This window comes from Prenolepis imparis, unplaced genomic scaffold, assembly GCF_030444845.1.
Source record: "Prenolepis imparis isolate NDT839.2.m4 unplaced genomic scaffold, iyPreImpa1.0 SCAF_2, whole genome shotgun sequence".
Lineage (NCBI taxonomy): Eukaryota > Metazoa > Arthropoda > Insecta > Hymenoptera > Formicidae > Prenolepis > Prenolepis imparis.
In genome coordinates, this window is record NW_028141160.1 from 7,553,739 (window position 1) to 7,625,827 (window position 72,089).

A 72,089-nucleotide genomic window follows, 5' to 3' on the forward strand; every position below is an offset into this window, starting at 1 on the left:
GAGCACCACACAAATATTTAACTAACAGAGATGGGGAAAGTTCTGCAGCAGAACCAATAATTTTTTTGTCACAACAGAGTTTGCTGCTAAACATAAAGTTTAAATAGATAAAATATTTTTCAGTCGACGAATCGTCTATTGTGACAGCGTGTCATATTAATAAATTTCCATTGACATTTCAAAGACTCTGAGAAAGATATTGTAAAATACTTCACAAGTTATCCGAAGCTATAATATATAAACTATTGTATCTAATATTTATGTCCATTAGCCGTAATACTGAAAAATTATTACGTATTATTACAAATTGAAACTGATTAACTGAAGTTAGATTAAACGATGCGGACGTTTTTCCAAAAGAGAGGAAAAAAATTAAGATATTTTGCGAGAAAATCAAGTGAAGCTATATATTACCGTAAATTCAATAATAACAATTTTCCGTTGTGAAGCACAGAGCGCTGATGTAATACGAGCACGAAAAAAAAATCCGGCAGAATAAAAAGAAAGATGAAAAAAAAAAGACACACGCGAGAAACGAAGGATTTCTGCCATAGAGCTCAAAGTGGCCTCACGTATCGTTAGTTTTCATTTGCGCTCCTTCTCTCTCGTCGATATTAACGACGCCAATAAATTCGAGTTCACAGTGGCAAATCGATTAATATCGATACAACGGTTAGAATCCCGGGTATAGAAAATAAAGAGACAGAGAGAGCCAGAAAAGGGCGAAATGGAGGAAATTGCGGAGGAGAAAAACTCATGTGCGACGACTATGGGGGAAATAAGTTATTTATGAAGTCGAAAAGAGAGGCCTTAAATCCTCGAAGGTCCAGGTGAGGCCACGATACGAGCACCACCTGCCGCCCACGGGGCATCCCGGGATTCGTCCGGGCGATGCCACGTGGGTTCTTTCGCGAGAAGACTCTTGAAAAACTATATCCCGGACCCTCGGACCCGCGTCCGGGTTCGAACACCTGCGCGTGCTAGAAATGACTGGTTAATAATGCCACGTGCAATATCCGAATTATACCGAACGCGGCCTCCCTTTCGGTATACAAGGTGTTTCAAAAGGAATAATCAGTTCTAGGACATTAATAATTAATTTTCGTCATTTCCTATTATATGTAATGGTGGAATGTAAATATTAACGTCATGTTTGATAAATCGTTAGTTTGAAATTTTGAATTTCTGGTGTAATTAAAATGTCTCATATTCTCTCATTCCAAAATTATTAATTAATTAAAATTATTATTTATTATTATTAATTATTCAAATTTATTTCATAGAATTTAGTTCCATTAATTTAATTAATGTATTCGTTTTTACGACTGAACACGCTGTATTTTTATAATCGGCTAGAATACATGTTTATATAAATTTTTTTGTTTAAAATGATGTGTACAATCATGTCCTAGAATACTGACTATATTCCTCCTGAAACATTTTGTATATAATATTAATACGTCGCAATCTCGAAAACCGCGAGATTATTTCGCTTGATTCTATTTTTCATTAATTATGAGCAGCCTCTCTTTTTATATTATAATATTCGTTTGGCCGTACAAAATATTTTCACGCCGAGTTGAAAGTTCTCATCTTCTGTTTTTATGTATGTGTGTGTGAATAACATATATGTAACTTTATTCATAATGAAATGTGTAACATAAAGCGAAACGAGAGAAAAGATGGGCTTCATTATTATTGCAATTTATTGTAGCGTACCTGTTTCGAGAGCGCACTCTGCGTTATAACGCAACACGGCTGGTGTTCATAACTGATAAATTAACTAGTTAACATGGAAAATGGAAAACGACTAATTGGCCCATACAGTTAAGTTAAATAACCAGGCTGATAACCGACTAGGGGTACGTTGATTATATTAACCACGGCTTTTCCGTTAATTTATAACATCGTTCTCGCCGCTCCAACGTCACGTCATAATTTCTGAATAATTAAAACAACTACCCTCGTACGAAATCCGAGGTTTACCTCGGATTAGCATTGTACGCGACGTGTAAGGAAAGAGAGAGAAAAAAAATCCTGCCGTCCTGAAAAAGTACCCTTGTAATCCTCTCTGGGACGCCGCGTTGTCCTGCAGGAAAAAGATACGGCAACGTCTAAAACGTTCGTGTCGCAATCGAGATGAAACGACGCAAGAGAGAACGTTAAAAAGGGAACGGAGAACCGAAACGACGGATACCCCGGATATCGTATTTTCTCGGCGATGCCTCGGTTCTAGGAATAGAAGCCCAGTTCCCCCTGGATCGTCCTGTACCATCAACAGGGGTGGAAAACGAGGTTAAGGGAGGAGGATGACTAAGTGCACGAAGGGTCGGTCGGCCTCCACATTGCGGGAAGAGATGCGATCGCGAAGAGAGGGTAGAAATCGGGGCTTCTTCCCGAAAATTTCCCTAAGACTCATTTAACCTCCTTCCCAAGTCCTCCTTTCCTCCCATACATACACGATGGTCGACGAAACGAGAAGAGAGAGAGAGAGAGAGAGAGAGAGAGAGAGAGAGAGAGAGAGAGAGAGAGAGGATTAAAGATATAGTACCTTCGTACATCGAGCGGGAGGGCTAGTAATGTCCCGAAGGATCTCGAAAACTATAAATTCGCGGTTTCACGGCGCACTACAGCTTGCTGCATCTGCGGAGAAACTCGGCGAGAGTTTCATCCCCGTTGCATTTTGGCCGACGATTAATTTTTCAACAGGATTAGGGAGGAAAAGGAGAGAATGGGAATCTGCCCAAATTCCGCGATTCGATCAACTCGCGGACTTCGAACCCTTCTCTCGAAACGCGTTCTTTTTTTTTTTTTTTTTTTTTAAGGGCATAAAAAACAGGAAGAGGGGAAGAGAAAGGAGATTCGTCGGCTCAATTCGTTTCCAATCACTGTCAAATTTCCGCCGGCTCGACGCGGTTTCGTTGCGCGAAAAAAAGGGCGCGCGCGCGTTTTCGAGCCACCGTGTATTAGACGGCGAGGGTGGAACGGAAAAATCGAGGGTGGAGGACAGAGTGACTAACTGCACGAGCACGAGAAGGGTGGCCGTGAGTACAGGCTGCGAACAACGAGTTCCTGTAATACAGGGTGTCCCTTGCGGAACCTAGCGCTTTCGTCACGCAAGACTCCTTTCGAATATTGGGGCGATAGTGCCCGATTTTATACAGGGTGTCCCAGACTTACCGGGTCACCCGTAGATTAATGGCAGATTTTGGGGATTATTTGGAAACGATTTTTTCTCAGTAAAAATGTCGAGGCACTGATAATTTTTTAATTATAAGCGATTGAAAATAAAAGGTTTTTCGCAAACTAAATTTTGTGGAAATATAATATTAACAAAACTACATTTTTAATTTTAGGCCGAATTTAATTTAATAGAATTTTAAGACTTAGATGCAAAGATATATGATGGCAAAAATTGGGAGTTTGCAAAAAATGATTATTTCCCTCGACATTTTCGCTGAGGAAAAATCGTTTGTATAAGTCAATACATGTCTTTTTTCAAATAAAAAAAATTCCATCCTAATAAAATGCAACTTTTACTTTTCAATATAGATTTTTAAATATATAAGAAGAAATTTGTAAAGAAAAAATAAAATGGCGCATCACAGCCATTAAAATATTATTCGTATTAATTATGCATATTAGTTATATCAAAAAATATTATACATAAAACCATTCCGAGTTTCTTATCCCCAATATATCGTTAGAATCACGTATCGTTTGGGAGATTTTTCGTTCTTATCACAAAGAAGGGAATAATAGTGGAATATATATACATTTCTCGAAAATAGGGCACATGGGTATAAACGGGAATCCCCGTTTATGCTGCGACTTCGCTGATGGCCGCCCACGATTTTCCTGCGCACGGCGCATTTTCACAATAATCCTGACACATTTATAACGACTAAGTACGTCACTCGGCAATACAATATGCTTCTACGAAGTGCGTATGCGGCGAATAGGGGGAAAACCGCACCCCCGCACGTGACTATCCCCTTGATTCACGTCTCGCCCTTCGCCCTCGCGCTCAGGGAAAGAAAAAGAGGAAAGAAACGACGAAACTCTCGACGCAAAACTTTCTGCTACATCCTTTTTCCGCGAGCTCGTGTTTACACTGCGACGACAACTTTAACAGCGAACGGCTTTAATAACGCTGATGGGAAAGAAAGAAAGAAAAAAGAGAGAGAGAAAGTGAGAGAAAGAGAGAGGAAGAGGGAAGAGAGAAAGCAATATCCCGATACTGTTAGCATGGAGAGATCCATTAAATTTTATGAACAAATAGTACGTCACTTTGGGAAAATCGCTTCGCGACAGGAGACAAGATGCGGTGAGCAACTTGCGCCTTCGACAACCGTCTGTTTTCTCTCTGATATGTCATCTATAAATTCAACATTCAATTGCAGTGAATGCGTCATCGCATCTCGGGTGTCTATCTCGCGTATTTGCAGCTGGAAAGTAGGATGACGGATACTAGGCTACATATAATCGAAAGGACAAATGTCACACGTACAGAGAAGATGTATTTTTTTTTAATCTCTTTCATTTTGCTTGGTCTACTGTAATTTTTATATGTAAACGTCCAAGAGAGCTCTGATGTGGATATAATTATGTTGCAAGCGTAATATAAGCGTATAAACATATTCGTCCGCGCGATGACACAAGCGTGAAAAGTTTTGACATTTCTGTTGATTACGCTGATTATGAATGCATAAATCTCGTTGCGGAACGCTGTGTATAAAATTTTTCGTTTTTGACAAGTTTTGACGATTCGCTGCAAAAAACGCAAAAGTCTGTCTGTGAGCGAAAGAAGTCATTAGTTCTCTAATGGCAGTCTATAAATTGGTTTCACAGACAGACAGATGCGTTTATCCTTCTCGTTTACTGTATGCTGGGTATCGAGCCCTTTGAGCGGAGCAAGAGCTTCTGTATGAGTCACTGTATGATAAAAAAAACCAGATGTAAAAAAATGCAGAATTACGAGATTCAATATTCCGGCAGACAGTTGGCCAATACCGGCGGCTATCCTCGAGATGCGAAGCCATTTCCCGTAAAAGATAGAATACAGATACACGTATACACACATCTGTCCCGCAAATATAAACTGCTCGTATTCGATATTATTCGTAATAATCGCTAGAATAAATATTACAATGCCCGGGATCCATTGTTAATCCTCGAATTCGACTCTGCAAACATAAACTGCGAGACCTGGAGAGCCTCCAGCTCTCTGATAAATTATTTGTACATAATTCTCGTGAAATACATACGTATAATCGTGATGGAATAATACAGTGACCGAGCTATTGTATCTCAGAAACGACTTATTTGGCCGGAGTGAATAAGCGCATCGATGGGAAATCAATAGTCAGTCGGGGTGTACGACGTGCACTTTCGAAACACCCTGTACACGGGGTTTACCCCACCGCCAGATATTGATTTAGTATTACGAGCGAGAGTCCTCCAGTCTACAACAGAGCTATTCTGTCGGTCTCATTTCTCACGTTCGTACAAACGCGATTCGGCTGCTTTGTCGAAAGCGAATTCGACAAAGCGTGATCTCAGTGGCATATGTCTGTATCTGTGTGTGTGTGTGTGTGTGTGTGTGTGTGTGTACGTATGTTGCAGGATTATATTCTTGAACAAATACTTCTTTTCTAGTTTCCACAATAATTCTCCAATAGATCTGAATCTTTCTTCGATCGTGCAATCTTTTACGCGCATCTTTCGACAAAATTTGAGGAAGAGATATGAGAAGAAAAAGAATTTTTATCCACATTTTTGAACATGTATCTCCAATATGTATTAACTAATCTAAATAAAGTTATAATAATATATTTAAAAGGCTCTGATTTATAAATATAAAATCAGGTATGAAATAGGTTAATAAAAGCCAGCCGCAGCAAATTTTGTTTTAAATTCTTCAATAATTATTTTGCTCATAATTATGTTGCTCTAAATAATTAGTAAAGAATTTACAAATCTAAATATTGTATATTGTATATATATTTAAATAAAATTTTCTCGACTTTTAAATTAATTTTCAAATTCACATAGAGTACGTCAGATCGCTATATTGTGTTAAATTTATAATATCTAATTTAATATTTAATAATGCTCACAAATAAAAAAAATGTGATATAAAACAAATTTGTTTTTAAATTCTTCAATAATTATTTTGCTTATAATTATGTTGCTTAAAATAATAATTAGTGAGGAATTTAAAAATTTAGATATATTGTATATATCTATATGTGTGTAAAATTTTTTCGACTCGAGTTTTTAATATCTAATTTAATATTTAATAATGCTTACTATATATGTGATTTTCGCGCGAATAAAAAAATTAGAATATTATGTAGAGCAAGTGCAAAGAATGCGATGCCCTTTCGGTATGAATCTCATTCCCGCTTCGAAGATGAGATATCGACAGCGAGATTGGAAATCTCTCATCCCCCATATTTTCGAGGAAGGCTCGGGAGAAGAAGAAGAAGAAGAAAAAAAAAGTACGACTCAGCGAATTTGACGGGCGCGGTTGAGTTTAAACTCGCGCTTTCTCGTACACGAGGGGGTTGCGAGGGAGGATTGAATTGCGGAGGCGGACGTGAGAGAACTTGCAAGAGAGAGAGAGAAAAGATGATGGCAGCGTATTATCCCGCTCGCGCGCAAACAAGACATCCTGCATCCGCGAGAGTCCAAATCGATTCGAGACATACACAGGAATAAAAGCTACGGGGCGCAAGATGTAGGTCGACGCGTGTCGGCGCGATTATGAGGAGGATGATTCCTCTGTCAGCGGCAGACTTTCCAATTTCCTACAATGTGGCTTTGTGGATTCAAAGGAAAGACAAGCGAGCCTCGAGAGTACGAAGAAGTTCTAGATTCTAGATTAAACCGTCGTCACAGATCGGGAAATGACGAAATTGCCGCGGTTATATCGCTCCGACGAAGGAGAGGAGGAATCTCCCTCCAGTTTTCGTGTGTTTTTCTTCGCGAAACACGTAACGGTATATCGATAATATTTCACCTTCTTCCTGGGAGAGGGGGGATACACCGAGGGATGCGGGAGATCCTCGAATCGTTCGCAGTGGTTTCCTTTCAAGGGGAGCAATTGCCCCGAAGGCGTTTCTGAAATGGAGAGATGCCGGGTTCTCTCCCTTTCTCTCTTTCTCTCTCTCTCGGGGATGGATCGATATTGAATAATATCGCGAGAATCGCGAGAAAGATTTTAAAAAGCAATTTCTTCGAGAGCTGCGAATATTAAAATTATAATTTTTTTCAAATTATCGGAAATAATAGGACACGGAGAATAATTGTCAACATTCTCCTCTCCTCCCGAGAAAACGCTCTTAGTTTGAAAATTAATGTAATAAACGTAATGAATTCTTTATGTAACGAACACTCTGAACTATTTCCAGGGAAAAACGAAGAAAAAAGAAATAAATAAATAAAAGCACATAAAGTACAATCTCGAAAATATTGCACATTCTTGGAATGGAGGGGAGGGAGGCGTTCATAAAAAGTTAATAAAGTAGTTGTTTGATTACTTAAGACTAAGAGACTAATACAAAAACAATGTTCATGACACAAAATACTGCGATATTCTACGACGTGAAAAATGTTCTGGATATATACATACATCGTCGAACGATATCTCTGAGAAAAGGAGGAAATTAGATATTGGAAACAGCTATCTCTATGCGAGGAAACAGCTATCTCTATGCGAGCACAAATGTGTATTATACGTGTTACAAAAAGCGATCCGGCAACGTTAAAAATGTAATTTAACTTTTAAAATATCGGTCATCATACGTCGATCAAAATCCGTCTAAAAAATATACTATAAAAAAATTTTAAATTATAATTATTAGTAATTAAATAATTTATAATTTATTTTTATTAAATTATAATTATTTATAATTATATTCGTTCGTTACAAAAATTTATTCTTCTCTCATTTATTTATTATTTTACTTTTCCGTGATTACGTGTAGTGAAAATTCTGAGCTTTTATTTCGGCTTTTTTAATTCACTTAATTGTGAGATATGCGAAGGAAATGCTCGTCGAGAAGCTTGCAAAATTCAAAGACGAGCGAGAAAGAGAGAAAAACACAGAGACAGGGTTTGGACAAAATCTCTCCCAAGAAAAGGCTGAGCCATCCGCACGTACAGATTACTTACACGGGTTTCCGTGATTCGAGGGAATAAAATCTCGTATATAAAGGTGTACTGCTGCGCCGCAGAGGACTAGTGTCGCGCATCCTGGCGGAATAACCGTCGCCATTTCCGCCTCTTTCTCGTGAAAAGGAACACGTCTGTTTCAATTTAATCTCGGACTCCCGCGACAACAACGACGCGGCCGTTTCGCCGCGCGTCGGGGATCAGCTGGGGTGTACGCGGCATTTCTCCCGATATATAAGGTCACATTGGAGGAAATTGGAAACGCCTCGAGGGTCGGCGACTGTTTTCCTACACGCCACGTAAGAGAGCGCCGAGAGAATGCAATGTGCAGTCGTTTCCCTCTTTAGCCGCGCAATTTTCACCACCGGTCGCCATTGTCGCCCCTACCCGAGTCGAATCGATCCCATCGGGAAAACGATCGTTCCGCGATATAAGCGCTATCGGAGATGAGTTTAATCTTACAATCTCGCGCTGCACACGAGGGAGGTTTTCCCGCTGAAATAACCGAGGGGAATCGATAGGGAAAGATTCCGAGAGATCGCGTTAAACGCGACATTTTGTGCCCTCCGGTGATAATGAGCTTTTAACCTTTATTCTGTCAATGAACGGGTGGTACCCGGGTACCTAAAGCGACTTTGAACGTTAAAAATGTGTCGGAACTTTTCTCCAAAAAATACAGAGGGCCTTTGTATTCGGAAACCTCCGAAAATACGAGGTGATCTACAACGAGTGTAATAAAAACTTCGACAGCTTGTTCGAGAGGTCATTTTAAGTAAAAAATGTTATACGAACATAGGTACTATTTCAATTAGTTATATGTAGAACTACAAGAGATCAAAATTTTATTAATACGGTAATAAATAGTAAATTTATATAATACCTAATTACAATTCATGAAACGAAACATATTCTATTTATAAATTATTATTGGAAAATATCAATCTAGTGTATAGGAATCAGTTTTCAAAATGTGTTCCTTGAGCTCGAATGCAAGCTTGAAATAGGATCTATTGTTCATATAACATTTTTTACTTAAAATAACTTTTCAAACAAGGTGTCGAAATTTTTTACATTCGTCACAAATCACCCAGTATAACGGGAAAAAAATGTTCGATGCCCAGCAGCTGTTATAAAAAAAAATTGTCGCAGAGTGCAATGTGTCGAAAACACGCAGTTGGTACCTGTACATCTATGAGAAGACGAACAATCATGCATTGACAGAAGGATTAAACGAACTGAGAGAACGAAAGAGATTCGAAAAAATTATATCGAGAAATAATAAATCTAAAAATTCTACTGATATTTTTATATCTATGAATAAAATTCCTTTGGTCGAGGAAGGAGCTCGATGTTACAGTCATTTACAAACACGCATCGATTTATTTCCCCAGATTATTGCAACGGGATTAAGCGCCAAAAAAATAAAACAGATATCTTAAGTGTTATTCGCAGATGTATTCACGAGGGAGCGTCTTCGTGCAAGGACGATCTCAAGGTCGAGAATAAGTCTCCGCGCCTCCATCTTCATCGCTTTCCTTTTCCCCCTTCCTCCCAGCAATTTCAATCTATCTTTTACGAGGAGAAAACATTTAGCTATCACAGACGCAGTTCGCGCGTGGTCCGACTAAAGTAAAGGCGAATAAAATGGATCCCCCTCTCCGGCGAATTAAATTAGTCGTTACGGCAATTTTGGTAAGTCTGACAAGTTAGCGGCGATGAAAGAGCATTTTTATAATTAATTAGAAATAGATTACGATAAATGATAGCCAAAATTATGCAAAATTCAATCTTTTCTCGACGATATACATATGTCATCGTGTGGAGATTTCGTATAAAATAATTTTCGCGATGCAACAGGTCGCCGTCATATGACATCGATTGTTTCAACTGGATTTTACAGAGATTTATGAAAAGCAATAAAAATGAAGAATGATAAATACATATATTTACTTTAATTAAATGAATTAATGTAGCGAAATTTCCAGGGGGGCAATCCATATATGACTTTAATAAACTTTATAATCCGTAAAACACGTAAGAATTTCTTCCCTCGATCATGTGTTCCTGTCTCAGAAGACAATGGAGATATTTTAATCAATCTCGCCGCGAGCCGGGGCAATTTCGGGTCGTCAGTAATTTAAAAGTGTTGCGCAAGAAAGTTAATTTCGTTCCCGCCAGTGGTAAAACGGATAATACGAGAAACGCGTTGCAGCTTCCGGAGCGAGTAGACATCATCCTCGCAAATTTACGATCTCCACCGGCGAGAGGAAGTGGAAAATTCTTGCAACGGACGAGAGGGCCGGGGAAAGAGGGAGGAAAATACTATCCCCCATCGTCGTCGTCCTTAGAGAGAGGTGGAGAAACATAGACGGAACCGGAATATAATCTGCGGATAATCCTAATCGACGGCTTAAGATTCCCGTCGATCCCTTCTCCTCCCTCCCTTAAGTGTAAATCGCCGATCGTTCTATATAGTATATTTAATATACGTCCTCGGCGATCTTAATTCGCGGATCCGTAACGTCAAATTAAGGAATTTCCATATTAGTTTCAGACATACATTTCGGCAGCCTGTTTATTCCCACCCGGATTAATTTGCATGCGGCGATTTAATATCTATTTAGTATCTATTGAGAAGTTTGGAAATGTCAATATGTTGCGTATTCTCGCAGTGGTCAATTAGTTGCCGTATTGATTTTGCTCGATTTAATGGACCCTTCCAGACTATTCGCGGTGTGACTTCGTTGCACGATTATTCCGACAAAAATTCTACGAAACTTTAGTAATGAGACTTTTTACACTTTTACAATTTTTAATAAAACAAAATAAATAGATTACTATTAATAATATAATTATTATTAATAATTATTATTATTAATAGATTATTATTATTAATTATATTATTATTATTAATTATATTATTATTATTAATAAATTATTTAACGTATCTCTTTTTATCACCTTGGTGTTGCAAAAAAAAGAAAAGAGTTGCCTAAAGACTTTTTCGGTATTAAATTACAATCCGACGAACGTATCCTATTAATTGGGAACGAAACGATTAATGCCTAGTATCCTATTCGCCTTTTATGAGTTACTTATGTCGCAAAATGGGTAGATACGTTTTTGACACAACACAACAATTCGTGTTAACGAAGTCAATTCGAGGGTAACAAAATGTCTCCCAATGATTCTCGTTTTTACGAGGAGTCGATCTCTCTCTTTCTCCTAATCTTTCTCTTTTTCTTTTCCTCTTGCGAGGTCAAGAGACCCATAATCGGCATTCCCAAAGCCAATTTTCTCGATTTAAGCTGGTCCGCCCGCCTCAATCTCGTAAATCCACGACGAGACTTGCGGAGAAATTTCGAGGGATTTTCGTCGCGGGACGAAAAGAAAAAACGACTTGATTTAAGATACGCTTGTACGTACAAGAACTAACTCCGTATTACACAGAACTGATAAACATCGAGCCCGGATTTGTTGTTCGTGCTTTAAACTGTTAACACCGGGCAAAGATCTCGTAAGACACGTAAATCCGTAGAGAAAAATTTTGCGAAAAAAAGATGTATAATATATGTACATTGAGAGAATTTTCTCTTAGAATTTACCCTGAAGATCATGGTAATCGTGGGACAATATGGTATGGAAAGAATTTTATGAGAATTTCTCTGATTAATATTTATCACAATAAAAATAATATCTAATATCAAACATATTTTATATTTTATTGTGATAGATATTATTTTTATTGTAATAAATATTAATCAGAGAAATTCTCATAAAATTCTTTCCATACCATATTGTCCCACGATTGCCTGCCATAATTTTCAGAGAGGGTAAATTGTAAGAGAAAATTCTCTCTGTGTATGTATATAAAAATAATTTTTTTTTTTTTTTGAGAATATAAATATAAAGGATATAAAATATGAAACATACAGTAGAGGTTAAAGCCTCGCACCGTAAATATTTACAGCGCGTCTTTTTACATCTCGTCACCCTTTATCGGTTTTTATTATGTACCCCCCGTCGTATTACACGCTTTCCCCTCGGCGGAGGATGTCCTCGAGTGTCATCGACATCAGATCGGATCATCGTCAGAGAGTGCATTTCAGGATCGCCCCTTCTAATAGTCGTCGTCGTCGTCGTCGTCGTCGTCTGGGAAGATAGGCGCAAAGGATTCAACCGGGTGGAAATCCAATAACAGATCTCGCTGCGACGGGGTCGCGAGCTTCTTCTCTCGCGAGAGGGGGTTGAGAAAAGCGCGCCAGAGCGTCAAAAGCGACAACACGATCTGCACGTCGTCGATATATGTACGTGATGACGCGTTAATGAGACACGCGTGCGAGTTTATCATCTCGCGATGAAGAAAAAAAAAAAGAAAAAGAAAAAATCCAGCGAATAGGTGAGATTCGGAAGAGCGGGTGTAAAGGGACGAGTCGGATATTAAACCGGGCAAATCACTCGTTCTTCCGTCCTATTTATTCCGCGCAATTTGCCGGGAAATGCGCCGCCCGATCTCTTTTTCCGCGTCTCATCCTCGCCGGTCCACGACGCGAGAAATTCAACCTGATCCTTACAAATCGTTTCGATTTCCGTAGAGAGAGAGAGAGAGAGAGAGAGAGAATTGCATCAAAATTGCTAGAGTAAACCCGGGACTTATCTTTAAGAATTCTTCAATCCTGAGACAAAGGATATAATTAAAGCATCTTAATATGCTTCAATAAGAAAAACTTAAACACCGGGATAATCTAAAAATAAGATAAAAAATGATGTTAAAATTCACTGATGAATTTGCTAATCTCTTTTCGTCGACATATTTTTAATTACTCTAGACGTAAGATAAGATCTCGAAGGGCTCTTGGTTCCGGTTGCTCTCAGAGAGGAATGAACGCGATTTATTATCGAAGGGACAGTCGTTACTCACCGTTTCGCGGTCGAAACCAGGCCAGAACGTCCGTTACAAGCCGCTCCAATTTAGCTTCCAAGGAGCAATCGATCGTTCGCGGGGTAACATCGTCTCGATCAATCCGACACGATCGCTTTATCTTAATTCCCGTTTAGTTTTTATTCCGCCGCCGCGGTAGTATTAGCTGTCGAAGCGATTTACCCCCCAAAACCAGAGATAGCCACCAAAACGATGGATATATCATTGATGGATCTACTGATGAAATGTTCTCGGTGTTCGACATTTGGACTGGATTCGCGCACGAGCGAATTTTTCTTATTCCGTATATATCTCTAACGATCGCGTTAGCGTATCTGCGGTTAATTGCACATAAATGGAAAATTATAATTTCCATCATTGATTTAATATTAATTCGGTAATATTCTCCACTTGACATTAATCTTTTCGCTAAAATATTCAGTGGAATATAATGACGTAAAATGTATCGTTGGACAATATTACGAATGATTTACACTCGTTTTATTGTCGATTGAAACCTCATGAAATAATTATAATATAATATCGATAAATAAACAAACCAGCTCTGTACGCACACAACAAAAATTAATGCAAGTAAATTGATCTCTTTTAATATGGAAGCTATGTTCTTTTCGAGAAACTGAATTTCTTATTTCTACATCTTTCTGAACGTTCACTTGTCAGATAGTCTTATCTCCTTCACGTATAGTAAAGCTCGATTCCTTCATTCGCTTTTGACAGGAAAGAAAAATAAGCCGCATTTAATATATAATAATAATATATAATATATAAAATAATATATAATATATAATAATATATAATATAATTATATATATAATATAATATGTATATTATATTATATAATAATAATTAAAAATATATTAAAATATATTATATATGTATATAATAAATGCATAATGTGAGAATACAGTTTTGTCCCTCCCTGTAATTTCTCGCCTTAATCCGACTCGCTTTTCGACAGAAATAGCGGTGAAATTAGTCATTCGCGGTAAAAAGATGACACTTATGAATATGCATGCTTGCGCTTAAATTCGAACGACGTGTTTCATCGGTCTTATAATGTATGCGGCGATTTAGCAGATGTGACAGTTCGCACACTCGCAACCGCCTGGTTTTCAGACATAAAAACAATCGGCCTCTCGGCGATGTACATCGATCTCTCGGCGTGTATCGGTGTTGTAATTTCAACGACAGATTGTAAAGCCGCCGAAATATTGGCCGGTATAAACGATTAACATTAATACGACGGACAATCATTCGTTGACATGTGTTGTCATAGACGTCATATAAACATCGGTTTCCGAAACGAGACTTGCAATCGATATTTCCTCTAAACCAGTGTTTCTCAAATCAAAGATATATTATTATATTTTTGGGGAAAAAAGATAAAAAGAGATTAATATTACGTGCGAATAAAAATATATATCTCTTTTATCAAAATTGCGAAAACTTTTATGAAAAGTCTTTTATTCTCTTTGAATATGAGTAAAAAAGTTGTAAATTTCAATCGAAAAAAATGTAATGAAAATTTTTAATTTTTATTCAATCTGAATTGTTCTTTTTACCCGATCAAAAATTTAATTTCAAATAAGCTGAAACAATTATTGGAATATTTAACGCGGAAAGGTTTCGAAAAATGACGAAATTAAATTTGTATTAAAGAAAAATCGACGTTAATAAAATGTTAATATCCTTCAGTAGTACTACTTTTAGCTTAGAAAGTAAATATCCGGGTCTGTACAAGCAATTTCCCGTTTAATTATCGTCGCTTGAATGAAACTACGAAACAAGAAGCTCATGAATAAATACGTCGACCAGTTCTTTAGAATTTCCGCCATCCACTTTTCGCTTCGCTCTTCGTTATTGTATCAAACTGCTTTATGTGACACTTTAGCAAGCTTACATCGAAATACCTAGAATAATTAAAGGGACTTCAGAAAGAAATAGAGTCGCTATCGAGAAATACCTGATAATAAACTATAGCTTTCATAAACTTGCATAAAATGAGGATATGGTTATCTGACATTATTTCATATTTATTTTATCTAGAAATGTCTCTTCCCTATTTTTTTTATTCTACCTTTTTTTTATCGATAAAAATAATAACGTACAATTTATTTTTTATCCATACTTTCCGAATAACACCTTTGATGGGGAGCCTCAAAAGCAATTTGCGTCAAAAGAGTTGTCTTAATAATTTATTCCCGTAAAATAAGTCCTAAAAATTCAAGTATCTACAATCGTCGCGAAGGACAATTAAATTCAAATAACCCCCACAATCGCGGAATTAGTAATAAAATCACCGCTGGATTTGCGATAAGCGATCCTCGCGATGTTTCGATCAAAGGACTCGGCTTTCGTCCTTGTAGTACCTAATAAGCAATTTTCCCCGGAGAGATCTCGCGGCGCAAGCAAGCAAGCAGACAGGGACGCGAGAGACAAGAGAGACCCCGTGAATATGTACAATCGGCCACCTCGATTCGCATACCGACGTCCGCTAAATAAAAGAAGAAAGAAAAAGAGAGAAAGAGAGAAAGAGAAAAGATCGAGTGGGAAAGAGCGAAAAAGTCTGGCTCTGCCAACTCGAACGCCAGCAGCCACGGGTTGTCATCCCTTTATCGCGCGGTCGAATTCTCGGCGATCCTCTTCTGCTTCCAGTCAACTATATCCCCAGTCAGCTACGCTCTTTCGCAGCATCTCCTCCCCCTCACGTCAAAGTAAACAATAATCCGACCCTTTGTGCCCCGCGGAGAGAGTTCGCTCTCTTTTCAAGTGGACTCGCGATAAATTTCTTTTTCGGGGGTTAAACGCAAGCGAGCGCGCGCGCGTTGCGCTTCTCCTCGATTTTCCCTTTCGCTCTCGCTCTGTCACCCCTCGTCGCCGCCACCCTCCTCCGGGCCGACCACGGACGGTCGCCCTTTCTCATTTTCTCGTCAGTCGATGGGACACGCAACCATGCTGAATGTCACGGTGCGAGCGAGTGAGGTGACTGGATTTTTTTTTCTTTTTCAACGCGAAGAAAAGACACGCGATTTACATTCCTATCGCAATATTTGCAAAGCAAATTATTTTCGCCTCACGTGGCGAAATAATTTCGACAAATATAAAGAAGCTGAGATAATCGATGAAAAAGTATCTTCTGTCTTGTGTCTGTCAGTTAAAAAAATTATAAATAAAAAAATCCGAGTTTAAAAATTGTTCTGCGCTTAAACAAAAAGCTGCATCTTTTTCAGCGATAATTCCAAGGCTCAAATTACGCCTATTTTCGTGAGTACATAGTAGACAATACGGCGGAAAGAGCGAAAGCCGCTTTTTCTCTCCGCTCAGTCATTCCAATTTCATAAATACCGTATATACCTCCCTTACGCATCTCGGTTTACGCGCACCCGCGTTTCCGTCCTATCCGTACAGAAGGCTCACGTGTGCGCCTGCGCACCGCGCACGTATTGTCGTTTGCGTGGATATTGGTAGTCGAGCCCGAGGGATGAAACGGGACAGCGTGGCCGAGGAGGGCAAAGAGCGGGCCGCAGGGGAGAGACTCGGCTTCAGTTTGCGGGGTTTCGGTTTCGGTTCCCCTACCCCTTTCTCTCCCTCGCTCTCTCCTCGTCCGCATCCCCGCTACGTGCACCATCCCCTAACATCCCCCCGTCGCCTCGCTACCCTCGTCCTCCCTCCGCATACAACGTGAGGGATGGCCGTGGATCAATACTGCGGCGGGGGTGTCGAGGGGGTGTTCGGGCGAGCGTGGCACGCGCATACGCCGAGGCAGGGGTGGATTTAAGGAAAGGGATACCCTACGCCAATTTATTTCCCGTCACTCCGTCAGCGTTGGTATTCCTCGTCCTCGATAAAGCACACACCGCGTGATCACGATAAACGTAATTCTACTGGCAAATTATAAGATGACGTTGTTCATAAAAGGGACAGAGAGAGATGAGCAACATTATTCCGCTCGACGGGAAGACAGTCTTTTCTTTCTGTCACTAGAAAAAATTACATCAACTAACATCTCAAAGAAATGTATTTTTTGTACTTTTATCGCGTAAATTAGATTTCTCTCTCGCGCAGCGTGGTTTTTCTTAGATGTTTCGCGAAGGAAGCTAAGTGATTTTCATTTACATTCCCACTGAAAATATTTTTTAAAAGATATTTTAAGTTACACTTTTGAATAAAATCATGTATTAGTTATGTAAAAGAAAAAAATTACGCATTAAAAAGCCTGGGCCTATACCTGAATCCAGCGCGTGAAAGGGCGAAAAAAGAATGGCGCAGAAGAGGCGGCGCGAGGGGGAAGATTGAGTGAGTAAGCGGGATGGTTGATTTATTAAAAATGTAGTCGAGAGTGCAGGAAAAGTTTCGCCGATTTCTGTGGAAACGCGGAATGAAACATCACGCATTTTCCGTGAACTATCGCGACGAGCTAATATCTACATATCTCTGGCACAAAAGTAACTTAACGAAAAGCGTGACGCTGTTAATTCTTTACGCACAATCAAAAACATCTAATATACATATAATATATATTTTTTTTGACGCCATAAGATGCGTGTGATTTGAATATTTATATTAAAATTCTATTCAATTTTATTTATCGCGAGAAATACGGCGATTTTACGGATCCGAGCGAGAAATTTCCAAAGGGAGGAAAACGAAATTTGAAACGACCTGTATAAGCCGAGGCAGATCGAGGGTCGCGCAGTTTTGCGGGATACCTGTGGCTCCACACGGCCATCGCAATGCTTTTTCGCTTCTCTCTCTTTCTCTCTTTTTTCTGTTTCTCCCCTTTTTCCGCCGCTTCCGATTCATCTCTTTTTTTTCCGCGCCGAGTCATATTCCGACATTATCGTGAATATCGACCATAGATTCGGTTGCTGAAAACCCAACATTCATGTGCATCAACTGCACATGTCTCAATAATGCAATGCTTGTGTGACAAATTTTTAAGGAACTCCGATTTCGAAACGAGTTATTGTTTGAAAGTTAGTTTCAAACTTTAAAATAGCGCATACAAATTCCAAAACATGGAATTTTCTTTCAATAACGTGTAATTTTATATTCAAAAATGTTCTATAAAATAAAATTTTTAAAAAAATTATATATTCTTAAATCATCTTAAAAAAAATTGCTTTTAATGTCAATGAATTGTGAAACAATATATCTATAGTTTTCTCTCTCTCTCTCTCTCTCTCTCTCTCTCTCTCTCTCTCTCTCTTTTGTCCGTAAAAAAAACAGGAATTGATTTACAAACGAGATTGCGGATATTCATAGTTTTTCAAACTCAGATTGCGCGATTTCAATTATCCGCGTTATACAGCAAGTGCATTTCTTGCAGAAAATGCAAAAAATGTCGAAACAATGACCAAGAGTTTCACAAGATCGTTCAAGTGTGCGAAGAAGGAAATGACAAATCGATTTCGCCAGCTTCGAAATCGCACTTGGAGAATTAAAGTGCTCTCTTTTATAAGTTCTCGCTATTCTTCATAAGACACGTTCTTTGGCTCGCGCTCCGGGAAAAAAAGAACTCGCGTTATCGTGCCGTTGTTATATTAGCTGGTCGCGAATCTAGAAACTTTGCGCCGAGGATCCCCGTCACTCGTTATTCCTTCTTCCACTTGAAAAAAGTTTTAACGACCGCGCGAGTTGGGGATTCAACTGGAAATTCGCTGGACGCCTGGATGCCTTTCGATCCACGTGAGAGATTCGATTATATTTAATAATATGCATTTTCCAAAGTGGAAAATCATACTTTAGTCGTCCGATGTACTTTCTTTTTACATTTTTTTCACTGTTTCGTATATATACTTGAGAAAATCCCCAGCGGATTCTCCTTTCCACGGATGGTTATGCGCGAAAGCCACTTGCAGACGGAAAAGAGTGACTAGTATATCTTGAATATCCCAAGAGGAATTAGAGCGCGATCTTTTTAATTAAAAAATAGATACACATAAATCTTCGCGAGTATCTGTATTTTAAGTGGGAGAATAAAGAACCCCACATTAATCCTATATGAAATTCGATTTCGATTAAATCAGCTAATTTTCCCATATGTTGTAGCTGAACAAAAAATGCAAAAGCTGAATAGACAATTAGGTACAGAGCTGCAGCCAGTCAAACAACTCGTAGAGCCTGAGTTTTTCATGTTTGACTGACTGTAAATCAGTAACTGTCTATTATTTAGCTTTATGCCTATTACATTTTTTATTCAGCAGGTCATAAGCTACAGCATATGAGAAAACCAGCTGATTTTACCGGGACCCAATTTCATCTAGGATTTTGTATACAAAAGCCTCGCACTAATCTTACATATATGTGTATGGTGGTGTTTCGCGACTATTTTGTCAGATTGTTGTGTACAATTTCCTCGTATTGCGTTTGTGTTCACGGTAAACAATCTCGGCGCTAAATCAACAATCGACAATCGCTGCTTGCTGCATAACCATCCGCTTTTGAAAGCGTCACGACTAACTGAGATGCGAAACTTCGTCAACGAGCGAAACTTTTAATTACTTCTATAGCGCGAGTGTATTTATAGAATACAGCGCCGTCTAATTGCGGGCTCGAGACGGAGAGAGAGAGAGAGAGAGAGAGAAAACGAGAGACAGAGAGAGACGATGGTACAAGTATCATCGTGCGAAGCTCTATACACTCGTTATTATAGTATCGGTAAACGTGTCTAAGAAAATATTTATGTGCGGCCGGCGGATATTTTATTCGCACAAAACTATCTGAAACATCGTCGCAATATGCAGCATTTCTCCGCCGCATTTTCGACGAAATATTACTCTACGAGGAACGAAAATACAGATACGGATGAGAAGTGTTGGAAGCTGCTATCTCCTTTCTATAGATCTCGCGCGTGAAAAATGATCTTAGGAAATAACGCTTGCGTAAATGAAGATATTTCGCGAATAAATCTCGATATTTTTATTATATATGTAAGCGTCGACCCTATCGATTTATGTCAATTTTAAACGCACTTTAAATCGCATGTTTCTCACAATTGCTCTCTTAACACGCGATTGTCTTTAACAACGTCGAGTAAATTAGAATTTTATTCGCTATGCGACGCGATATATAAAGTAGCTTCAGGTATCTTCCGGAATTCCGAAAGCGACAATAAATTTATTAAAGTATCGCGAGTATATAAGAGCTGTTGGAGCTTAACTGCGACGAAATTCTTGCGTGACAGGCATCGCAATGCAATGGTATTTTTTTTCATAAAGTTTCGCGCCGAGACGCTCGCGGAATGGTGAACAATGTCACGTCTGAGAAGCTCATCAACATGGCAAACTTTTAATTATTTTCGCGCCGCTCTTGCGCGACATTTACATCGACGTAACGACAATACTTTATAAAAAAATCATTGTATTTTCTCTGTAAAAAAGTTTTTCAATCTGCGCAATAGAATGCAAATTTTTTTCCACACAAAGCCAACGATAAATAGACGTACAATAGAAAACGTTTTTGTAATGTAACAATAAAAAAACATTTATCTTTAAGGTTGTATAATATAAAAAATTGCAAAAAAAATTCTTTAAAGTTATTGGATACGGAAAGTGAAAATTATTTTATGTTTCATTCAGGTTCGAATATAATCGTATTTTGTAACTTAAAATAATAGAACAGATGATAATACTTTAAAATAATTATACGAAAGAGTTGATTAAAAAGAGACTGTAAAATACAAATAGACATAAGATAAAAAAAACATCTAATGTAACGATAAAAGGTTATATAATATAAAAAATTACAAAAAAATTCTTTAAAGTATATTAGAAATGAAAGGTAAAAATCATTTTATGTTCCATTTAGGTTCGAATATAATCATATGTTTTGTTAATTAAGGTAATGCATAAAATATAGACAATACTTTAGATGATTATACGAAAGAGTTAATTAAAAAGAGACTGTAAAATTAATTAAATTCGGGAACTATTCATATAGTTTATACTCTGAAAATTTGAAACATGACAAGTACGAAGAAAGGCGCTCTTAACAGTGCGTTGACACGTGTGATCGTCTATTTTGCGAGCTGGCTCGCGTGCCTCTCGTTAATAAAGTCTCTTATCGTTGAAAGCGATGCTTACACCTTCGCGAATCCAACGCGCGTTTATCCAGACGCGCTTGTCTCTTACCTTAAGTAAGGGTGTGATAAAGTAATTCTCATCGACGAAGGGATTAAGTACTCGCGACACATACATATGTATATACACATACGCCAGAAACCGAAAGCTGCAAACTGACGGAGAGAGTAAGGCATATACGACGATAATCTCTCGATTCAGGTTTTGGCCTATGAAATTAATTATGGCATCTCTCGGATCACGGATATTGATTACGGGACGCTCTGTAGACATAGCGTATCAATGGCTGCGTATTATAGACAGCTTCTACCTGAGTCCATAATTACCACTATATCAAAGCTAGGCGATTAGACAACGAGAAAAAAAATTCTTCAAAAGAAGAGAGAGAAAGAGAGGGAAAACATTGACAATGAAATAAAATTCTTGTGCAATCTGTTGAATAATTCATTACTTTTAAATATCATACACTGAGAGAATTTTCTCTTAAAATTTACCCTGAAAATCATGGTAATTGTGGGACAATATGGTATGGAACGAATTTTATGAGAATTTTTCTGATTGATATTTATGGCAATAAAAATAATAATATCTATCACAAAAATATAAAACATGTCTATTACAATAAGATATAAAACATGTCCGATTAATTTTACTAAACTGCATAATAAAATTAATCAAACATTTTTTATATTTTATTGTAATAGATATTATTATCTTTATTGTGATAAATATTAATCAGATAAAATTCTTTCCATACCATATTGTCCCACGATTATCATGATTTTCAGGGATAAATTCTAAGAGAAAATTCTCTCTGTGTACTTTTCCACAATTACTATGTAACCTCCTTTCCTTTCCCAATCTGTTAGGATATATAAATCATTATCCGCAATTGTACAATTAAATAAATGTAAATTATATCTCCATCGAAATAACGGATTAAATTTTCAAACAATCAAATGTTACGCAATCAAATCAATCCCTCCGCAAGCATCATTCCGACAATTACGCGAAAATTTCCCTCATATTCATCAGGAATGTGGCGAAAATGGCCGGTATACACGTTCACGAGCCCACGAACGTGTAATCGCGATGCAAATTACAAGCACTATCCCGTGAATGCAAAATGCACGGAATTGCTATAAATTATGCGCATTAGGATCTCTCTCTCTTGGGCATAATTCGGTCGCGGTGGTCAGACGTATTTGCTTAATGCATAACAATGTTGGGTTTGCCATTGTATATAGTTTTCACTATTTCTATACGTATTTCTAACGATCGCAAAATTATATGGTTCGACTTAAAACACGAACAGGGACAACTTTTGGGCGCTCAAGGCGGTTCCACGTAACCGTGTAACCGCGGCTGACATACTTTTTTAGAATCGGTGCCGCGCGCGAGGGCGAGCGGTTATCGATTTCACCGAGGGCGCGATTTCGCGCACGACATTTTTCTCTCCTTCCCTCGCCTCGCAAAAACATTTCTCATCCAGAAGGAGAAGCTTCGTCCTTTACGTCAGGAAGACGGAGTCCCCGATAAACGATTGATGCAGCGCGCGCGAGAGAAAGAGAGACTAAAAAACACTGTACATACTTAAGAAAAAAAGAAGTGCAATTACATTCCTACATCCATTTCTTTTCCCGAAAATTAGAGCGACAGATAAAATTTAAAAAAATGTTATATACATATATGACGTAGGTATTATAATTTTATATGTATTTACTTGCTACGTGATGCATCAGATAGACATTTTTTTATAAACAATTTTTTTTTAATAATAGACGGTTTTATAAACAATTTTAATTACATAATAAAGAGGGTATTTTCAATAAATTTGAAAATACATATTCGTTTTATTATTTCAAAGAAATGAGAACAAAATTTGTTAAAAAATTTAGTTGAAATATGTACATATATTTGATACATGCATATTTATGTACACGTATATATTTTAACAAATTTTTTCTCATTTTTTTAAATAGTAAAACAAATATATATTTTTAATGTATATGTTTCAATATATATGTATATTAAAAATATTCGTTTTATTATTTAAAAGAAAATTGTTTATAAAAAAATGTCTATTTGATGCATTACGTAGCAAGTGATACGTATAAATTTATAATTTATATATAACGTATACATACATTTTTTAAATTTTATCTTTTGCTCTAAAAAATTTTCGAAAAAAAATTATATATATATACATATAATTTTCGAAAAAAATTATATATATATATATTCCTTTCAAAAATTAAATATATATATACTATATATATTGTATATGCACTTTGAGTCATTAATAATGTAAATTCACTGAAAGATGGTATATTGATTTAATATAAGAGAGCGATCATGATATCGCAATCAAATATATTTGCTGTAGAATGATGCGATAGCATCAAGATATACATATATGTACAGCTTACAATTAGCTATATAATTTTCTATAACAATCTATTTGTTATGTATCTGACACACTCATTCACACAATTCAAAGCTGAATAAATTATATCACCATTAAAAATATTTCATTTAGAAAGCACATTAATAAAGTATAAAGAAAATGTATATATATTAAGGTATGTAAACATTTAATTTATTTAATTTCTTGATATAAAAATATTAGTAATATGCATATATATTTCATTTAATTTAATAGGGTCTTTAACTGATCTTTTAATTGATAAAATTATTAAATATTGTGCATGAATGGCAATTAACATGTTAAATATAAAATATTTGATTGCAATTATAAGGACGTAATTAATCTAAACAACCATTTAAAATGTCTATATCGAAACTTTCGATGTAAATAGTTTGATGTATGCATGTAATACACGCAGAAGAGCAAATTGAAATTATCGATTAAAAAATTATTCATTTACAAACTCTTTGCTGTTGTTGCCAATAAATAATTATTAACCACATTATGCAATAATATATTACAATATAGATACTACACATTGTTTAAGCGTAATGTGAAAATATTGGCGACAGAATAAATTTATCTATATACCTGTCACATTTTTCTGCTATCTTTATAGCAAATTGTGAATATCCGTAGTGTTATTATATTTGCAACATTTGTTTTATTTATTCAAATTAATTTAAAAAATTCTCATTTCGCCTATTACTTTAATTTCAATTTAACAGGCTTGCCGTGTTGTAAAGCCAATTACATTTTGGAATGTAAACTATTGCAATTTTACCAAACAATTTTAAATAATGAAATAAATCATCGCAAATATAATGAAATAAATTGAATAAAATGACTCACCATTGCAGTATTTTCATTTCTATGTCTAGGGTTCATCTGCATTTCGTTGCAATTACGTACCACAGGAATCCTTTTGGTGTATCGTTGTTAATGTTTGAACGTTTGCAATTAGTCCTCTGTAATGATATAATATATAATTAGTCATTCAGATTATATATATTTATTTTAATAAAAAAACAAAATTATATCTTCCATTATTTTATACATAAATTTTTCCAAAACTCGAAAAATACAACTTTACTGTTTAATTTACAAACTTTAAGAAATTTATAATTTTTAAGCAAAATTAATTACACAAAAATTATATAAAACTTATATATAAATTTAATTATTTGCGTATGTATAAATTATTATACATTATTAATAAAAATATATGCTCTTGTGTTTATTAAAATAGATTGTTATCACAAGATCACTGTAAGGATTATTCCAATAAATATCGTTAATCTCGACACGTAACTTGAAATTAAATCATACCATCGTGCAATCGAAAAATGCGATTAATAATGCCATAATTATAATTAACGCCATAATTATAATTCACGTCATCGCTTCGCCGTTCATTCTCGACTTTCGAAAACGTCGGATCATTTGATTTCGAATCGACACGAATGTACTTGACACATCAACTTGAATATCGCGAATGGATTTAATTAGTATTACTTACCTTAACAGATTCACCCTGCCGGTTGGTCGTTTATTCACTCACTGTGCTTCGCGCGCGATGTGAATTATGCGAAAATCGCGATCGATCGCGATTATTCTAATTAATGCGTTTTGCGGCCGAACTCTACATAGGAGACAAATCTCATGCACGACACTTTCGATGTCGCGCAATTCGCGCGCAAAGTACACTTTTGCCGAATAAAGAAATAACGCGACCAACGCGCAGAGATTTCGCGGCGACTCTCGAGACGGAGGAAGAAAATGGCCGCGCGTGCGCAGAGTCGCTCGTACCTCGCGACAATTTCGCACGTCGCGAGACGGATACTTTTGACAGAAACGGCCGGATAACTATTATAATTCACGTAAATGTGACTCACCGGGGTTGTTATCGTGAATCGCGCCATCGATTTCGATTCGACAGTCTTGCGATACATACACGATAAATATGTACTGTAATATATGCATCGCATCCGAGAATCAGTGAGACTCGCGATCGCGTGAAAACGTGATTAATCGTACTCGGCCAGGCTAATTAACACACCACGACGACATTCGGCATCGCACACGACGCTTTGGCTATCGATTCGTAGGCGATGCGCGATTATTTGATCGAGTAAAAAGCGCGAAACGCGCGGAACGATTTCACAGCGTCCGTTTCGCGGCGCCGAGACGTGTGAAATTGCTGCGCCAGCGTGGGCAGAGAGCGCGGCGGCGCGGGACGCGCATGCGCAGATCGCGCGTGACTCGCGGCAACTTCGCGCGTCGCGCGTCGCGCGATTCTATCTATTATCGTGGGTCTTGGACAAATAGTGTGTGAATATAATGTGAGTACGACAGTAATTATTACTATTTATTTCAATAAATATGTTGGCCGTTTATTCATTTTGTTATTTTCGTGTTTTTCACACGACGTGATTTGCAAGACCGACTTTAATTCGATAACTGTACGTTGGATGTATTGATGCGTATAAAAATCACACGAATAATTAATTTACAATTTATTTACAATGCAGGCAATGTGTTAATTAAGCTGGATAGTTTAATTAATACATTGTTCAGGATTGTACATTTGAAATATTAGATTCATATGTGATGTATGTATAATTATTTCGAGCATAAACAACGTGAAATGATTTCAGTTTTAAGACTAAATTTGTTTGTCGTTAAACAATTATATTAATTAAATGAGAAAAGTACACTCTGAGAGAATTTTCTCTTAGAATTTACCCTGAAAATCATGGTAATCGTGGGACAATATGATATGGAAAGAATTTTACGAGAATTTCTCTGATTAATATTTATCACAATAAAAATAATAATATCTATCACAATAACATATAAAACATGTTTGATTAATTTCACTAAATTGCATAGTAAAATTAATCAAACATATTTTATATGTTATTATATACATATTTTAAATATTATTAATTTTATTGTATAAATATTAATCAGAGAAATTCTCATAAAATTCTTTCCATGATTACCATGATTTTCAGGGTAAATTCTAAGAGAAAATTCTCTCTGTGTGTAATTGGTAAATTTTCTTAAAATACAATGTGTACATACAACGGGTACGGCGCAAACGTTGTAGTTATTTTATTTAAATAAAAATGGAAATTTGAATAAAAAATATTGTGTGAATATATATATATATATATTCAACTATTGTTTATATTTTTGCCACATTTCTCTTTCTAGTAAATTTTTCGAGCCAAACAGTGAATAAAATTATTTAATTCTAAGTTTATTTAATGTCCCTGAATTTAATTTATTGTGTGGACTATAAATAATACGCATAGCTCTTATAATAATTTAAGAATTAATCGAGAAGTGAATAAAACCATTCGAAAAATTTATTAAAGAGAAAAATTTATGATAGAAATATTCAAAATAATATAATATTGTATACATATATATACTGCTAACAACACAGAGAGAATTTTCTCTTAGAATTCACCCTGAAAATCATAATAATCGTGGGACGATATAATGTGGAAAAAATTTTATGAAAATTTCTCTGATTAATATTTATCCACACAATAAAAATAATAATATCTATTACAATAAAATATAAAATATGTTTGATTAATTTTACTATGCAGTTTAGTAAAATCAATTTGATAGATATTATTATTTTTATTGTGATAAATATTAATCAAAGAAATTCTCATAAAATTCTTTCCATATTGTCATCACGATTACCATGATTTTCAGAGTAAATTCTAAGAGAAAATTCTCTCAGAGTGTACATATACATACAATATTATATTATTATTTATCATTATACTGTAAAGCTATAATATCAAAATCAAAAATAGATTTAGTATGATAATATCACAAAGTATTTTCCTCGCGATGCAGATATATATATCGGTCTCACACCTGCATTCAATCTGATTGCAGTTTGCGTTGGAGATTACGGCGACGATAGGAATGTCGAGATCGCGGATTATTTCTTTTGGCGCTCAGAAATATTTGACAGGCAATCGATCAATCGGAGAGGGAGAAGCGGAAGCTTCCGATACACAGGAACAATCGCGCGCAACCGCGCCTCGACAATGAGAGGATATTTCATCACGCGTTATCTCCAGGTATGTGTTAGCGCGTTCATCGCGCGCGCGGCAATGATATATCTCATATCGCGCGAATAAAGCTTTAATCACAAATTATAAAGTGAAGCCGCTTAAATTGCACTGTGGTGGAAATTAACGTAGTCTGATAACAGATAGTGTAGCCAGAAAGGAGCGTGAGGATGAAATATTTCCTGCAAACCCCCTGCAAATCTCTCTCCTTCTCTCTTTCTCTCCACCGTTATAAATGCACACCGATAATGAAACATCGGATTAACAAAGAACTGGAAATAACTTTGAATAGCATAATTCCACTTAATACTCTCTATCAATATTGCATATAATATAGAAACAGAAATTATTTTATTCCACACGCGTCTCCGCAATTTTTTATATTTTATTTGCATTTTTATGCGCTTGTATAAATTGTAAAATATTTGAGTTAAAGGAGAAAAGAATTTAAAAAATATCTCTAATTATAAAAGCTTCTCCGCGGAATTTTCAACAACGAGAAGTGAAGAAGATTCAGATATAGGTGCAGTATTCGAGAATTAGGTTTCATTCACTTATCACGCACATACATACGCATACATACACGAAGAATCTCAGCCAGAAATATAATAGTAAAGCAACCCATCGATTAAAATGCCCGGGCAAGAAATTAATTACTTTTTTGCCATACATCCGCCCGGTTGAGTCGCGCCCGTATCATTTTACAGCCTTCAATCAAAACCGCTCTTTCGTTGATTCTTCCCTTTTGGTAGAAGAGAATAGACGGATTCATCGTAGAAAATAATAAGTTACCGTGAAAAATGACGACGCAAACGCGTTAAAAAAAGAATCCTTGACCGGAGAAATAGCCAAGAATCACGGATATCCAATAATTCGGGACCGCGTTGAAAAATTCAAGAGTGAATCTGGGAGATTCGATTGAACGGAGATTCGCTCCGAAGCCGAGGAATTTCACTTACGCGACGTTCGGCGGAATTCTTACGTAAGGAAGGAAAGGAGCTGTCGTGATGGCCGGTAGTATCTTTTCGACCGATTTATCGAGCCGACACGACCACGCTCGTCCTTTGCACGATGCATCGACTCTCGGGGAAATAGAGAGAGGAAAAAGACGGGATGCGCATCGCGCACGTAACGCAAATGAAACTTAAATGAGTAACTAAATCCTGCGGGTCACGCGAGCGCGATCCCGTCGACTTTTATTGGCGTTTTCGAGAGTAAAGGGCTCGTACTTGTCAGCTGATGAATCGCCGGCTGTAATCTCTCTCTCTCTCTAGTCGCTCTCGAGAGGTCTCGGCGCGAGAAAGCGATCAAATTATATACGGATTTATCGCGGCTCGCGTAGCTAAACAGTCTCCCAGTCTACTGCTAACTGAATAAAGCTCCACTTGGATAATTGGCGATAGCAGTACGAGCGAGGGAATTCGCGGTCACGAGTAGGCAGTAAATCAACGTCGTTGTTTCGAGTCGGTTGTTATTATTATTGTCCCGCGTTCCGAGCTAATGGCTGGTTAAATGTCCTGGATTCGTCAGACAATTATATATGTATATCGCGCAATAATAACGTCGTATCGTTGTTAAATAAAAGCGGATTAATAAAGATCTCGGAAATAATAAATTGTACTTATTATTCGCGATGCGCTGTTAAAAATAGATACCATCGAAAAACTCTGTCTGATTACTTTAATCACGCTCTTTGAAAGTAACAAATGCTTCTCTCCGATCTAATTGTAATTCCCTTAATTATGGATGAAGATCGTTCGTTTGCGACTCGAGCGATATTACGTCACCGAGTCAACCAGGAGAAACCATGTGTATTGATAAAAGGATAGGGTGCGGCCGTGCAATTGAGAAAATTGCACAAGTATCGCTTTCACCCTCGTGTTACGGGGGGACCCAGACTGCAGGGTACGGAGGAATCTTCCGGTTTAGTCTAGCCAATGGCGGCTCCACCAAAATAAATATCAGATACATTACAAATTTATGATACGTCCCCCTGTGAGAGCTAGAAGAAAAATCGATTTTTTAATAAATAATATCTTACCAAAAATGTTTAATTTCCAAACGTAATTTGAAGAGATGTGATTAAAGTCTTTTCTTTTGACATTTCTTATGAGTATCGTGAGAATTTTGTCCGTTCTTGCGCTATCGGCACGTTTTTTTATCGGCAAACTTCCGCAATTCATTAGATTTATCGGCCTAATGTTCTTTAGCACTCTATACCTGCTCTTTAGAGATTTAGTTCCCTCCTTCTTAAATTACCTTAGCAAAGTCCACGTGAAATAAAAATAAGAATGTGTTACCTGTTCCACTTGAAACTTGAGTCGCGCTAAGATACCGGATAATCTACAGCGTAATTAGATCTCTATTTAAATGCACAAGAGAATAATCTGAAATTTAAATCAATTACGTTAATAAATAATCTAATCTAAGATACGTCGTCAAGATTGTCCTAGAATAATTTTGTTATTTTCGGACGGACTATATACATATATTCCTGAGGTGATACAAGATGCCCGGATATTTTCAACTGTCACTTGATGGAACAGCACGTGTCGATCGAATCTATTTTTTCCTCATTCGGGGCGATTAATCGCGTTATTCCGTATCACTTGCGAGCCACTGCTGATAGCTGATGGTCGAACGAGCATTCACCGCAAATGAAGCGGACGGTCCTGCTAGATCTCTCGATGGAACGTCGAAACGCGTTTCGCCATTAGAAACCGCAGTGCGGTGTCGCTTAATTATTCGAGGATAATTAGAATATCAATAATCTATCGCCCGCGTGACGACGCGTGTTTGCACGGCTATTGTTATCAGATCAAACGATTCAAAGTGTGACTCTGCGAATCATCGTCGTGTATCAAACGCTGATTCTCATTAATACCTGACGTCTATATAAGAGAGAGAGAGAGGGAGAGAGGGAGCGAGAGAATCGGAAATTCTCCAACGATAAATTATACAATAAAGCGCACCGCGTTAATGCACTTGGTACGTTTGCAGTCGGCGAAGTTGAAGATAAATTAGCTCCAACTTCGCCTACCGTACTCGTGAAACGAAGCGGGAACAGGGCTTTAGGAACGGCTCCAGTAATTTCAGCACGTTTCGCGATTGATAAACGTTCCGCAAAATTTCCGCCGGCAATTTTCCCGCTCGCCCCATTGTTCCCGGAGACGAGAATCGCCATTGTTCGTCCAGTGACATCGGCTAATTTCATCGATCGACTCCGGCGTCGCTAACGAGCTCAACCGCGTGGATAGTTCTACATCAAGGTCGACAAGGAGGCAGGGAGTCGAAAGGGGTGAGAGACTCGAAAATCACAGGTGTCATCGCAGTAGTTATATGGCTCTATGTATAATCGGCGTCCCCGATGGTGCCAAAGAGAGAGCAGCCAATTCGGCCAACCGTTGATTCGTCGGATTGGTCCCCTGTTCTTGTGCTACGATCTATAAACCCCCGTTGTGCCACTCCCCCTCATAACGACCGGTTCGGTCAATCGTCGGCACCGCGTGTTTACCGGCCCGCCGGATCTGGGAAAATATTTTCCCCCGCCGTCGAAGGGAGGAGATCCTAATCGTGTTCTGGATCCTCGCCCCCGGTTCGAGTTCCTTCTTTGCGAGGGGTGACGCAGGTCCCGGGACCGCAAAATTAGGGGCACCCCTGTCTTTGACGTTATCCAATTAATGAATCTAATCACGACCATGGTGACTATTCTTACGAAAGATGTGACGCATAGCAATTTCTGGATCTTTGTAGAATAATCCTTCGATTGTGTATTGATTGATTTCTAATATTTATAATACTATCTATAAATAATCACTTGTGTCACAGTAATACTTTAGAATATTTTAGAATACACTATAAAAAATGTAATGTATTACATAAAAATATGTAAAGTAACATAAATAATAAGTGTAAAATGTATACACTTTTATTATTTATCGTGTAATTTTACACTTATTATTTATGTAATTTTACATATTTTTATGTAATACATTACATTTTTTTTACAGTGCATGTACATGTAAACTAAAAAAGATGTGTGAGAGGTTCTTTATATATTTTTTATTTATACTTATACTTTATTTTTATTTTAAAATTTAGAATTAATATTTTATTTATATTGTTAGAATATTTTCACTTAAAAAGAATTTAATTAATGAATCGAATTACGACTAACGGTTGCGATGCAGAATGGTGACTATTCTTATGAAAAGTGTGACGCATTTTTGTGCAACAATTTTAGCATTTTCGTAGAATAAGATTAATAATTCCTCGACTGTATTGATTGATTTTCCACGTTTATATTTAAATGCTTCATAACTATCCATAAATGTTCACTTGTGTCACAATAATATTGTTTTAGAATACATGCAAACTAAGAGACGCAAGGTTCTTTACAGATTTTTTTATTTATATTTTTATTTTAATGATATTTTAAAATTAAAAATTTTTATTTTATTTATATCTTAGAGTATTTTCATTTAAAAAGAGAATTTAAAAATGAAATTATTCTAAAATATAAATAAAATATAAATTTTAAATTCTAAATATACACACTCTATCTCTCTCTCAGAGATCTTTCATATAAAACTTGAAATTATGTTTTAATTTTTTTCATTTTCCTTCCCCTACTTCGACGTTGAAAGAACGAGATAATACTAATCTTAATCCCACGCGCTACAGAGTCAATCGCGTTTACCGTCATCAGTTTTACCTAAGAAAACGATTCTTTCGAGGAGGCTCAGTGAAATGAAGAAAATCTAAAGCTCCTTCCTGGATTATCGTTATCCAATTAAGGATTCGCGGAGCAACGACCCCGATGAAATGCAGTTTTCTCCATTCGCACCCCTCGAGCACGACCCTCGATCGACCAGTACCAGTTATAATGGCGCATTCAGTGGCTTTTGCCGGCCGGGTCGATCTAAAGCCACGATATGCGGGCGAAATGAAGTTTCGAGCTTTTCATGTCACTCGGATGAGTAGAGTCCGAATTGTTCCCGACTGTTCTCGATTCGTCCGTCGTCGTCGGCGTTTCGCGGTTCGCGGGACGGCTATTAGTTAGATTCGTTAATCAAAATGAACATTTATACTACGACCATCACCAGATATCATCACTGTTTCCTCGCAAATTTCCTCGCGACGACAAAGTGTTCTCTAAACATTATTTATAGAACTGTACATCTCGAGTATCTCGAGTATCTTCGATATGTCAGACAGAAACTGGAGATATGAATTTTTGAAGAGACACGTTTTACACGAAGTGTCGAGGTGAAAACGGGAGAGAACGCTTGGTTCGCTGAAACTTGGACGCGCATCAAAATTTGATAATCTCCTTTGGAACGCATTAAATAAAGGAAAGAGAGTTTAAAGGGCAGTTCTGATGAAGCATTCGGAGCCCGGGAATCTGCTTATGCTAATGCTGCTAAATTCGAAACGCGAAACCGTGAAAATTTTCGTCTCTCATCGTCGGCCGCACATCGTTACACCGGAAATCTTTCATTGTCGACAATTTAGACAATTCGACGCTTGACAGATCAGATTTACAACGGGTGTTATTAATTCGTGTCGCCTTCCTCGGGAGTTCGACCGAGTTTTTTTTTTTTTTTATCGACGGGCGTGGCGACCCGTTTCGTTTCACACGTCACTCGCAAACCCATTCAGGATCGCATTACAATTTGAGCATAACAACCCGATAACGTCACACACCTAAAATGATTTATGTATATATGTATCTGTATCGTGTCTGATTCGCGTCATATTCGTCTGATAAAGGGATCGATGCATTACGGAAGAATAAATACGAAAATATCATTCTTCCCTAACGTGTTTTAGATATCACGTCATTGAATAGTATTTTGCAACGATAACACATAGCTCTTTTTGAATTTCAAATAGAGCTGCGCGTCAGCTGCTTTGCAGTGTAACTTCGCAGCGGATTTTACAATTCTAATTTTATTTTGAATATATTTAGAGAGTAACTTTAAATCTCTTATTTGTATTTGTAAGAATATATAGAGTCATTAACATTTTATCTGCATAAGAGATCAAGAGCATTATTATTCGTCACTCGGTAGCGAATAAAAATCCAGTAAAATGTAACCGTGCACTCTATGCAGATAATATGAAAGAAACAAAAGTTTGTGCCACTCCGACTGAAGTAGTGATCGTAAAATTCTTTTAGAGATCGAGCGTATAACGCGATGAAAACCGCACGGTATGTCGGCTCTTCAGCTGATGAAGCTACTTCAAGCTTCTATTTCCGTTTCTAACGTGACAGTGTCCGTGCAGTAACGTAGTGTCTCTAACATCAAGGAAACTACATCAAGCAGCGTCGTCTCCTCAAGCAGCTTCGAGAGGCATGCGGAAGCGCGTTTTAACACGAAGGGAAGTGGCGGCCCAGTTTCTCTACACGCACGTGGGTATCTATGGCCAGAGACAGCTGGCTAGCTTTGACGTATGATATTGCAAGAGAGAGAGAGAGAGAGAGAGAGAGAGAGAGAGAGAGAGAGAGAGAGAGGTCAGTTTAAGTACAGGGTGTCTCCTTCACACGATGAGCGCGAAGTGTCATTTAAAATTATACCTTATACGCGTCCAGAAGATGCTGTCTCAAATTTATTCAATAATGATATATGTATATAAAAACGTACATATAGTGTTATCTAACCCCTGTCGGCTATAAATTCTTTAATTCTCTTCGACAGTTTATTAGCGAGAAGTCTCTTTCGCTAAAGATAGAAAGTGTTATCTTACGAGAAAGGTCAAATCATGTAATATCTCTCAAGGTAAAGAGATAATCGCTATTTTTTATGATAAAAATTATCATAAATATCGTACATGACATAAGAAATATATATATGCTATCTGCATACACGATGTATATACTATTTACATCAATTTATAAAAAAATACATTTTAAAAAATGACAGTGTCATTATATAGTGAGACGTAAATTAGGATTTTAAAATAGTTATCACAGAAAACATGCTATTAGATTATCGCGTTTCCGTCCTAATCAACCTTGGCAGTGGCCGCCATACAGTATTATCAAACGATAAATAGCACAATAACCATAATTATCTAAACCAATCGTTAATTTTTTTTGTGAAATTTTTCGATATAAAGAAGAATAATATTACAGATATCTTTCTTTCTCTTCGTTTTTTTTTAAATATCAATCACTTTAAATTACACGCACTCACCGAGATTCGACACGTTCGCGTAAAGGTAATAAAGCAGCCAGCGGCACCATCGAAACAGTCGGACAGCTGAGCGCTGAAAAATGACGAGTTCGATCATCGTCGCGCGGATGATAGTTCGACGATCGGTTTCGGTGATCTGAATATAATGCGATCCGCGCATCGACGATCCGCGTACTGAAGTGGCCCACATTTTATAAACGCCGGCGTACCACTGCATATGTGGGGATCGTCTCTAACGAGAGAAAAAGAGAGCGAGCAGCTGAGAGTGAGCAAGAAGGAGAAATGATGCGCGCTCCTATATGTATATCCCCTACTTGAGAGACCAAACGAATGACGCTATTCGTAATTAGGATGAAGATCCGGATGCTGGGTCCCTCGTGCCCTTGACGTCACTCACGCATTAATATAGAGAAGAATACAAAATGATGTAATAGCGCCAAACAACCATTTTGGTTTAAAAAATTTTTTTTATATACGTAGAGAGCAGATAGCTTGCTTGTACACCTTGAATAATTTATTATAAATTATGCATTGTATGAAAAATTGTTACAAAGATAAGTTGCATAATTTTGAGAGGATTATTATATAGTATTTTTTTTTATAAATGAGAGAGAAGGCGTTTCGGAGATTTAAAGATCAACTTTGTTTTTCTAAATGGAGTATTATATTTTTTATGTCACAGTTAAAAAGTACATTGGATTCTGAGTAAAACTATATTTCAATTTATTGATCTTAAATCTAATATATAGATTACGAGATATTCTCAAGGAAACAAGAAATAACAAATCGACGGATAAGTCATGAAAAATTTTTATGGCAACTCCATTCGCTAGATTTAACGCCGTTGGACTATTTCTTATAGGATATATTAAAAAGTAATAGGGTATCGTGAGCTGCCAACAGAAGAAAATATGAAAAAATAAGTTCTTGAAACGTGCATTAGATTAGAAATTCAATGTTGATTAATAAATCATAAGATCATATCATTATCTATGTTAATTTTGTTATCTATGAGATTTAGAATAAACGGTAATGTATTTTTATTCAAAATTCAATTTTTATTTACATTTTAACTATGACATAAAAATGCGATACTTTATATTTAAAAAATAAAGTTGGCTTTCAAATCTCTGAAATCCCTTCACTCATAAAAAATACATATATACTATGTAAAAATTTCCATGTACTATGATCTAAATACTATGTAAAACCTTTCTTAAAATTATGCAACTTTTATATGTAACAATTTTTCATACAACGCATAATTGAAAAGTTATGCAAGATAGTTTATCTCTTTGTATATATAATATAATATTACTATTTCATATTAATTAGTATATTAATTTATATTATATTAATAATTTTTATCCTTCATATTCCATCGATTATCTCAAGTCGTATCGCAAAAAAAAAAGAAAAAAAATAAGCTTATCGAGCTCCGATAACAAATGCAAAATTATTCATAAGAAAGATTGCTCGCGTAATGAACTCGGGCGCATCCACCTCGCGAAATTTCAATCTGAAATGGTAATGGTGAAAGTAATTAACGCCTCATCGTGCTACATGGGGCTCGAACAAAGATGGCAGATGCGCGCAATTATTAAATTTACCTCGTAGCGCAGGGGCATTCGCTGTACAATGTTGATGAAACAGGGGGGGAAGTTAGTTTACTGGCAAAGCTATACGAGGAAGTTATCTTCCTATCCGATATATATATGTATATATACCTGCGTCTCGCGCGCAAGACGAGCATTATGCTCATTACTTCCGTTATGCGATAGTTAAAACGTCATCACACCTCCAAATTGCATTTACTGGCGAATATATTGCATCGTTATCATCTCGCGACAGATCTTCGCGCTACGATGGATGCCGAAAATTAATAGTAATAAATAGCAAAAAATGTGCACTCTCTCGTTTCGCAGTAAAAGAGTATTTTTAATTCAAAATAATTAATTTCTCTAATTTATTTTAAATTAATTCATTTTATTCGTTAAAAAATTATTCAACCTTCTCAACCTTTTTCGGAAGAAATTCTGGTGAATGTATCGGAAAAATCGATAAGAGCAGCCGATAAGAGATGATTCGGTCGCGACTTTAGTCGCGCTATGATCGGATCTATATAAAAAGCTATACGATGGCTTTGGCACCCACTCGAGAACACGACGCATAAACGGGATATGGCCGGATGCATCCGGGGCGCAAAAGGACACCGTTGGGCCGCGATGACATTCCGTTTGTAAGCTTACATTGTCGTCGTCGTTTTTCCCGTTCACGACATACGAACTTTATGCGAGACATTATCGCGCCTCCATAAAAGGATTCTCAGAATCAAAGGATCCTATGAGAACTCGCAAAATTCCCGTAAACGCGACACGTCCTGCAGAAATAGTAACTCGACTTAGCCTGTTTACGATTTCTCCCTTCTTGCAGTCAATGCGCGATAAACTTTGATCTTCCATCTTTAATGATGGTCATAATTTTCAAAGGGAAAAACGCTAATGTGTCACGATCTGGTGTAATAAATTCGAAGGCAGATATATCATTTGTGATATAGCGATTCATAATTAAAGATTGCAGCTTAAAACTGAAACAGTGATGATTTATTACAACGTTGTGATCACATCGGACCTTAAAGCTGTGATGTCAAATCAATATCTCTCCCTTTCTAAAATATATTTTTATTAAAGACTTTACGTATCATTAAATGATTGTGAAGTGACGCTTGAATGGAGGGTAAAAATAAGATTTATAATAAAAAGTCAATATTTGAAATGCATGGAAGTGAAAAAGAAAAATATCCGCGTTCTGTGGAGAGCCAACACGTCGCAGGTGAAATATGGAAAACGAAATATTGACAGCTCACACTTGACCCACATGCGATATAAAGAGTGCCGTGAAGTGCTGAGCAAAATGCACGTGCTCGTAATAAATGGAAAGGATGGTATGCACGCCCACGTAAAATGAGAAATAATCGCAAATATCCCCCTATTCTCCATTCCACAAACAGAAGTGCAGAGAAACGTTAAGTTATTTAAACGCTTATTTATTAAACAATTATTTAATAAATATCCTTATTTATTAAATAGTTATTTAATAAATAACACTCTTTCCACACTTTTGTACCAAAATAAATATTACACAATTCTGAAATCAAATGAGTCGTGTCGGACGATTTTATTTATTGGTCATGAATGACGTTATCGGTGACGCGCTGATTCCTTCAAATCGCTCGTCCTTGTGCAATCTAAGAGACATAAATGTATCTCGCAAGCATCGCACGCTCGACTTGCGGAGCCCAACCCCAATCCCGCTTTCAGCGGAAATTTCGTATCTTACGACCGCGTTACGTCATCGCCCCCGGAGATACCGAGCCCGATTGGCACGTTGTTTCCGGTTCTGACGTATATAAATTCTGATGGTGGCTCCGTACTCGGCATAGAAATTACTGACTCTTACCTGATCACGATTCCATGAATCGGCCGCGAACTCTCTCCGGGCAATCTTCGAACTGCACTTGGCACGTATCCGTCGACGAAAGCGAGTAAGTTCACCGTTGCATAATGACGAACGATGATTCACGAGTACGTCGCACGCCGACTTTCCGGATTACTCCTCCTCCTCTCTCTTCCCTAATGCGGCGAGACACTAATTCTGCAAGATCATAAAAATTATGTTAGCGTCAATAGAATCGACATGTCACGCAAAAATGCGATATCTATATGATTCCGAAAAGCTTTAAAGAAACATAGAACACTCTTAATTATTTTTTATATATTTTTAAAAAATATATAATTTAAAATATGCGTCAATAGAGTCAACACATCAAAAAAACGATATCTACGGTTCTGAAAAACTTTAAGAAAACAGAGCATTTTAAATATTTTATATATATTTTTTAAAAATATAATTTTATTTAAAATACAATATATTAAAAATATATTTGAAATATATGATTTTTTAAATATTTAAAAAAAACATCAGAGCGCAGGGTATGTATTTATAAATATATAAGTACAATATAAAAAATAGATCTAGCCCAATGTATCGCATAAAACATTTAAGCTTTCCGCGTCATAAAAGTGGTCCTGTCTATTTCTCATTCACGGAACGCACGTGCTTTAACAAAAATGACAGATAAAAAAAAATGGAACAATTCTTGAACCGATTACGTTCCAATTTCACGGTGCCTCCGCTTTACTTCCACATCACGTTTCGCCCAAAATTGCAAAAAAATGACAAGGCCGTTTTGGGACAGAGGCCAGACGGGTGGGAATGAAAAAAAATAAATAAAAACAATGCTAGCAAACTAATAATCTAAGACCATAAACTCTCTTTATCTTTCTCTCCTTCTGTTCTCGGGATAAAATGGGAGGTGTTATATACGTAAAGATATGTTACACTTCGCCTAGAATCAAGGGCAGAGATGAGCTCTAATAATCTCGCGCGAGACATAACTACACATCTTGTCTGGCTGACTTTTGGCAAAGTGATGCGGCAAACTCGCGAGTGAAAAAAAACGCGGTTAGTCGCGACGATACCTCATTCGTCTTAACGGAGGGGTTTTGGACTCGTATTTTCCGTGTCGTCGCAGAGACTCCATTAACGGCAACGTCGTTACCCAAGCCCAGCTCGACCGACCGCAACTTTCGTCGAGGAAACAAACCGAGGACGTCCTCCCGTTTCGACGGAAACGACATTGAGATGGGGGAGAACTTTCCTCTCTCCTTTTCTCACTTATACTTGTAAGACAAAAGTCTTACAGGATATAATATCCCGCCGCGACGTATCTATACTTTACAGTCGAAGAAATGGCGAAGAAATAATTCAAAAGTTTCTCGCGAAACAGCTTGCGCCACCCCTCTGTCACCCCTATTTCTCGCCTCGCCCAGCCTGTCGAAAACGAATTCCTCGGAACTACATTTGGCGAACTATAGGTATGCAACATATTGCATTGTAAATATTAGCTCGTGAAATGTAATCAAATTTTCTGCGATTAATGCGCAATTTTTTTTGCATTCTTTTTAAAGTATCTCAGAAATCATAGACGGAGAAAAATATACAAAAAATATATAAATTCCATAAATATTAATTTGTAAAATATAATCAAATTTTCTATAATTAATGCGCAGTTTTTGTGCAAATTTCATAAATATAAGCTTGTAAAGTATAATAAAATTTTCTGTGATTAATACGCTTTCTTTGTATTCTCCAAAAGATCTCAGATCAAATGAATAATATGAGAGAAGATTATAAAAAAATATAAATATAAATATAAATATAAATAAAATATAAATAAAATATAAATATGTAAATAAAATATAAATATAAATATGTAAATTCCATAAATATTATTTATTACATTAGCTCTTGAAATATAGTTAAATTTTCTGCAATTTTAATATGCTTTTTGTGCATTTTCCAAAAGATCTCAGAAATCAGATAAATCGATGGAGAAAAGAATATACAAAAAAAATATATAAATATATAAATTCTCCATAAAGTGTGCACCGCAAACTTGCACTTGTTTTAAGTTCCGGAATGAAGATATTTTCTCTGTTTTAATATATCGATCGTCGCGTTACGCTGTCGGCGGTATATCGTTATTATATACCGTTGCTATATCTACATATATAACTCGAGACGGATTTATTCCTTTTTACATCGCGTTTTACTACTACTTTCGTACGAAGGATGTTATTCCAGGCCGATATAATAGACGCGCTCTCTTTCTCGTAGCGAAACGCGAGGTCGATGCACCATTGACTCCCCGCGCGCGCGTTCCACCTTTTTTGTCCAGAGAAATTGTCCGCCGCTCCTTGACCCTAGTTTGCATCACGTGCCACGGCAAGTATAGGATCAGGTACCATTTATCCACTCTAACCGGTTGCCGTAATTCAAAGCCGTTCCGGCGACGAGCATTGTTAGCGAAAGAAGATATCAGTGTCGGTTTAAAAGACAACGTCTCGAGATGTCGGCGGAAAATAACTTTCAACCCCATCGTCCAAAAAATATTTCCATCTGTCACCTCGTAATAAATCTGGTTTGATATGTATTTCGTATGAATGCATCAAATTTTGTGCACGATCGAATCGAACATTGTAATATAATAGAGCGAGTTTCAGAGTAGAAAAGAAAAATTCTTCAGGATATATGAAATTTTAAATAAATATAATAATAGATCATAAAATTAAGTTTTCTCTAAAGCAATCTATTAGAATTATTATTGATAATGAATATTTAAAAGTTTACCTATACTTAATAAAACTCCTTTCTCTATTTTATTTCCTAAAAAACGATCGTAAAGTAAAAATATTTCTAGCACATATATAGCCTAGAGTCTAGAGTAATTTGGCTGAGAGGGTGAAGGGAGAAAATAACATATTTCAAAAATAGCATCGCATTGGCTTTGTATCACATTGCGGCGTATAGCTCTCTAAAGGCCAAAACGGATCAAATTTATTTGATACGGCCAATCGCGCGACCTCTCGTAACTTTATACTCGGTTATTGGATATTGGCTAGAGCGTACGCAAATTTAATCGTCGAATTTAACTGACATTATCCGCTATCGTTTATAGATTCCAATTAGTTCATTATACTTTTCAAAAGATTGTATAATGCAACTTCTCTTTGCGCATCGATTATATAATTATTTCGATTATAGACTATTACAATTAATAACGGGCTGTGTATCATCGTTATTCCTGTCACTCATTCTTTCTGACATAGTTATTTAATCATAGGCATTTAATTTATTTATATTGCACACATAGTCTACTATAATGTCTACTTATTTCTTAATATTTTCTGGAGAATTAATGAAAAATATATTTCTCTCTCTCATACTCTTTCAATTCATCGATTGCGAAGGATTGCTGATGAATGCCCTATTCTCTTGACATCCTTTTTTGACACACTTACGTAAAGTTTCCCAACATTCGAAAAAAAAAAATAAATTTCTATATGTTCATTTGTGATTGCACATTATTTGCATATGTTTGCTATTTTTGAATTTTTATTTGCACAGCTCTATAAAAAGTTATTTAAAAAAAAAATTTGAAAGAGCTAACTTCATATTAATCTCTAACTAACTCTTTAAAGTTTAATTATTAATTATGTCTCAAAATTTAAATTTCGGCATAATGTACCAATTTTCCACGATGCTTTAAAAATTTTTATCATTCATTACATCGAAAACCTAATATAAAAAAAAATGTTAGTGTAAATCAAATCGTATGACGGAAATTGAAAAATCAACAAATAATAGAATAATATATACTATATTACAAATTTGATAATATATACTATATTACAAATTTGATAATAAATAATAAATATTTTACAAATAAAAGCTTGTCGAATAAATTAATTTTAAAAATTAACTTTTCAAAAATGGGATAAAATCTAATATGAAGTCAGGCTTCTCAAAAATGTTTGTTAATAACTTTGTTATATTAAAAGTGTGTAAACAAAAATTCATCTTGAACGTTAATATGCAAATAATATGTTACAATCTTGTAAACATGATTCGGTGCGATTAGATATCTTAATATAATATAATATAGATAAGTATTTTGACATCTGACATCAATAATGCTTGAGCAGCTAATTCTTTAATGTTAGTTTAATCTTGTATGGTGGTTCGTGCTTAAACTTAAGTCCTAAATTCCACGAAACGGAACGGAATCTAATTCAGCGTTTGCATATCTGAATAGTACATTAAAAAAGGAATATTTTAAGATCGATAACGCTAGAGCACGCAATAGTTAAATATCACTGTACTTGAGTAAAAGGCTGAAAGGTTAAAAGGCAGAATAATCGATTTTTAATTTACGGTAACATTTTCATAAAAATTTAATTTAGTCTGGACATCCTTTAAGTGTTAATTAGAAACCTAATAGTTTCTTTAATAATATTTAATTAGCACGTTATTACATTTTTGTTTTTTGTTCATATTATTTATATAGTGAAGAGCTTCATGTTAAGTCAGCCCCTTTATGTCAAACCGTGTGAGCATCTAATTCTACACTTTAGCATATAATTAATATATATTTTAAAATAAATCTGACTTTATTTAGCTGATGAAGGGAGCTAATTTAAGAGGGCACTCCTGATGACACTGCGAATATTGTCAGTCGACGAATGATACCAGTGAGATTAGAGCACTTAATCGCCAGTGGTACATCAAAAGGGGGGAGCCATACTGTAGCTCGGTAACACGTATTGTGCGTAAACAGGTCTTTTGTCATCCAATTGATCCTGGAATGTACCATCTGCGCTACAGGAAAGCTAACACGCAACGATTTGATGGCGTCTTGGCCTCGTGAATCAGAGTCGCGTCGAAATATCGCGAAGACGATAACGTGAAATCTTAGAAAGAATAGAATAATTCTATTTCCTCTCTTTATCTTTAAATAATAGAGACCCATGTTCCTTCAAAGATAAAAGATAAAATTGTTTTAGATCCAAAAAAATTCATATTAAAATTAAAACAGAATTTTTTTCTCTTTAGGACGCAGTTAATTTAGTGATTATCTATTATATCACATGGAAAAATTAACGGAGATACGAAATAGTCGCGTGATTATATTATCATTCCCATGACAAATGTAAGCTACTTGTGCATATTAATTGCAATCCTGCTGCATTATATGAGCTCGATTTAGATATTGCCGAAAGTAATTGCGAATTCGAACAATGCGTGATATTTAACGCACAGTCGTTGTAGTCAAATAGACGTAAAAATAAACGTGATATAAGATATAGTATTTTTCGTTTCATTTCTTAGCTATTCTAAATTTAATATCATCGATTTTGTCTCCTATGCGGCGTAGATGGAACGAAATTTTACAGTGACCTGATTTAGACATCGAATTTCACATAATGATATTAAATAATTACAATTAGTAACAAAATAGGATGCAATTAATTAATATAATTAGTGAAATATTGACATATACATGTTACCTTAAATTGAAAAGTATAGTACAAGATAGAAAGTACAAAATAAGAAAATTAATTAAACTCTTAAAGCAAATTTCGTAGGAAAATTAAATTAATCGGAGAAATAATATTTATAATAATAAACTTCAATTGTGTAATTCTATCGGAAAAGAATGACATCCCGAATCATAATTTCTCTCCTATTTTTGTAATCTCTATGAATTTTTAATTTAATATTTAGTTTGTTACTTTAAACACCATCAGTGAAATTACCTTTTTTTGTGAAACTATTGTCAGAAATTCTTTTTTCAAACCTCTAAGTGAGAAATTATTGATTTATTGTCAGTTTGAAATATAAAATAGAACTTCAATTCCTAAATTAAGCCTATCGAAATTCTTTAGAATCCATAAACCATATGAGAAAATTAAAGAGTAAAATTTCAATTTGTAACTGTTAAAAAATAACTATAAAAAATATTTCTGACTAAAGTGTTGCGTGCATTTCATAATTCATAAAAATCTCTTTAGTATGAAAAAGTTTTTTAATTTATAATAAAACGAAAAGCCTCTGATATATAAATACAAATTTAGATAAGAAATGGGCTATAATAAGAGCAATGTAAAAATTATTTTAAAATCTTTTTTAATGTTTTATTTAATTCGAACGTTTCGGTCCTTCTTTTGGACCATCTTTAGCAGATGAATTAACAAAAAAATTTATGAGTCTTGATCTAAATCCCTTATGTCTTTAATAAATCCTAAAATCGATCAAAGACGAGATGAAAAACAAGGAGAGGAAAAACGCGTACGTCATGATTTCAGCGATATACATCAGTCAGTACTGTTTTCTTCATCTTGTCTTCGATGGCTTTGAGGACTTATCAAAGACATAAAATGGCAATGTGTATCAAGACACATGATATAATACATTTTTTTATTAATCGATCCACTGAAGATGGTCTAAAAAAAAGGATCAATCAAAATGTTCAAATTAATTAAAGATTTTAAAATAAATTTGTTGCGCCTAATTTCTGCGTCTGGCTTCTATCTGAAGTTTTTTTAATCTTCCTGGAATCACCCTGACATACGTGTACGTACCGATACGTCTTCCAAGGAAACCATGAAAGTGTATTGTCAGGTTCGCACGCAGAGTATAATTATATCATTAGCAGAGTATAATTATATCGAGCTTTTATATTCTTAGTGTTATATTCTTAGTGTATATCATTAGTATTAAACGGTATCCCCAATAGCAGCACGTGGAATATTTCATTACGTAGCAAAAAACATAGATGTATTATAGGAACGTTCTCACGTATACTAGTCGCAAGGTTAATCGATATTAGGTATTCTTAGTACGGAGAGCCGCCATATCGCACCGTCCCTGTCAAGTGACATTTTATCGTCCGCCATGAAAACGCTTTTAGTATTCAACAGTAATATAAACGGTTTTACTTTGCGGAGAATTCTTTAGCGATGTTCCGCGCGATACAAAGAAATTCTGAAATTTCCACGGAGACTCTTCATATTTAACGCAATTCCTCTTTCCGGCGCTCACCTCGCCAATTATTCATCCGGTTTCATGATATTCTTTTACGATTACCGATAAAATCCTCTTGATCGTCGCGGATTAAGCCGGACCAAATTTCAATCTCTCGCGGTCGAAAAGTTCCATCATCCGTACAATTCGATTAACGATTTGAAATCGAAGTAGTCGGTGTATGTTTCGAGATTTATATCAAGTTTAGCACTTCTAAAGCGAAATATTTTAGGAATTTTTTATTTCCAGTCTTACGATTATCTTTAACAAAATCTGCTAAAATTTATCTCATAATTTCGTTCTTTTTAATGAGCTATAAAAATCGATGTCTCACATCAAAAACTGCTTCGATCAAATAGTATATATAAAGAAAAAGGTCAATAACAAGCTTGAAACAGCGATCAAGAGCTTCGCGGATTAAAAGCAAAAAGTTAATCTTAACGGGGGAATAAGAATAGGCCGTTCTCGATAATAAAATTAGCCGGTTATCTGGTTCTCGGTGCTTTGAAGAAGCTTGAAACAGCGGGAGAAAATATATTATGTATATATACATGTATAAAATAAAAGAAAGAGAGAAGAGAAACTTAAAACTATTACTAGCGCGAGTTTTACTACGGCTCACCACTAGGCAAACTAATTAGCATAATTTATTCAAAAAGAGCAACAAGGATCGACCGAATGATCGATGGACCCTATATGCAATAGCTTCCCTAATAGGCCACATGTTTTCCCCGGTTGTAGCTTGTAAACGTACCAACAGCACAGGTAATCCGATACTAAAGTGTCAAATATACGAAGGGTGTGGTACGACTCTATATAAAGGAAAGCAGAAAAAAAGATCTATCGCGAAAAATAAAAAAAAAAGAAAATAAAAAGAATGCGAGGCCCATTGAAAATTAAATATGACTGAAGTTTCCACCATTGTTCCCACTTTATTCAAGTTTTAAATATACGCGAGGCTGAATAAACGAATAAACGAATAAACGGCTCCTCTCCATGTTACGCGATATATCGACAAAGATGTAAACTGACAGATACAGACGTTGCAATAACATTTTCCCTTATGTCGCGCATATATAAGAGTAAAATGGTGCGGTATCCTTGCAGCATATATATATATATATATATATATATATATAGATGTTTTCAGTATAACGCCGCGAAAAGTACTATGGATCCTGTGCACACATTTCTGTTTACTCGTCTAACGGAATTATATAGACGACCCGATGCTAGGCGGAAGAAGGAAATGACATAGCCGCGCGAACTAAAGTACGGCAGTAGACGTGGTGTTAAACTACCGCGATATTGCATTACAACGAGTCACTGTCCAACCGAGTTTATTACTGATATTATTTCTTCCGAGGGGTGTCTCACTCTTCAAAAATTTGTACATGTATTGCGAATTATCGAGAATTCTAAGTAATTCCATGTAATGCGCCGTATAATTCCAAGTAATGCGACGGAATGCGTGTAATTATGTTGATTCTTTTTTTAAAATAAAGTACAATATTTAAATATTAGTTTAATTTAGTAAGAAAAAATGTAATTAGAATGATTATAAAAAGAAATGTTAAGAAAAATTAATTTGTGAGATATTATTGTAAATCATATAATACCGATGTATTATGCAAAGAATTTAAAATTAATATTTTTTTACAATTAATATTGCAAATATTTAATTGGAACACCTAAATTAAAATATTATATTATAATAAAGATATAACAAAAAGTTCCCAATTATAAGTTTAAAAAAATGTCTTGTTTTAAATTTTGTGATTAAAAAATTCAGAAATTTTTAAAAATCAACTTAAAAAACCATTTTTAATAAACATTTCTTTTTTTATAAACTTGAACACACAAAATTCGATTAGATCTGAACAAATTAAATATCAAATATTAATTATTTCATAAATTATAATATCTAGTAAAATATATATTAAAAAAACATCATAACATCATTTTTACTTTTTAAGACGTTTTAATCTTGTCTGGGTTATTATTGTTTTATACTTGTAAATCAATGCAAAGTAATGCGTAATTCCAGAAAAAATGTACATGTATTGCGATAGTGAGACACCCCTCGATTTCTTCTATCGTGACATTTTAATTTGCCCGTAAGGCATTTGTGAAAATCCGCGATAAATTGTAAATAATTATGACTAATTATCTTATTAATAGAATCACAAAAGATTAATCGTTAAATTATTATCACGAAATTATAAAATTATATACATATAATTAATATAATTAAATATATATAATTTTATACATGTTGAAATCTATTATAATTATTATATACATTATAAATTCCCTTTTTCTCGCTTATAATATAATTATATATTTATGTTTATATATTATGTTAATTGCATAGATATACTTATTTTTCTCATCAAATTCACGGAGAATTATTATCATTATTAAATCTCGAAAAATCGAGGCACCCTATGGTCTTTTTCTCGCTTCCTATATTGTATATATACATATGTATTACAGAATTTCGTCTTGAAATTACTTGAGATATCCAATTTAACCGTAATATGAAAGATATATTATTGGCCCGGAAGATATATTTCCCGGAGAGAGAAATGTCACGCATTTTCGAAAAAGTTCTTCGTTTATTGGAAAACTTTACATTTCGCGTGACGATGATCTATCCGGATATAACACGCAGATTTGTATTTTATACTATTCCATTCGACACGTACCATATGTTACGGAAATACAGTATCGATTCGGCGCGATATACGTTCAAGGCGCGATTCTTCTCATTTTTTCCACAAGAAAAAAACAATGACGCAATCACATATTATATATCCGACTTTTATAAATATATTATAAGCAGATTCTATTTCATGAAATTTAATGTAAATGTAAATAGAAGTTGTAAAAATATCATATTACGCTTTAAATTATCGCACGACAGACGTGCATTAATAATAATAAATTATGATATGCGCATATTGAGAAATAATGATAATAAGATATTTTTATATATCGTCGGCCATCTTTTTTCGCCGCAGATTCTAATTAACATTCAATTAACGTATCTATATTCGGAAATTCAAATTTATTCTTCACAAATCGCATCACGCGTTGACGTCCAATGAAAATTTATCATTACAAGTTTATAATTAATTTATCATTACAACCCCATCGCAGGAAAAAAAAGATATCATCAGATTTCTATAAAAACTTCTCGAAAAAGAAAAAGAAAAGAGTTCTCCACTCGCAATCGGACATTACACTCACTTATTGTGGTATCGAGCGATCCGAGGTGTCAAAGTCCATATCCACTCGACGTGACTCCAAGTGCAATCATGGAGCACCTTTAACCGCGATAATAGCGGAGGGGTGTCGCGGCCATTCGCGCACCTGTCCGAGTCCGCGCACCGCGGATGACAGAAAGATAGGGAGGGAAAGGGGCAACCGCGTAGTCACTCGTTCGCTCGCGGAATCACCACTTCGCGAATCCCGCTCACCCGACGACGACCATCTCCCCTCGATGCCGGTGCACATAGGAAACTCATCCGCGACGATTGCGGTCGACACCCGCGGCGCGAATTCGCCGGCGATTCAAAGCGCGGTGCGAGTTCCACGACATGCTCGCGTGCGCGCGCGAAACGGTGCGAATGTGCGGCGCGGATGACAGAGAATGAGAGAATGAGAGCGCGGGCGAACGAGTTAAAGACACACGACGCTCCTCGACGACGACGGCTCGAAGTCGTCACGACGACTGGCAAAATCGTCGGCAGAGAGCGACACGACAGCCCCCGGCGGCCGGGTTCGACGCATGCGTCCTCGCCACCCCGTGCCCAACCCTGTTGTCCCAGAGACGGGGCTACCCTCGCGCCGGCAGCCACCCGCTGCTGCTCTCTTGCCTTTTCCCTCCACCTGCGTTTACTGAAGTCAGTAACGCGAATCCGCGACGTTTCCTCTCCCTCGGGGGTGAGAACAAGGTGCGTCGAGGATCCAGGATGATGTGTCAGCTTCTGTCTACAGCCTCTTTTTTCTGTCTCGTTGATATTATATAACTATCGCGATATGTTGAAGGGTTGCTCTTCGTTTCCGGAGAAAATATTACTTGCATGTGTAAATATACATCCCTTAGCGTTGCTAAGGGAGATTGTACGGTGCGTTACAACGAATTTAGTGTCATCTTCGCTCTTTTTTTTTCTCCCCATAAAAACCCGCCAAGTGCAATCATTATTTTGTTTATGTGTGTTGTAATTTTTGCCAAATGTTTTAGAGCTTTTAGTTTCAGAAAATTTATCGCTTTATTACGCGTGCGTTATAAAGCTGAATGAGAGATTGTAAAATATATCATCTGATATTTTTTAAATTTCAGCTTAATTACTAGATAATTATAAACATAAAAGAAAGAAAGATTTTAAGGTGCGTTACAACAAATTTAGTGTCACCTTTGTTCGGTTTTTTTTCCCAAAACGCTAAGTGCAATCATTTTTTGGTTTATGTGCGTTCTAATTTTCGCCAAATATTTTAGAGTTTTTAAAATTATAGATATAAAACAGAGAAAAATTAGTAAAGTGCGTTACAATAAATTTAGTATCATCTTTGTTCATTTTTTTTTTCCATAGAAACTTTCTGATTGTGAATACAATCATTTTTTTGTTATATATGTGTGCATTCTAATTTTCGCCAAATGTTTTAGAGCTTTTAAAAGTTTCAGAAAATTTATCGCTTTATTACACGTGCGTTATAAAGCTGAATGAGAGATTGTAAAATATATCATCTGATATTTTTTAAATTTCAGCTTAATTACTAGATAATTAATAAAAGAAAGAAAGATTTTAAGGTGCGTTACAACAAATTTAGTGTCACCTTTGTTCGGTTTTGTTCCCAAAACGCTAAGTGCAATCATTTTTTGTTTATGTGCATTCTAATTTTTGCCAAATATTTTAGAGCTTTTAAAAGTTTCAGAAAATTTATCGCTTTACAGACGTGTGTTATAAAGATGAATGAGATTGTAAAATGCATCACCTTATAACATTTTTTACTTTTAACTTAATTACTAAATAATTATAGATATAGAAAAGAGAAAAATTTGTAAGATGCGTTAAAATAAATTTAGTGTCATCTTCATTCATTTTTTTTTTTCATAGAAACTTCCTGATTGTGAATACAATCATTTTTTGGTTAATATGTGCGTTCTAATTTTCGCCAAATGTTTTAGAACTTTTAAAAGTTTCTCAGAAAATTTATCGCTTTACAGACTGCATATGCGTTATAAAGATAAACGAGATTTTAAAATGCATTAAGTACTGAATAATATTTTTTAATTTCAGCTTAATTATAGATATGAGAGAGAGGAAGATTTGATTAAATAATAATTAAATAATGATGCACAAAATTAGGTTTGCAATTTCGCGTGATTCGGAGATTGAGAAATTGACTTATCGTATGAAGATCGAATGAGAGGCTGTTCGTGTGTATAAGCTGTATACGATCGTGGAATTCGATTCCGATTGGCGGTAAATCGAGAGATCGCGTGTGCTCTCGAAATTCAACTTCCATTAACCGCGCATTGTAATTTGCCCCCTGGACAAGCGGACTTTAATTGACTGCGGCGATGCAAATTGTTAATAATCGATAGCTCATCGCGCAAATTTTAAATCAAGCATGCATCTCGGCTGTTCCTTCATTTCGTCCATGGAAGTCGAATTATACGATCCAAATTATACGCGAAAGAAAGATATAATAAAAAATTTAAAAAAAAATTGTTCCTCCGCAACTACTTCCGTCCAAACTTTTTTCCGCGAGATCTATCAAGTCGTAAAAATGTATTGTTCGGCGCGATATTAATCGCTTGAAGAAAAGAGGGCCAGGCGAGGGTAAAAAGTTTGAATGATTTTCTCTCTCGCGTAATCATCCCCCTTTTCTCCCTCCCATTATTGTCAAAAAAATGTCAAGCAAGCGGCAATAATAATAATAATCGCATAAAGCAGGCAGAATCGCGTTTTCAAGAATATTAACCGAAAATTTACGACGATCTAATCGGGGTGCGAGAGAATAAGGTATGAAAAGAAATCGGGGGCTACGCGCATCAATCACAAAGACTTCATATTTTTAAGCTCAAAGAAGAATAATTGCCTAAATGCGCGTTTGATGTTTTAAAGCACGTTCTCAAAGCTTTTACGAGCTCGGATTAAAGCGCATAATGCGCTCGCTCGATATATCGGACACGGTCCTTAGATGTGCATTATTTCCTCTGTCATTAATTAAACGCAGCCTTATACACGAGGCGACCCAATTCGAGCCGATATATATTAGCCATCTATATTCGATTGTTGTAATTCGATCTACGAGAAATCGAGTAGATTGAAAAATATGAAAAAAATATATACAATGTAAAACTACATATTTAGAATGGTTTAACCATTTTTGAATTCCTTTCTGTCAAGGCTGTGCGACACGACAGCGTAAAATACTGCAAAGAATAAAATGGAAATGTAAAACTAGCGCTCGGCTTCTCCTTAATGGAACGTAAAATCGCTTCATTTCTCGCGGTTTCGGAGTCACGAGTTTTTTGCAATTTATGCAGCGAGAAGAACGAGGAATTACGTAATGCGGCAGGAAAAAGGAATGCAAAATTAAATGGCACACAGTTTCATCTCGTGTCTGGGAACGTCCGAATATGCACGTCCGGCGCTACTTGCACCCCTATTACGAGAGAACGATATACCTTAAGCAGAGAGAGAATATATTATTTCTGTTCCACGTGAACTATTTCTTTAAACCCCGAAGAGAACCGCTGTCATAGCGAATTGTCAGAATAGAGAGAATATATGTACAATTTTCCTAAAATGCACAAATGTCGAATATCTCTTCGTGTTATTTATTCAGACGTTTTAGCGACTATTTTAATAAATGTTTTTTTTTTTATTTTAAAGCAATGAAAAGATAAAATTTATTTCGAGATAAAAAAAAAATTTCTCGGTAAAAGAAAAATTTTCTTCGATAATTATGTATTTAAATCAATACATAATTTTAATGATTATCATGTGATATATTTGCCTCCAAATTTTCGTTTCAAATGTAAGCTGCAATTATTATTTCCTATAATCGTGCAATTTGACATATCGCCATTTAATTTTGTACGAAAAGTTATAAAATGCAATTAGGCTCGGATATATATTATACCACCCCTGTGTTAGCTTGTTGATCGAACAATAGATCAGACCAAAATGTCACAAAGATCTAATTACCAAAGGGGCTACGTAAATAGATTTTGCACGTGTCTGTTGTTATTTGTTCGCCAGTCAAATCATCTTTGGGTCCTCGGGGAACAATGAAATTTCAAATGTCAGAGTTTACGTTGCTGTGTACAACAGCTCGTAATAAAGCGATCATTAGAAATAAATTAGTAAGAAAATCGAATATACATAGCGGAAAGTAAATACGAAACACAAAAACTTAATATATATATATATATATATATATATATATATAACTCAATATATAAAAAGAATCGAATGACAAAAGTAAAAGTTTTCAGAGGGAATTGTTTTTTCAATAGCATCTCTATTTAATTGCAAAAAATATAGCATTTTAACGAAGAATCGATTTTGCGAGGACGAAAAACGCTGATTTCGTATTTTGCTTTCATTTTTGGTCGTAACAAATATTACAGTACACTGAAATGAAACGAGTCGTTTTGTTGGTAAAACACTGTTATTCGAAAATATACAGGAGTAATTTATTTGCGTTGAATGGCCTTAGAGTTTTACACAAAATCGTTACGCGAGGAGAAACTTAATGTATTAATTCTCGTTCCAATTGTACCGTAATATTTAGAGACACATATAAGACCAGATTGTAAACTCTAAAATTCGTACAACATGATATATCGATCTAACACAAAATACATGATGTACGAATTTTTAAAAAATTCGAGATTGATAAAAGAGGTACCTGATGTTTAGAAAAATTTATTTTATTCCAGCAAACATGAATTCTTCAATTCGAGCCTTGGAAACTGCACGGTCTGCTCGATCCACTTTGCCGCGGTGAGTAGCCTCTGTTCGTGAAAGAGCGGCGCCATTAATTGCAACGACAAAGGTAGACCTCTGCGAGAGAGCTTGATAGGCACGTTGATCGCGGGCAAACCGGCCATATTGGCGGGTTGCGTACAGTGATCCTGGATTAAGCACTGCATCTGATTGTCCAGTTGCGTGAACTCGTCGTAAGTCGGTGCCTCGGTTAACGTGGTCGGGGTCAGCAGAAGATCTACATTACCGTTCCACAAAGCGTCAAAGTCCTCCGTGATTAATCTACGCATCTTCATCGCTTTGACGTAATATTCCTTGTAATTTTCCGCCAAGAGAAAATAATTTCCGACCAGTATACGACCTTTCACCACGTCGTTGAAGCCTTCCGACCTGGTCTTCTTGTACAACTCGTGAGCCGAGCTGCACTCGTCGGCCCTATGGCCGTATTCTATGCCGTCGTAACAGGCCAAGTTGCTGGCTACGTCGCATCGATTTAAAACGGAGTAACATACTATGGAGTAGTCGGTGTGCGGTAAAGACACTGGGACGATACTGGCTCCAGCTTCTTCCAGATGACGAGAGACTTCGTTCCAACAGGCCTGAACCTCCTCGCTTATGCCTTGCACTCCGTATTCCTTTGGTATCCCGATCCTGAGATTACTAACGTCTATCGTTTTCGGTAAATTGATCGGCACGTACTCTCTTTGTACAGTGGTGGGATCTGCCGGATCAGGCCCGGCTATAGCGTTCAAAATTAATACAGTGTCGTCTACTGTTCTCCCTAGAATACCAGGCACATCCATCGAATTCAGCAATGGGATCAAGCCGTAACGTGATACCAAACCATAGGTCGGTTTTAAGCCAATTAGACCACAATAAGACGCAGGATTGCGAGTAGAACCGCCAGTATCGGAGCCCAATGCTGCGTAACAAGTGCCTGTGGCTACCGCAACTGCAGAACCTCCACTGCTGCCACCTGAAATTCATTCATTTATTCTATAAAAATTATTATACCAATGCATTCCTCAACATAAACTATTAAAAGATCAAGAATACATTAAGCAATAATCAACACGATAATGTACCTGCTATGCACCACGCATCTTTGTTGCGTAGCTTCCATTCTGCAACGGATGAGCCATTTGACTCATAAAATTGTGACAGCAATTTCGATCCCCATAAATTCTTGGTCGGGCCGTAAAGGGAATCCACGGTGCCGGAACCCATGGCGAACTCGTCGAGATTAGTCTTGCCGATCAGGACGGCTCCCCGCTTCCTGAGCCTCTCGTAAACCGTGGCGTCGTAGCCGGGGGAAAAATTGGCCAACATCCGTGACGCGCAGGTCGTAGGTGCACCCTTGACGCAGTAATTGTCCTTGACGGCGACGGGGATGCCGTCGAGCTGTCCCAGCAGCGACTTCCGTCGTTGCCTCGCATCGGCATCGCTCGCCTGCTCGTTCGCGACATCGCTCCTTACGGCGATGTAAGCGTTCAGAGGCTTGACGAGCGAGGTTAACTTGACACAGGCCTCGCAGATGTCGGACGGACGAACCGTACCGTCGTAGATTCTTCGACTAACCTCCTTGATCGGTGCGGACAGCAGCTTGTTCATCGCGACGTGTCACTGCGACACATAACCTGTCGAAAGCCGGAGCTGAACGAGACGTAACCTCAAACTCGATGGCGAGAGAAAAGTTTTCCTCTCCATAGATTCCCATTATCCATCCTATTCAGAACGCAATATTACAATAATAGATTAAAGCACGATTTAAAAATTAATATTCTGACAAATTAAGAATTAAGATCCCTTATTAATAATATTAATAAGTTTCCTTTTATTTATTCATAGTTCATACCTTTTATATTAGATTGTATTTTTATGTTCGAGGATCTTTAGTCTCTCTTTCCGTCTTTTAGGGAAGTGAGAGATTTGAAGGAACAAAGATGCAGGAGAAAAGTTCCACTTGAAAATGTTATACGAGCGAGCGGTAAACACGCATGATTCTTGAACGACAGCTTCATGAATGAGCATGAATGAATCTATTGATGTTCCGAATGGAGGGGATGAATGGCAAATCTCGCGCATGCGTCATAGGTCATAGCGTAAGCGTAGCAGCCGTAGCAGTAATGTTGCCTCAGTATCGTATATTTCGTTGTAGTAAAGGGTATCATTGGATCCCTCGCGAAAAAAAAATCAAAAGTAATAAATGTAATATTAATGAAAAATTAATAGTACGCATGTATACTTAATATGTAGCATTAGATATATAGTATTTAATATATGCTTATGCATATATAATATATATATAGCACTTTATATATTGTTAAAACGAATTATAATAAAAAAATTATTTATATTATATGTTGAGCCTCAATAAATGATTTGCGTCTTAGCCATTCGATGACATATCTCAGGCGTACAAAAATCCCTTTAAATCACAATACTCGAATCGAGTCGGTACATATACAATTGTATCTCTCATATATTTTAATTTTTATTACTCTATACTTTTATTTCTATATGCAATTAACTTGAAATCTAGTATTCTCCGAATTAATTATCATCTTTATATTCACTATTTAGAAATAATAAAGTACAAATATTTTAATACAAGATTATTTGCCTACACGATCATTAATACAAAATATTTGTCTGAACTAAATTTTAATTATAGTTTCTTTTATGTATAGCTTCTTACAAAATTAATATATTATTTTATATTATTTATATTATTTTATATATAATCTTTATTTATATAATTTTATAAATATATATGTAATAAATCATGTGTAAATAATATATACGCATTATTATATAAATAGCAAACTTTTCATTTTCTAAAAATATTTTTCTAATTTTTTTAAATTTATTTGTTTTATTATTTTTTTTTTTATATAAACGGGTGGAGTATATAAGAGTAAGAGAATACATATATATGAAGAAACATATTCCACATATATGTATATAAAAAATTATACATATAATCATATAGATATATATATATATATAATCATATATTATATAAAATATATGCATATATAGAATTTTTCTCAGAAAATCGATAATCGCAATATGTTTATATGTTCTTTTCATAAGAAATGTCATGACGCACATTATTGACTTGACGACTTTGTATATATACAAATAGTGGGGAAAATATTCAGGAAGGTTTCCGAAAGGTTCTTCGTATTTACACTTAAACGCTGGCTCGATTCGATCGCACGCAATATTGAAGATAATTAGTGAAAAGTAGATCAGTTACGCATATAGATTAACAATATGTCACATAAGTTTCGTACACCCGATCAAAAGAATTATAAACGTGCTACCATAAGTGCATTCACAAGTACGCCGACTGGCAAAAATGTATCCACATCCACAAAGTTTCATAGCACATCGTTATCTGGGATCGACACGGCTTCTTCCTCAAGCGCAGACAGGACCAAAGACATATCATATCAGTCTCTGAGAGCAAGTAAGAACTCATTATCCAATAATTGTAGTTTTATTCTCTTTTCATAATGAACTAAATGAAGTTCTTCTCACTATAAAAAATCTAGTTATTCTATAAAAAAATTAATGGTTAAATCTTGCAATTAATTAAACTTTATTTTAATATTACTTGTATAATAATTTAACAAATTATACAGTCTGGAATATAATTTACATCTCTGTTAAAATTATAAAAAATAGATGCTTTTATAAAAATATAATGTTCCCAAATTGCATTAAAATAAATTATATTGTAAGATATTTACAAGTCACATATATGTATAACTAATCTAATTTTGATGTGACAGGGAAGGCAACAAAAAGAACGAAAGAAGCTTTGAAAAATAAGAAAATATCTAAAAATAAAAAGAAGGTTCGACTCAATGATAAACACGAAACAAGTTCCGAATGGGAAACCGAATCGGAGAAGTCAATTGATGAAGATTTTACAGATTCAAAAGACTCTAACTCGAAGAAAAGTGACAATGCTCGCATAAAATTATTTGAGGATCCATATTCGCCGGAGAAAATTCGAGACGCACCGGTTGAGTATGAATCTCCTCTGGCCCAATCACCGATTTTATCTAGAAGATTTCGCTCAATTTCTAAAAGAATTAATATCGTACAACGTGAGAAGTTGCTACCGGTAAATATACCATCGTCGGAAGTACAAAATCCAGAGGGAACAGACGAAGATGAAATAATACTTCGTACGTATCTTGAATAGAGTATAAAGACTTTTATCGGAATAATCTGTATTTTTTATTAATAATCGTGTATTCAATATTATTCAGATATTCAAATTTTAGTTTCATTTCTTTTTCTTCATTGCACGTTTTTTATCAATACTCTAATATTTTCGTCGTTCAGATTATTTTTTTTTATTTTTTATGTCGTTGTTATACAAACATTTTCTTTTGCAAGTTTAGTTGATGCAATTTTAGATCGCACGAATGAAGTAAAAACATATTCTGCACATCGTTCTGCACGATCCTCAGAAAACAGTCTGCTAGATATTAATTGGGATTTCCTTTATCCTACGGAATACTTCACAGCAACGAGCGATTTACTTTGGGAAAAATTTGTCGAAGAAAATCGCGAGAAAGTATCTCAATATTTAGCACCGTCCTCCGCGCAAGAACCAGCTAGAGAGTACGAGTCGGAATTTCTGAAAAAATATCCTGATATTCCACCGAAGTTCAAAGATGATCCAATTCCACCAGGAATGAAATGCACTCGAGAATACTTCGACAGAATTTCACAAAAATGGGTAACATATGATGAATCGAGCGAATCCGAGAGCAAAGAAGATGACGTACGTCAAACAAAGGCAAAGAAAGGCAAGACAGGTAAAGACAAGAAAGGTAAAAAGAAAGGTAAAGACAACAAAGGCAAAAGAAAACCGAAAAAGAGATCGCTAACTTCGAAATTTGTACGAGATGAAACTGATGACATATATAATCCATTGAATGAGATAGAAGATATCGAGTTCGAAACTGGTGGTCAAGATGGTAAACGAATGTCCTTTTCTAAATTTCGTCAGAAGCGAAAGAAAATGATGGATACTGTTTCTGACATATCTTCTGACACATCTTCTCACTCTCGAACGCAATAAGATTAAATACATTTGGAAGTGAGAAGATGCTGAAGATATATTGATAAGACGATGCGTTTATGTGTATTTAATTATTTATATACGTATTTATTCACATCTGATATTTATTTTTCATTTACATTTGTTTTTGCAATTCTTTTGCATATACCTAGAATAATTAAAAATTGTTTGTTAGTATTTTCTAATTATATATTAAAGATTTGCTTGATAAATCTAATAAACTTTTTCAATGCATATTTTAATGCATGTTGTAATAAAATGGTGATGATACGCCATACATTTATAGTAAAATCTAATTATATATTTTGATATATAACAATTCTCCTATTCGTACTAATTTATAAAATGTATTACTATAAGATGTAGTAAATGTATTACTTATAAAATGTATTACTGTTATTATTATATTTCTTTATATAATTATTATTATATTATATTATATATATATATATTTATATATATATATATATATATATATATATTATAAAATTATTTTTATATATATTTCCACATGTTTGTGTATTATCATAAATATTAATTAAATAATATTATTTAAAGCGTACACACATAAAGATTTCGATTTAATAATTCATTGTGGGCAATGAATAACGTAGAAGATTGATCTTAATTTCCTTCCAATATATATATATATATATATATATATATATTAATATACACATATTATTATTATATGTATATATATTTTAAGAACTACAACAGAAATAGAGAAAATATTAGGAATTAGAATAAATATTAAGCATTTGGCCATATTGCACGATACAAAAGTACAGGCAATAGGAATAGAGAATAGAAAATATCTACTAATAAAAGGGTATAATATAGTATTTATATTCTTTGATCTTTCTTATCTTATATCTTCAGGGAATGATCTATCTGTTTATCACAAGATATGTTTTCAAATATTTCCTTTCCACTTTTAATACGCTTGTGTTTCAAAAAGATCGTAATTTATAGTCTTTTTATTTTAAGATATAACAAAATTGCGAAAATACGAAACATTTAATTATAATATATATCATCTATTAATGAACAATTTTATTTCTCATTGACCTTGTTAACTTTACATAATTTTAATAGTTAATAAAAGTTTAGTGATATGGATTAATTCTTGTTATTGTGATAAGATAATGCATTTCAGAATTAGTATATTATCGTCGAAAAGATAAACACTTAATAAACGAATCTTACGATTTAGAATTTGGTTCATATTGTTCGATAACATTGCTTCACAAGAAAATAATGCAATGTTATTGATATGCTTATATAAAAATTATGAAACACTATCTTCCAGATTCTCTCAGAAAAAAGTTTAAATTAAAATTTGCAATATAATTAACATATTGTAAATTAAAAAATGGTTTAATATAAAATATCATATTAAATATTAATTGAAGTAAAATTATTTTGTACATTAAATATTATACGAATTTTATATAATATTAGAACCCGCTATGAGCGCGCCGTTCTTTAATTTTATATTAAAAAGGATTGATATTTAAAAAAAGTAATATAAAATTTATTTAAACTCCATTAATCTTTCTTGACAGAAATTAGCTGATTATTAAAACGTTAATTAAAATCTAATGTTAATTAAATTTTAAAATAATAATACGTTTTAAAAGTTAAAATAATAATTTAAAATAATAATTTATTTTAAATACTATATTATACGCAAATATAATTTAAATGACCAACTTAACGAGCAAATAAAAGGTGATTAGAAATTAAGTGACATGTGATTTTTCTGTCAATCTCTTTAATCGAATGTAATTAAAACTATAAACGTTACGACTTTACTAAGTCATCTTCAGTATAATAAAATCAATATAGGTATTAGAAAATGAAAACACACTATATATTAAACGCATAATATATTATAGTTATTTAAACTTGAATAATATTTTTTGACAGAAATCAGCTGATAACTGTCAAAAAATATTAATCGAGTTTAAATAACTATAAAATTTAATTAGCAAATTAACGCTTTAATCAACTAATTTCTGTCAAGAAATATTAATAATAATAATAATTTGAAATAATAATATATTAAAAATATTCATATCAGTTTAAAGCATATAACATATATATAACATATTATTTTTACTTTTGTAATATATTAATATGAAAAGTTTAATTAGCAAATAAACGCCTAGGCCTAGGTTCTAGTTTTAACAAATTTATACAAAAATTTAACAATACACACACACACACACTCTCTCTCTCTCTCTCTATCTTTTTTTTATTTATATATTTTTATAATTTACTAGAACAACACAAGCGCGCGCTACGCGCGCGCCATTCTTCAATTTTATATTAAAAAGAATGATATTATAAAAATGATATTTTTATATAAAGCTTGTTAAAATTTGATTAACATTTTTTGACAGAAGTCAGATAATTAAAGCGTTAATTTGCTAATTAAATTTTAAAATAAAAATATGTTATAAAAATTAAAAATGTTATAAATATAATATTACAAATAATATGTTTACTACTTAAAACACGAATATTATATTTCATTGTTTGCACAGATAACTTTTATATATATAATACAAATGAACTATCGAAATATATACAAGCAATAAATTTTTGCCTATTCTTCGAATATCAAAAATCGATACTTTGTAGCAGCGAATCCTATATGGAGCAAACTCTTATTATGTACAGCATAATAGCCTACAAACTTTTTGGTATAATACACGTAATATAATTGTGCGCCGTATGAGGTCAGCGGCTTAAAAATTATAATATTTAATATATTATAACGAGCCAAAAATTAATTATTTATATATTTCAACATTATATTATATGCACATTATGATGGTACCATCAGCATACCAGCCTATAAACTTTTTGGTATAATACACGTAATATAATTGTGTGCCGTATAGGGTCCACGGTTTAAAAATTTTAATTTTCAGTATTTTAAAACAAGCCAAAAATTTAGTTTTCATATATTTTAACACTACATTGTCTCCACATTATGATGGTACCATCAGCATACCAGCGTACAAACTTTTTGGTATAATACGCGTAATATAATTGTGCGTCGCATGGGGTCCGCGGTTGAAAAATTTTATTTTCGATTGTTTAAAGAGAGCCAAAAAAATTCTTTCATATATTTTAACATTACCTTGACTGCACATTATGATGGTACCATCAGCATACCAGCGTATAAACTTTTTGATCTAATATACGTAAAATGAATCCGAGCCGTATGGGATCCGCGGTTTAAAAATTTTAATTTTAAATTGTTTAAAGCGAGCCAAAAATTAAACTTGTATATATTTCAACTGTACATTATATGCACATTATGATGGTACCATCAGCATACCAGCGTACAAACTTTTTGATCTATTATACGTAAAATAAATCCGCGCCGTATGGGATCCGCGGTTTAAAATTTTAATTATCAATTGTTTAAAGCGAGCCAAAAATTATTCTTTCATATATTTTAACATTACATTGGCTGCACATTACGATGGTACCATCAGCATACCTGCGTACAAACTTTTTGATCTAATATACGTAAAATGAATCCGCGCCGTATGGGATCCGCGGTTTAAATATTTTAATTTTCAATTGTTTAAAGCGAGCCAAAAATTTATCTTGTATATATATCAACTGTACATTATATGCACATTATGATGGTACCATCAGCATACCAGCGTACAAACTTTTTGATCTATTATACGTAAAATAAATCCGCGCCCTATGGGATCCGCGGTTTAAAATTTTAATTATCAATTGTTTAAAGCGAGCCAAAAATTATTCTTTCATATATTTTAACATTACATTGGCTGCACATTACGATGGTACCATCAGCATACCAGCGTACACACTTTTTGATCTAATATACGTAAAATAATTCCGCGCCGTATGGGATCCGCGGTTTAAAATTTTAATTATCAATTGTTTAAAGCGAGCCAAAAATTAATCTTGTATATTTTTCAACTGTACATTATATGCACATTATTATGGTACCATCAGCATACCAGCGTACAAACTTTTTGATCTAATATACGTAAAATGAATCCGCGCCGTAGGGGATCCGCGGTTTAAAAATTTTAATTTTCAATTGTTTAAAGCGAGCCAAAAATTAATCTTGTATATATTTCAACTGTACATTATATGCACATTATGATGTTACCATCAGCATACCAGCGTACAAACTTTTTGATCTAATATACGTAAAATGAATCCGCGCCGTATGGGATCCGCGGTTAAAAAATTTTAATTTTCAATTGTTTAAAGCGAGCCAAAAATTTATCTTGTATATATTTCAACTGTACATTATATGCACATTATGATGGTACCATCAGCATACCAGCGTACAAACTTTTTGATCTATTATACGTAAAATAAATCCGCGCCGTATGGGATCCGCGGTTTAAAATTTTAATTATCAATTGTTTAAAGGGAGCCAAAAATTATTCTTTCATATATTTTAACATTACATTGGCTGCACATTACGATGGTACCATCAGCATACCAGCGTACACACTTTTTGATCTTATATACGTAAAATAATTCCGCGCCGTATGGGATCCGCGGTTTAAAATTTTAATTACCAATTGTTTAAAGCGAGCCAAAAATTAATCTTGTATAAATTTCAACTGTACATTATATGCACATTATTATGGTACCATCAGCATACCAGCGTACAAACTTTTTGATTTAATATACGTAAAATGAATCCGCGCCGTAGGGGATCCGCGGTTTAAAAATTTTAATTTTCAATTGTTTAAAGCGAGCCAAAAATTAATCTTGTATATATTTCAACTGTACATTATATGCACATTATGATGTTACCATCAGCATACCAGCGTACACACTTTTTGATCTAATATACGTAAAATGAATCCGCGCCGTATGGGATCCGCGGTTAAAAAATTTTAATTTTCAATTGTTTAAAGCGAGCCAAAAATTTATCTTGTATATATTTCAACTGTACATTATATGCACATTATGATGGTACCATCAGCATACCAGCGTACAAACTTTTTGATCTATTATACGTAAAATAAATCCGTGCCGTAAGGGATCCGCGGTTTAAAATTTTAATTATCAATTGTTTAAAGCGAGCCAAAAATTATTCTTTCATATATTTTAACATTACATTGGCTGCACATTACGATGGTACCATCAGCATACCAGCGTACACACTTATTGATCTAATATACGTAAAATAATTCCGCGCCGTATGGGATCCGCGGTTTAAAATTTTAATTATCAATTGTTTAAAGCGAGCCAAAAATTAATCTTGTATATATTTCAACTGTACATTATATGCACATTATTATGGTACCATCAGCATACCAGCGTACAAACTTTTTGATCTAATATACGTAAAATGAATCCGCGCCGTAGGGGATCCGCGGTTTAAAAATTTTAATTTTCAATTGTTTAAAGCGAGCCAAAATTTAATCTTGTATATATTTCCACTGTACATTATATGCACATTATGATGGTACCATCAGCATACCAGCGTACAAACTATTTGATCTATTATACGTAAAATAAATCCGCGTCGTATGGGATCCGCGGTTTAAAATTTTAATTATCAATTGTTTAAAGCGAGCCAAAAATTATTCTTTGATATATTTTAACATTACATTGGCTGCACATTACGATGGTACCATCAGCATACCAGCGTACACACTTTTTGATCTAATATACGTAAAATAATTCCGCGCCGTATGGGATCCGCGGTTTAAAATTTTAATTACCAGTTGTTTAAAGCGAGCCAAAAATTAATCTTGTATATTTTTCAACTGTACATTATATGCACATTATTATGGTACCATCAGCATACCAGCGTACAAACTTTTTGATCTAATATACGTAAAATGAATCCGCGCCGTAGGGGATCCGCGGTTTAAAAATTTTAATTTTCAATTGTTTAAAGCGAGCCAAAAATTAATCTTGTATATATTTCAACTGTACATTATATGCACATTATGATGTTACCATCAGCATACCAGCGTACAAACTTTTTGATCTAATATACGTAAAATGAATCCGCGCAGTATGGGATCCGCGGTTAAAAAATTTTAATTTTTAATTGTTTAAAGCGAGCAAAAAATTAATCTTGTATATATTTCAACTGTACATTATATGCACATTATGATGGTACCATCAGCATACCAGCGTACAAACTTTTTGATCTATTATACGTAAAATAAATCCGCGCCGTATGGAATCCGCGGTTTAAAATTTTAATTATCAATTGTTTAAAGCGAGCCAAAAATTATTCTTTCATATATTTTAACATTACATTGGCTGCACATTACGATGGTACCATCAGCATACCTGCGTACAAACTTTTTGATCTAATATACGTAAAATGAATCCGCGCCGTATGGGATCCGCGGTTTAAAAATTTTAATTTTCAATTGTTTAAAGCGAGCCCAAAATTTATCTTGTATATATATCAACTGTACATTATATGCACATTATGATGGTACCATCAGCATACCAGCGTACAAACTTTTTGATCTATTATACGTAAAATAAATCCGCGCCCTATGGGATCCGCGGTTAAAAAATTTTAATTATCAATTGTTTAAAGCGAGCCAAAAATTATTCTTTCATATATTTTAACATTACATTGGCTGCACATTACGATGGTACCATCAGCATACCAGCGTACACACTTTTTGATCTAATATACGTAAAATAATTCCGCGCCGTATGGGATCCACGGTTTAAAATTTTAATTATCAATTGTTTAAAGCGAGCCAAAAATTAATCTTGTATATTTTTCAACTGTACATTATATGCACATTATTATGGTACCATCAGCATACCAGCGTACAAACTTTTTGATCTAATATACGTAAAATGAATCCGCGCCGTAGGGGATCCGCGGTTTAAAAATTTTAATTTTCAATTGTTTAAAGCGAGCCAAAAATTAATCTTGTATATATTTCAACTGTACATTATATGCACATTATGATGTTACCATCAGCATACCAGCGTACAAACTTTTTGATCTAATATACGTAAAATGAATCCGCGCCGTATGGGATCCGCGGTTAAAAAATTTTAATTTTCAATTGTTTAAAGCGAGCCAAAAATTAATCTTGTATATATTTCAACTGTACATTATATGCACATTATGATGGTACCATCAGCATACCAGCGTACAAACTTTTTGATCTATTATACGTAAAATAAATCCGCGCCGTATGGGATCCGCGGTTTAAAATTTTAATTATCAATTGTTTAAAGCGAGCCAAAAATTATTCTTTCATATATTTTAACATTACATTGGCTGCACATTACGATGGTACCATCAGCATACCTGCGTACAAACTTTTTGATCTAATATACGTAAAATGAATCCGCGAAGTAGGGGATCCGCGGTTTAAAAATTTTAATTTTCAATTGTTTAAAGCGAGCCAAAAATTAATCTTGTATATATTTCAACTGTACATTATATGCACATTATGATGTTACCATCAGCATACCAGCGTACACACTTTTTGATCTAATATACGTAAAATGAATCCGCGCCGTATGGGATCCGCGGTTAAAAAATTTTAATTTTCAATTGTTTAAAGCGAGCCAAAAATTTATCTTGTATATATTTCAACTGTACATTATATGCACATTATGATGGTACCATCAGCATACCAGCGTACAAACTTTTTGATCTATTATACGTAAAATAAATCCGTGCCGTATGGGATCCGCGGTTTAAAATTTTAATTATCAATTGTTTAAAGGGAGCCAAAAATTATTCTTTCATATATTTTAACATTACATTGGCTGCACATTACGATGGTACCATCAGCATACCAGCGTACACACTTTTTGATCTAATATACGTAAAATAATTCCGCGCCGTATGGGATCCGCGGTTTAAAATTTTAATTATCAATTGTTTAAAGCGAGCCAAAAATTAATCTTGTATATATTTCAACTGTACATTATATGCACATTATTATGGTACCATCAGCATACCAGCGTACAAACTTTTTGATTTAATATACGTAAAATGAATCCGCGCCGTAGGGGATCCGCGGTTTAAAAATTTTAATTTTCAATTGTTTAAAGCGAGCCAAAAATTAATCTTGTATATATTTCAACTGTACATTATATGCCCATTATGATGTTACCATCAGCATACCAGCGTACACACTTTTTGATCTAATATACGTAAAATGAATCCGCGCCGTATGGGATCCGCGGTTAAAAAATTTTAATTTTCAATTGTTTAAAGCGAGCCAAAAATTTATCTTGTATATATATCAACTGTACATTATATGCACATTATGATGGTACCATTAGCATACCAGCGTACAAACTTTTTGATCTATTATACGTAAAATAAATCCGCGCCCTATGGGATCCGCGGTTTAAAATTTTAATTATCAATTGTTTAAAGCGAGCCAAAAATTATTCTTTCATATATTTTAACATTACATTGGCTGCACATTACGATGGTACCATCAGCATACCAGCGTACACACTTTTTGATCTAATATACGTAAAATAATTCCGCGCCGTATGGGAACCGCGGTTTAAAATTTTAATTATCAATTGTTTAAAGCGAGCCAAAAATTAATCTTGTATATATTTCAACTGTACATTATATACACATTATGATGGTACCATCAGCATACCAGCGTACAAACTTTTTGATCTATTATACGTAAAATAAATCCGCGCCGTATGGGATCCGCGGTTTAAAATTTTAATTATCAATTGTTTAAAGCGAGCCAAAAATTATTCTTTCATATATTTTAACATTACATTGGCTGCACATTACGATGGTACCATCAGCATACCAGCGTACACACTTTTTGATCTAATATACGTAAAATGAATCCGCGCCGTATGGGATCCGCGGTTAAAAAATTTTAATTTTCAATTGTTTAAAGGGAGCCAAAAATTATCCTTTCATACATTTTAACATTATATTGACTGCACATTATGATGGTACCATCAGCGTACAAACTTTTTGATCTATTTTACGTAAAATGAATCCGCGCCGTATGTGATCCGCGTTTTAAAATTTTAATTATCAATTGTTTAAAGCAAGCCAAAAATTATTCTTCCTTATATTTTAACATTACATTGGCTGTACATTACGATGGTACCATCAGCATACCAGCGTACGCACTTTTTGATCTAATATACGTAAAATGAATCCGCGCCGTATGGGATCCGCGGTTTAAAAATTTTAATTTTCAATTGTTTAAAGCGAGCCAAATATTAATCTTGTATATATTTCCACTGTACATTATATGCACATTATGATGGTACCATCAGCATGCCAGCGTACAAACTTTTTGAACTATTATACTTAAAATAAATCCGAGCCGTATGGGATCCGCGGTTTAAAATTTTAATTATCAATTGTTTAAAGCGAGCCAAAAATTATTCTTTCATATATTTTAACATTACATTGGCTGCACATTACGATGGTTCCATCAGCATACCAGCGTACACACTTTTTGATCTAATATACGTAAAATAAATCCGCGCCGTATGTGATCCGCGGTTTAAAGATTTTAATTTTCAATTGTTTAAAGCGAGCCAAAAATTTATCTTGTATATATTTCAACTGTACATTATATGCACATTATGATGGTACCATCAGCATACCAGCGTACAAACTTTTTGATCTATTATACGTAAAATAAATCCGCGCCGTATGGGATCCGCGGTTTAAAATTTTAATTATCAATTGTTTAAAGGGAGCCAAAAATTATTCTTTCATATATTTTAACATTACATTGGCTGCACATTACGATGGTACCATCGGCATACCAGCGTACACACTTTTTGATCTTATATACGTAAAATAATTCCGCGCCGTATGGGATCCGCGGTTTAAAATTTTAATTACCAATTGTTTAAAGCGAGCCAAAAATTAATCTTGTATATATTTCAACTGTACATTATATGCACATTATTATGGTACCATCAGCATACCAGCGTACAAACTTTTTGATTTAATATACGTAAAATGAATCCGCGCCGTAGGGGATCCGCGGTTTAAAAATTTTAATTTTCAATTGTTTAAAGCGAGCCAAAAATTAATCTTGTATATATTTCAACTGTACATTATATGCACATTATGATGTTACCATCAGCATACCAGCGTACACACTTTTTGATCTAATATACGTAAAATGAATCCGCGCCGTATGGGATCCGCGGTTAAAAAATTTTAATTTTCAATTGTTTAAAGCGAGCCAAAAATTAATCTTGTATATATTTCAACTGTACATTATATGCACATTATGATGGTACCATCAGCATACCAGCGTACAAACTTTTTGATCTATTATACGTAAAATAAATCCGCGCCGTATGGGATCCGCGGTTTAAAATTTTAATTATCAATTGTTTAAAGCGAGCCAAAAATTATTCTTTCATATATTTTAACATTACATTGGCTGCACATTACGATGGTACCATCAGCATACCTGCGTACAAACTTTTTGATCTAATATACGTAAAATGAATCCGCGAAGTAGGGGATCCGCGGTTTAAAAATTTTAATTTTCAATTGTTTAAAGCGAGCCAAAAATTAATCTTGTATATATTTCAACTGTACATTATATGCACATTATGATGTTAACATCAGCATACCAGCGTACACACTTTTTGATCTAATATACGTAAAATGAATCCGCGCCGTATGGGATCCGCGGTTAAAAAATTTTAATTTTCAATTGTTTAAAGCGAGCCAAAAATTTATCTTGTATATATTTCAACTGTACATTATATGCACATTATGATGGTACCATCAGCATACCAGCGTACAAACTTTTTGATCTATTATACGTAAAATAAATCCGTGCCGTATGGGATCCGCGGTTTAAAATTTTAATTATCAATTGTTTAAAGGGAGCCAAAAATTATTCTTTCATATATTTTAACATTACATTGGCTGCACATTACGATGGTACCATCAGCATACCAGCGTACACACTTTTTGATCTAATATACGTAAAATAATTCCTCGCCGTATGGGATCCGCGGATTAAAATTTTAATTATCAATTGTTTAAAGCGAGCCAAAAATTAATCTTGTATATATTTCAACTGTACATTATATGCACATTATTATGGTACCATCAGCATACCAGCGTACAAACTTTTTGATCTAATATACGTAAAATGAATCCGCGCCGTAGGGGATCCGCGGTTTAAAAATTTTAATTTTCAATTGTTTAAAGCGAGCCAAAAATTAATCTTGTATATATTTCAACTGTACATTATATGCACATTATGATGTTACCATCAGCATACCAGCGTACACACTTTTTGATCTAATATACGTAAAATGAATCCGCGCCGTATGGGATCCGTGGTTAAAAAATTTTAATTTTCAATTGTTTAAAGCGAGCCAAAAATTAATCTTGTATATATTTCAACTGTACATTATATGCACATTATTATGGTACCATCAGCATACCAGCGTACAAACTTTTTGATCTAATATACGTAAAATGAATCCGCGCCGTATGGGATCCGCGGTTAAAAAATTTTAATTTTCAATTGTTTAAAGCGAGCCAAAAATTAATCTTGTATATATTTCAACTGTACATTATATGCACATTATGATGGTACCATCAGCATACCAGCGTACAAACTTTTTGATCTATTATACGTAAAATAAATCCGCGCCGTATGGGATCCGCGGTTTAAAATTTTAATTATCAATTGTTTAAAGCGAGCCAAAAATTATTCTTTCATATATTTTAACATTACATTGGCTGCACATTACGATGGTACCATCAGCATACCAGCGTACACACTTTTTGATCTAATATACGTAAAATGAATCCGCGCCGTAGGGGATCCGCGGTTAAAAAATTTTAATTTTCATTTGTTTAAAGCGAGCCAAAAATTAATCTTGTATATATTTCAACTGTACATTATATGCACATTATTATGGTACCATCAGCATACCAGCGTACAAACTTTTTGATCTAATATACGTAAAATGAATCCGCGCCGTAGGGGATCCGCGGTTTAAAAATTTTAATTTTCAATTGTTTAAGGCGAGCCAAAAATTAATCTTGTATATATTTCAACTGTACATTATATGCACATTATGATGTTACCATCAGCATACCAGCGTACAAACTTTTTGATCTAATATACGTAAAATGAATCCGCGCCGTAGGGGATCCGCGGTTTAAAAATTTTAATTTTCAATTGTTTAAAGCGAGCCAAAAATTAATCTTGTATATATTTCAACTGTACATTATATGCACATTATGATGTTACCATCAGCATACCAGCGTACAAACTTTTTGATCTAATATACGTAAAATGAATCCGCGCCGTATGGGATCCGCGGTTAAAAAATTTTAATTTTCAATTGTTTAAAGCGAGCCAAAAATTAATCTTGTATATATTTCAACTGTACATTATATGCACATTATGATGGTACCATCAGCATACCAGCGTACAAACTTTTTGATCTATTATACGTAAAATAAATCCGCGCCGTATGGGATCCGCGGTTTAAAATTTTAATTATCAATTGTTTAAAGCGAGCCAAAAATTATTCTTTCATATATTTTAACATTACATTGGCTGCACATTACGATGGTACCATCAGCATACCTGCGTACAAACTTTTTGATCTAATATACGTAAAATGAATCCGCGAAGTAGGGGATCCGCGGTTTAAAAATTTTAATTTTCAATTGTTTAAAGCGAGCCAAAAATTAATCTTGTATATATTTCAACTGTACATTATATGCACATTATGATGTTACCATCAGCATACCAGCGTACACACTTTTTGATCTAATATACGTAAAATGAATCCGCGCCGTATGGGATCCGCGGTTAAAAAATTTTAATTTTCAATTGTTTAAAGCGAGCCAAAAATTTATCTTGTATATATTTCAACTGTACATTATATGCACATTATGATGGTACCATCAGCATACCAGCGTACAAACTTTTTGATCTATTATACGTAAAATAAATCCGTGCCGTATGGGATCCGCGGTTTAAAATTTTAATTATCAATTGTTTAAAGGGAGCCAAAAATTATTCTTTCATATATTTTAACATTACATTGGCTGCACATTACGATGGTACCATCAGCATACCAGCGTACACACTTTTTGATCTAATATACGTAAAATAATTCCGCGCCGTATGGGATCCGCGGTTTAAAATTTTAATTATCAATTGTTTAAAGCGAGCCAAAAATTAATCTTGTATATATTTCAACTGTACATTATATGCACATTATTATGGTACCATCAGCATACCAGCGTACAAACTTTTTGATCTAATATACGTAAAATGAATCCGCGCCGTAGGGGATCCGCGGTTTAAAAATTTTAATTTTCAATTGTTTAAAGCGAGCCAAAAATTAATCTTGTATATATTTCAACTGTACATTATATGCACATTATGATGTTACCATCAGCATACCAGCGTACACACTTTTTGATCTAATATACGTAAAATGAATCCGCGCCGTATGGGATCCGTGGTTAAAAAATTTTAATTTTCAATTGTTTAAAGCGAGCCAAAAATTAAT

The 72,089-nt window shown here is 34.8% G+C and overlaps 2 protein-coding genes and 1 pseudogene across 3 annotated transcripts; 1 reads left to right on the forward strand and 2 right to left on the reverse strand.

Moving 5' to 3' along the window:
* Positions 1–21,171: 21,171 nt before the first annotated feature.
* LOC145932905 (uncharacterized) lies at positions 21,172–36,562 on the reverse strand (annotated as a pseudogene).
* Gata (glutamyl-tRNA(Gln) amidotransferase subunit A, mitochondrial) lies at positions 24,349–55,468 on the reverse strand. Its single transcript, XM_083032744.1, has 5 exons — positions 55,284–55,468; positions 54,514–55,153; positions 53,352–54,404; positions 38,394–38,588; positions 24,349–24,600 (listed from the first exon to the last, which is right to left on the reverse strand). The coding sequence occupies exons 2-3, from the start codon at positions 55,037–55,039 to the stop codon at positions 53,374–53,376; spliced, it is 1,557 nt and encodes a 518-aa protein (XP_082888870.1). The 5' UTR covers positions 55,040–55,153; positions 55,284–55,468; the 3' UTR covers positions 24,349–24,600; positions 38,394–38,588; positions 53,352–53,373.
* A 1,173-nt stretch (positions 55,469–56,641) lies between these two features.
* Positions 56,642–58,602, forward strand: LOC145948889 (uncharacterized). 2 transcript variants are annotated; one of them, XM_083058468.1, is made up of 3 exons: positions 56,642–56,903; positions 57,229–57,630; positions 57,865–58,602. In XM_083058468.1, exons 1-3 carry the CDS (start codon positions 56,708–56,710, stop codon positions 58,533–58,535), a joined length of 1,269 nt encoding a protein of 422 aa, XP_082914594.1. In that variant the 5' UTR covers positions 56,642–56,707; the 3' UTR covers positions 58,536–58,602. The 2 variants fall into 2 exon arrangements, with proteins under 2 accessions (XP_082914594.1, XP_082914595.1); XM_083058469.1 differs by having other exon boundaries at positions 57,976–58,602.
* Positions 58,603–72,089: the final 13,487 nt, after the last annotated feature.

Bases quoted from the DNA above. Each gene is read 5' to 3' on its own strand.
- Gata (XM_083032744.1), bottom strand. From the start codon at position 55,039: ATGAACAAGCTGCTGTCCGCACCGATCAAGGAGGTTAGTCGAAGAATC. The intron at 54,405-54,513 runs GTACATTATCGT...AATGAATTTCAG, and splicing joins AGATGCGTGGTGCATAGCAG to GTGGCAGCAGTGGAGGTTCT.
- LOC145948889 (XM_083058468.1), top strand. From the start codon at position 56,708: ATGTCACATAAGTTTCGTACACCCGATCAAAAGAATTATAAACGTGCT. The intron at 56,904-57,228 runs GTAAGAACTCAT...TTGATGTGACAG, and splicing joins ATATCAGTCTCTGAGAGCAA to GGAAGGCAACAAAAAGAACG. The intron at 57,631-57,864 runs GTACGTATCTTG...ATGCAATTTTAG, and splicing joins CGAAGATGAAATAATACTTC to ATCGCACGAATGAAGTAAAA.